The sequence below is a fragment of the Stenella coeruleoalba genome, assembly GCF_951394435.1.
Source record: "Stenella coeruleoalba genome assembly, chromosome: 15".
Classification (NCBI taxonomy): domain Eukaryota; kingdom Metazoa; phylum Chordata; class Mammalia; order Artiodactyla; family Delphinidae; genus Stenella; species Stenella coeruleoalba.
In genome coordinates this window covers 1,254,501-1,323,496 of record NC_137161.1, presented here as the reverse complement: position 1 = coordinate 1,323,496, position 68,996 = coordinate 1,254,501, and the positions used below count along the sequence as shown (strand labels likewise).

Below are 68,996 nucleotides of genomic sequence, written 5' to 3'. Positions count from 1 at the left end.
CACACCGGGTGGCTCAAACAAATTCCTTTTTTCTCGTTCTTGAAGCCAGACGTCCAAAATCAAGGTGTCTGCAGTGCCCGTCCCCCCTGGGGGCTCTGAGGGGACTCTGTCCCGTGCCCCTCCCGGCTCCTGGCGGCTCCTCCATCCTTGGGGCTCCTGGGCTTGTACACTCCTCACCCTGTCTCTGCCTCTGTCATCACGGGGCTGCTCCCGGTGTGTCACCGTGTTAAACCTTCCTCCCCTTTCTCTGTTTGGACACCCGTCACTGGATCTGGAGTCCACCCTAACCCAGAGTGATCTCAAGACCCCTAACTTAATTACATCTACAAAGACCCTATTTCCAAATCAAGGTCCCATTCACAGGTTCCGGGGGTCAGGACTTGGACACATCTTTTGCGGGGACCCCGTTCAGCCCACGACAAGCACCTCCACTTCATCCAGTGCCTCTGTATTTAAGTCAAATCATACTTTTCATTCCCCCCTAACAATATTGGGGTCCAGGCTAGGGACTGGCTATGCAGAACGGGTGGACCCTCTGGCCAGAGTAGGGTTGGTTCCCCAGGACCTCGTGAGAAAGCCGGGGCTGGGCGGGTGGCCCAGGAGAGGCCCAGCGGCTCCCTTCTCCCTAGGTCCTGGGCTTCGTCTTCTTCACCACTGCCTGCTTCCTGTACAAGCCCCTGTCGGGGTCTTCGGACGGCCTGGAGGCTTCTCTGCCCAGCCAGTCCTCAGCCTCCGACAACCCCACGGACCTTCAGGAAGCCCCCTCAGCCCTCCAGATCCAGAGCGACATCTGACAGCCCACCCGCCTGCCCGGGGGCACGGGCCTGCCGTGACACTTCCTAGGAACACTATCTAATTTCTCCCCGGAAGGGGTGACCCCTCCCTGATTGATCCCCGGCACTGAGGACCCTGCAAAACTCTGCCACTGGGTCTGGGGGGACTGAGCCTCAAAGGCACGGAGGAAAACGAACGCAAGACGTCCGAACGGACGCCCCTGCCCCAGCCCCCCAGACCTCGCCAGAGAGAGTGGGGTGACCGGCTCTTGGCTCGGACGGAGCGGCCCACTTCCCGGCCGGATGCAGGGCTGCCTCCCTCTGGTCCGCTCACACTCTGGCCCTCTCCCACGGACTTAGCCAGATAGCATCCCCTGGGGGCTCAGGATCCCTCGGAAACACGAACAGCTGTGCTTCCAAAGCAACGTGTGCGATACCTACGTAACTCCGTCAGTAGTTACGAGAAGTGCGAAACCACCTGTGGACTTTGGGGAGACACTTCTGGCACCCCTTGATCGCTCCTTTGAAGGGCGGATGTGGAGCTGGTGGCTGCCCGGCGGTTTACAAGCTCTCTGCTCTCTGGAGACGTTAGGCCGGTGATGCTGGCGCTGTCGGAGCTGCTCCGTGGAAGGGACAAAGCACCCACCCCCGTGGGTGAGCCAGAGCTGGCGGTGCTTATGCGCAGGTCCACACCATCCTGTGCGCGGCCTGGCCCTGACTTCCTGTGTTTCTCCTGATGCAGAGGAGGCCGGCGGGCTGCCGTCCCCGGGGCACATCCACGTGGACCCCTCTCCTGCGTGCGTTCTGAACCTGCCGTCACCTCCTGTCCTTGGGGCCACAGCGCTGCAGCAGGACGGGAGCGACTTGCATAAGGATGTTTTTATGGACGCGTATTTTGCATAAACACCTATTTATAGAATTTGTTTTTTACCTGACGGTGTGCTAAGCACTTGTGAATTCTACCCGGAGGGTGTCGGGACTTGCGTGGAATGTCTATTGTGGGTGATCTCAGTTAAAACTGTGGGTATGTAAATATATTTTAATATTTAAAGCATATATTCCTGCCCCGTGTGTTTTATTTCTACAAATCTGCAAAGTTCGGCAGTTTTGCAAATCCTCCAAGTGGGCTTTCGTGAGTTTGTTTCGCCGTGGGCTGCCCGGGGTGAGCACTCGCTTGGCTGGGTTCCCCCGGTGGGTGTCCCCCCACCCCTCGAAATGACCCCTCCGCAGCTGTGACCCAAGAGTCTCCTCCCTTCAGGGCCCAGCACCCAGGTTCGTGGGAGGGGCTGGGTCCTCAGCCAGTGTCCCACTTCCTGCCACTGTCATGGCGTGCTGGGATTCGGTCAGGGTGGCCAGCGCTGCGGTCAGCACACATGTGCGTGAACACGTGTACGCACGCAGGTGAGAGCCGGCACTGAGTTACTCTTTCCCTAAATGTCCAAATGTGGCAGCCATGACCAGGCTGGGCCGCGACCCTGTCTGCTTCCTCTCCTGAGGGCCAGAGGATAGCGATGGCGGTTCTCAGCGACGCTTCTTGGAAGAAGCAGAAGAGAAGGGATCTGGCTCGTGGCTGCTGTCAGAAGGTGGCTCCCCCGTCTGGGGCCTCATCGCACAGGGCGCGTCAGGCACCTCTGCCTCCCACTCTGGGAGGGTCTGTGAAGTCCCCGGAGACCAGGGGTGTGGACGGAATGGGCTGCTTAATTGGATCTGGGTGGGGGTCCCCCAGCACCAGCTCTGGCTGTGAGCTCTGAGCCGGCCCCCAGCCCCGCACCTCCCAGAGAGCCCAGAGGATCCGCAGTTGTGGCCGCAGGCACCGGGGGCGGCACAGACGCGTCCTAGGCACAGGAATCCAGACCCATGGGCCCACCTGCCCACACGGACCCCAGTCCCTTCCCCAGCCAGCGTCCCCTGCCCCGCAGATGCAGGACAAAACAAAATGGGGGTCTCTCCCTTCCACTCCCCTGGGAGACATTTCTGAGATGTGAGCTGGACACCAATCCTTCCTCAAATCCTGGCCCTCTATTTGCTGGGAACTGGGCAGGACCTGGGTTCAAGCAAGGAACAAACAGGCTCGCGGCCTTACAGACAACACCTGAGCATTAACTGAGCATCTGCCCCACGTACCTGCCCCGCCCCAGGCCCGCGAGAGCCCCGCCAGCCGGGCCTGGAGCGCACCCCCTCGGGGGGCGGGACCCCGGGCCCCTGGCAGAGCCCATGCTCCTGCGTTCCTTTACTCCTGTCTTCGCCCTGGAAGGGGTGTGTCTGTGGTGCGTGCATCTGCTGAGCTGGGTGGGAACTCATTAAAAATGACATTTAAGAAAAAACAGCTTTAGTGAAATATAAATGACATGCGTGTAATTCACCCACTTGAGGTGAACAGCATGGTGGGTAGGTTGGGATGTTTCAAAGAGCATATACGAAACAGCCCCTCCTTGCTGACAGCGCGCATCAATGTTTAAGTGACACAAACAAGCAGAATTTGAAATGAAAGGCAGGGAAACCCCCAAGAATCGGAATCAGATATTATAGCATCAGAGCATCAAACGCTCCCGGGGAGCTCTGGGCTGTCACTTGAGTCCCCGTGGTAATTAAGCATCACGTGTCAGGCTGGTGGGCTGGGGAGCAGAGATGAAGGGGGAGATGCAGCCTGGGGGATGGGCGGGGCGGGGGGGGGGAGATGCAGCCTGGGGGATGGGCGGGGGGGGAGATGCAGCCTGGGGGATGGGTGGGGGGGAGATGCAGCCTGGGGGATGGGCGGGGGGGGGAGATGCAGCCTGGGGGATGGGCGGGGGGGGGAGATGCAGCCTGGGGGATGGGCGGGGGGGGGAGATGCAGCCTGGGGGATGGGCGGGGGGGGAGATGCAGCCTGGGGGATGGGCGGGGGGGGGAGATGCAGCCTGGGGGATGGGCGGGGGGGGGAGATGCAGCCTGGGGGATGGGCGGGGGGGGAGATGCAGCCTGGGGGATGGGCGGGGGGGGGGAGATGCAGCCTGGGGGATGGGCGGGGGGGGGAGATGCAGCCTGGGGGATGGGCGGGGGGGGAGATGCAGCCTGGGGGATGGGTGGGGGGGAGATGCAGCCTGGGGGATGGGCGGGGGGGGGAGATGCAGCCTGGGGGTTGGGGGGAGGGGCACAGGCAGACTGGAAGCCAGGCCCTCGGAGCAGCAGAGCCTCTGGGAACAAAGGTTCGGCCCTCCGCGGAGACCTCTCTGAAGGGGAGACACTGCCTGAGGCAGAAGCCCAGCTGGGAGGCTCTCCAAGCCCACCTCCTCCTGCGAGCCAGGGCCGGGAGGAGGAACCGGCGGATTTTCAGGGTGGAAGAGGATCCACATCTCCAGCGCCTCCATCTGGAGCGAAAACCAGTAGCCAGAGGATGCTTTTGCGACAAAGACAGGTCACACACTCCCTCCGAGAGGTCCAGGCCCCGCCCTCCGGCCACACCTGACTCCTCGTCCTTGTCTGACAGGCTCCTCGCAGCTCCACACACGCACCAGGCCCATTGCTGCCCCAGCACCTTTGCACGGGCAGCTCCACCTTCCCAGACATCCCCACGGCTCCCCCTCAGTCTTGGATCAAACGTCTCCTTCGCCATGAGGCCCAACCGGATGGCCTCGGGGAAATGGCAGCCCGCACCCCACTCTGGCACCCCTGCTCCCCGACCATAACTGTTTCCAAGGTGCCCGACACCTGCCAACCATGGTGTCATCAGTAGCTGTGCCGTCTGCTGCCAGGATGCGAGTGCCCTGAAGGCGGGGATCTCGTTTGCTCCCCTGCAGCAGTGCCTGCGCACAGCCGGTGCTCAGTAGTGTTTGTGGGACAATGAGTGGGGCCCAGGAGGCGGTGGCTCTCGCTGCCCGATGGCCAGGACTCTGGAGAAGCAGCTGCAGGGGAACGGGCCGGCATCGGTGGCTCTCCCAATGGGGCGGCGGCACCGCACACCCCCACCGGCCGGCCAGCTGGCCTGAGTCCCGCCCATGCAGGAGGTAGATGTGGCGGCTCCCCAGGAGGGATATGGTACAAACATCAGATGGCAGTTCCTGAAATGCCACCAGAGGACGGAGCAAGACCCATTGAAAAGGCAGAGGTTACCCAACGCCCTTCCCCAGGGAGCCGTGGGGGCGTCATCGCTACAACAATTGAACCTACAAGGCACAGGTGTGAATTGACCCAGAAATTAGCCCAGATACAAGTGAGCAAACTGCAGGTTGGGATGTGGCTTCGTCCTGGGGTGGAGCCCCAGGGGAACCAGAAATACCCGGATCCAGTGGCTGGAGCAGGACCCTCCCCTCCCCCTCCCCCTCCCCCAGAGATTCCTCCACCTGAGCAGCCGGGTTAGGCCTGGGGGCGCCTGGGGGCGCCTTGGGGGCCACGTCCTCACAGGTTGTGTCCATGTTGCCGGAGCCCTCAGGCAAGGGGACCTTTCACAGGACACCTCCCCTGGGGGTACAGTGGGGTCTTCTGAGATCCAGGTCCCAGCCCATCCTTCCCACAGTTCCCCACCTCCAATTTGGGGAGGACCCCCCTCAGGGGGCTGGTGGGATGCCACATGAGTTTGCAGGACTCTGGGGCATCTGCTGAAATCTAGGGCCTCACCCCATCGAATGACAGTGTGTGGGCACACATGCGGGCGTGTGCAAGCGTGACCACGTACACACAGACACTCGCTCACTTCTAAAGTGCTGTCCCATGAAGTGCGTTCCAAACCTGGCCCTGGAGTTGGGTTTGAACCCGGCCTCTGGCACGTACAAGTGGATTGACCTTGGGAGAGTTATGGCGAACCCCGCCTCAGTGTTCTCAGCTGCAGGTGGGACCCGTACGGGGACCCCCTTCATAAGGCGAGGTGAGGATGGCTCAATCCTGTGCAGAGCCCCGAGGACGCTCCTGGACACAGCGCGCTCGACTGCCGTCATCCCGGTCGGTGCAGGACCCTCTGTGTCCCTTGTGGACTGAGGCCGGGGGTCGGTGGTCCCTGAAGGACCAGTGGTGCTGGGGGCACTTTGAGGCCCTTCCTCCCCATGCCAGCTCCCGGGGGCACCGAGACGAGCTGGAGAGCAACTGCTCTGAATGACAGTTTGCACTTAGATTTATTTAATCGTCAGCACGTTAGTCAGGCACATGCAATAGCTGTTTGATGACTGTTATATGTATCATCCATTTTATTCTCAGCTGGCTGCCACGGTAATTACATTCTGTGGTGTTTAATTCAGAACGGGATCATTTATTCCAAGTCATGTTGGGTTGGGCCACAGGCTCGAGGAAGGTGCCGCGGGAGGAGCCCGGCCTCCACCCTGGCCCTGCAGGGAAGAGGCGAGGCCTCCCATGTCCCCCTGGCTCTCGTGGAGGCTCCCGGGGGAGGCTTGACTCTGGGCCACGACGGGGCCGGCAGAGAGTGGTGACGATGAACTCAACAATTTCCTACTTAACTGAGTAGCTGCACGTGACGCGTCCACACCTCACCCCACCCCCACGCCTGTGAGGCGGGGCTGGCAGCGCAGCATGAATTTAACAGGCCTGGGCGGATCTGTGGGTTCAGTTCTGTTGGTCCTGGGAGTTTGACTTGACCTTTCTGTGCCTCGGTTTCCCCACTTCCGAAACGGGGATGAGACCACGGTATCAATTTCACTGGGGCCCACGAGGACTCGAGTTCCCAGATTATGGTAAATGCAGTAAAAGTGTTTTTAAAATAATTACAATAATCATCACCCTTGCTGCTCAGGCAGGGACACTGAGGCAGGGAGAGCGATCCGCCCGCGTTCTCCCGAGAAACAGAGCCCGGAGGTGCGTATAAACACACGGATACGAAGGCATTCCGAGGAGCTGGCTCCCAGCCACAGCGGCCGAGAAGTCCCACGTCTGCCGTCTGCAGGCTGGAGGCCCAGAGCCGGTGGGCAAGTTCAGTCTGAGTCCGAAGGCCTGAGGACCAGGGGAGCTGATGCTGTGAGTCCCAGTCACACCACATGGGTGCCCCGTGGCCCGTCGGGTTGACACAGAACATAAATCGTCACACACACATGCGCCAGGACTCGCTGCCTGTCCTGAGAACTCAGGTATCCCCAGGACATCCGTCTACTGTGCCGGCCTTTCTCGGGCTTCGGGGCCCCACCACCTCCACCAGAACCTTGTGGGAACCTGCTTTTAAAGGCAGAACCCACTGCCCGCACACGCGCTGGTTTAGAATCGGTGGGGAGGGTCTTTCCCCCAGTGTTTAAGGAGCACCGCAGGCAGCGGGGGCTCATCGTCAAGTTCAGGCCACCCCCCGGCCCCGCCCACACAGTCCCCGAGCACGCAGGCAATCCCGGGGGCCGTACTGTCAGCACCCCCGGGAGTCACTCACTTGCCCGAGAGCAGTGCCGAGCCCTCCACGATTAATCACGGCTACCCAGGCCATCACCACGCCTGGAGCCCCTGATTAGGAGCCTAATTCGTCCCACGGCCTCCGTTTCTCACCCCAAAGGCCCCTTCACGGGTCTGGTTTGCACCTAATGACCGTGTCTTCACGACAAGCACCACAAGAACGGCAATTTCCTCGAGTCTTTATCTCCCACCTTCACCAGGAAAGCTCTGAGGGCAGCATGCGTAAGCCGCCTGCAGCCCTGCATCACCGGCCAGGACAGGGCTAGCAGGTGGTCAGAGCACGGAACACGAGGTCAGGTTTCGGGTGACCACCCTCCTGTCTTAGCAAGGATGGGATGGCTGGAGGAGGGATGAGCTGCTGAGGGGTGAGGAGGAAAGGGAGGAGGGAGGGGAAGGGGGCATGGGGGCTGGGGGAGAGGTGGGAACGGGGGTGCCGTGCAGGTGGGTGGGGGGTGGGGGAATGGGGTGGGGGCCTCCCCGGCCTGGCTCCCCAGGGATGGTCCACGGGGGCCACTTTGCACTCAGCCCTTTCTACTCTCTGTCTGCGTGGCAGGGCAGGAAGTCTCGCTTTGTCTTAAGGAGGAGTGAACTTGGGAAGCTGCCAGACCCCTCATGGGCCTTACGCATCGCTCGCCTCCAGCTGGAGCTTCACCAAGGCCACCGGGAAAGTCCCATCCACACGCCGACGCCCGGCTTTTCTCTGGAGGGTGAACTGCCTGCTTGCCTTCTCCTTGGGAAGGAAATGCACTGGTTTCCAATATGCCCAGAGACAGAGGCGCAAGATGCAGACAATGACCGTGGAGGAAGCTGGGGTTCTCGTCCCGGGAAACCCCAGGTGCGATGGCTTAAACTGAAGGCTTTACAACGAACTTGTGGATAAGCTGCTGTGTTCTACGGAAGTAACAGAGCTCAAGCTTCCTGAGCAGTCCTGGCAGCTTAGCAGGGGGAGGAGGACTCCTTGCAAGGAGGGCTGCTCCAGGCTTCTTCCTCGGGAAAGTCCCGCCCCCCGTGCCCTTCCCCCCCTTCCCCCTCCCTCCTCCAAGCTGCAGTGGTGGGACCAGTCAATGCAGCAGCTGGGCCTTCTCTTTCCGGCCACCTTTTTTTTTTTTTTTTTTTTCCGTCGGTACGCGGGCCTCTCACTGTTGTGGCCTCTCCCGTTGCGGAGCACAGGCTCCGGACGCGCAGGCCCAGCGGCCATGGCTCACGGGCCCAGCCGCTCCGCGGCATGTGGGAGCTTCCCAGACCAGGGCACGAAGCCGTGTCCCCTGCATCGGCAGGCGGACTCTCAACCACTGCGCCACCAGGGAAGCCCTCCCACGGCTCTTAATTTAAAGGCAAAGGAGGGACTTCCCTGATGGCGCAGTGGTTGAGAATCCTCCTGGCAATGCAGGGGACACGGATTAAAGCCCTGGTCCGGGAAGATCCCACATGCCGCAGAGCAACTAAGCCCGTGCACCACAACTACTGAGCCTACACACCACAACTACTGAAGCCCGCGCTCCTAGAGCCCGTGCTCCACAATGAGAGAAGCCACCGCAATGAAGAATAGCCTCTGGGCTTCCCTGGTGGCGCAGTGGTTGGGAGTCCACCTGCCGATGCAGGGGGCGCGGGTTTGTGCCCCGGTCCGGGAGAATCCCACGTGCTGCAGAGCGGCTGGGCCCGTGAGCCATGGTCACTGGGCAAGAGTAGCCTCCGCCTGCCGCAACTAGAGGAAGCCCGTGTGCAGCAACGAAGACCCAACGCAGCCAAATATAAATAAATAAATAAAATAAATTGTTTTTAAAAAGGCAAAGGAGATCTGCAGAGAAGCCGACGGCCCCCTCCCGGTCCCCCTAAACCTGGATGACAAAGCCGGGAGCCCACGGCCGACAAGGCGGGAAGGACGCGGCCTCCAGCTGCTCGGGAAGGTTCAGACTAGGAAGGTGCCAGGTGGAGCTTCTGAAGTATTTTGAAAGAAGTATCCGAGGGCCCTAGAACTATGTTTTCTCAAAACCTTGTTTTTCTTAAGTAGCTGGCTGTGTAGGCAAATCAGCCTGAGACAGCGACATGCTGTCACAAAGCTACTCGTTAGCTGTCACGGGAAGGAGCAAATCATCTTCACTCCGCTCCCATCAGACCGAAGCATCCCAGGAACTAACGTCTTCATTACCCAGCCTTGAAATTTCCAGAGAGGACGGGAATCTATTCATGCGTGGCACCGTCATCATTCTCCAACTGATTACAGAAACATGAGGGCTTGGGCTTTCTCTCCACGCCTTGCTGCCATTTCTCCATCCTCACACCTGAACGATTCGGCAGTCACGAGGACCTGGAACAGCCAGCGATGTCTGAAGGGCCCGTGGAGGGCTCGGCGCGTCCATTTCTGCTCAAGCACCCACAGTCATGATGCTTGAGTGCAGGAGATGGAACCAGCATGAGAAAAAGTGGGGTGGGCAGGGCGAGCTTCAGGTATGGCAGGATCAAGGGTTAGAGCAACGTCATCAGGGCTCTGGGCCTCTTTCCGTCCCCAACTCTGCTGGAAGCAGCCTAGCAACCGGTGACAGGGGCCTCCCCTTCCCAACAGGCAGGAAGGACTCTGGGCATCCACCTAGTGTCCCTGGGGCAGTGGGAATGGGGACCCTGATTACCAGGTGTGGGGAGGAGAGGACCGGCCCTCACATAAGGCCATGCAGGGTGAACTCTCAGGAACAGAGACCCCTGGGACCCAGCAGGGGGGCCGGCCTGGGGCGGGGGCGCTGTGGGTCTGGACAAGCAAAACCAACAGATGTCCCCTCCTGAGCCAGCACCAGCTGTCACCAGCAAAGCAGCGCCGTTTGGCCTGTTGAGGAGACTAACAAAGGGGCAACAGGTTTCCCGTCCAGCGGACGAGCCTGTTCAACCAAAACGGCATTTGAAGAAAAGATTATAGAAACCAGACTCTGAGATTCAAGGGCTGTGATGGTTGTCGACTGCGAGATTATTCACTTGGCGGCTTCCAGCAGCCTCGGCCCTTTTTAAAAGAAAAATAGAATGACATGTCATCTCTCTTAGCCATCAAAACCATGATATATGGGTGTGTGTTTAATATGCGATCTACGGCTCTGTGTGTGTGTGTGTGGAGGGGGAGGGGAGGGAGGGAGCAGATTCAAGGAGATGGTGCATGTCAAGAACAATGCCAGCAGCAGATCCCAGCTCCGATGACGGCCACGAGGCAGTGTATGTGCACAGGCGAGCACGCGTGTATTTAGGGACCCGACAGAGGGTGTGATTTCAGCAGGTTGCGTGGTTCTGCATGCATAATCTGATTATATTTTAATTGCTCATTTACACTAGAACACATTTCCCTCCAACATGTTAATGCTCTTTTCTCCCCCCATGATATTTTTAAAAACCAGCTTGCAGAGCGGTACTGCCCCGCTGAAAGAGATTTCCGAGGGGAGAACAGGCAGCCCTTCGTGCGCGGGCATCGCGCTCCCCCAGAATTACACACACGGGGGACAGACTGTGTGTCTGCAGAGCCTTCAGCTCTGCCCCAGGAAAGGGCTCTCCCAGGACTGGGCCCCAGAGAAGGTCCGCCCTTGCCCTCGCTGGCTGGGTCGTGCTCCGAGTGCCCACAGGGATGCCCACGGGCAGAGTGACGGTGTATCTCTCCTGCCCCTGGAGAAGGGGGGTTCATGCACACCCTGCGTTCACCCACGGAGAGATTGCAGCCCCCCAGCCTGTGGTTCTCGGTTACGGCGGCCCTGGACCCTGACGGGGCCCAAAGAGGGACTCCTCAGCCACCCACGATCCGCAGGTCCAGAGGAAGCCCTTCTGAGCCCCCGGGCCGGGTGCCGCCAGCTCTGCCCACCACACCACTCCGCTGGCGGGTATATCTGGGGAGTGTCTGCACTCCGGTCTATCGCAGCCAAGGGGCCCTTCAAGTCTTCCAGCGTTTCAGAGGTTTTGATTCATTTCAACAGAACAGCATCACCCCCAGCGTCCTATCGTCACCCCGATGTCCAGGGTGCCCCTCGCGTGCCCTGAGCAAGGTAGCCTGGCAATCTCTTAAGGGCTGCTGTCTAAGCTCCAGGCCCAGAAGCAGACCCCGTGCAAGCGGGGCCCCCCGATCCCACAGGGAGCCTGGAGAGCTTTCACAGCTCAGAGCGTATCCTGTCTCAAGGGCCACGGCACCAGTGGGTCATGGGATGAAATCTGCCCCGGGGAGTGAAAACCCGAGACGCTTCCGGCTGGTGCTCTGGGCTTGGGGCACCTCCAGGGGCAGAACTTTGAAGGTCTCAGTCGAGATTCTAAAGTTCTGGGCCTGGTCCCCAAGCTGTGAGTTTGTAATGAGACCTGGCAAAGGGGCCTCTGCACATGTGGTTATGGTGGAGAGCTCATCGTGGATTACGGGTGGGCCTGTCCCGTCCTGGGTCCTTGAGAGCTGAGAACTTGTCCGGACGCCGAGGGATGGAAGCACGAGAGGTTTGCAAAGTGCTGCGCTGGCTCAGCGTGGAGGCCTCAGGGGCAGGCAGCCCCGCTGAGAGCCAGCAGGACGGGACCGCCATCTGATAGCCCCAAGGACCGGGGTGAGCCAAAGCGATTCTCTCCAGAGCCCCCATCAGGGGCCCAGCAGGTGACGCCTGGGCCAGCCCACTGCACTCCTGACCCGAGAGCCGAGACAGGACAGCGGCCGCCGGGGGCCACGGGGTGCGGTCCCTTCAGGGAGCCCTCACCACAGCTGCCCCTGCCCAGCCTCTGCTGCTGGGTCAGATGCCCCTGAGAGGAGACCGGGCCCTCCAGGCCTCCTCGTCCCATAGGTGAATAAATGATGGAGGCATCTGGTGAGTTCACAGATGACCCTCTCAGGCCACTTTGGGGGCAAGTGGCCAAGTCTAACCAGCTGGAGGGCACAAAGGGTTCATTGTTCCAAAATGCCTGCAGGAACAGCCGGCGCCGCTCCAGGGCCTCAAGCCACGTCCTCGGGAGCTGCAGGCTCCACTTCACTCCAGAAATGGTGTGACGGAGGCTGGGTTCCCAGGGAGGCGGGGGTCCAGCACCAGTCAGTGGTGCTGGCATCTCTCCCGTAGCTTCTGTCTTGCGGTCCCGCCACCGTGAGCACTGGGCCAGGCAGTGGAAGCCAGAGGAGGACCCAGGCCTGACAGTAGGGGCGCCCCGTCTCCGCACACCTGCTGGCCAGAACTTATTCCCATGACACACCCGCCTGCAGGGTGAAGGGGAGAAGGGGTGCTTGGCCCCGCCCCGCCTCGTCATCCCTCACGAGAGTCCCAAACTTGCCATGGGGACTGCACCCGGAGTGGCGGCCTGCTGCAGGCGCCTCTGTGGGATCCCCTCCTCCCTCCAGGGCTCCCGTCGTGGAGCAGGGGCCGCCCCCCGCCAGCGGGTCACCCGGTCTCAGCCCTTCTAGCACATACTCGTTTCCAAGGGCGGCCCTTGAATGGGCCATCGAAGCTCCACGGCAGGAATGACTAAGGGTGCATGGCTCAGGTTTTATTTCGGAATTATTTATTTTTATTTATTATTTTATTTATTTATAAACATTTATTATTATTTATTATTATTATAAATATTTTATTATTTATTTATTTATTATTTATTATTATTATTAATTTATTTATTAGGCTCAGGTTTTATTTCAGAACTTATACGAAGTCATTAGGAAATGGGAAACATGTTTTTCCATTTAAATATTTCTAGGCAACTAGAACTCCTGATTATAGACAAAGGGCACAGGCTTCGGATCTCTGGAGGATGAGCTGGAAGCGCCAGAGTCCTGTTTATGCAAATGCCATCCCCCCTCCAGGAGAAGAGAACGTCAAAGGCAGAGGAGAGGGATGCTGACACACAGCTGCCCCTCCCGCCTCAACCAGAGACACCGCCTGGCAAAGCCCCCGGAGGAGAGCCAGGGGCACCGGGGCGTGCGGCGGGGTCCCAGCAGCTGCCAGGAGACTCGCATTAGCTGAATGTGACTCTTTCAGCTTCAGTCTCAAGTGTGTTCACAGGCACCTCTGGGAAATTTAACCAGAAATTGGTAAATTTATAAGAGGCATAAACTCTCAGCTTCCCCTGGTGAGAGCTGACAAAATACTGCTTTTCTTTGCAAATCGAACAGATGGAATTGTTGGTCCTTCTGCATTGGATGTGCTGTCGTCTTTTGCCCAAGAGCAAATCTCTAAAAGAAGATGCCTTTCCTGGGCCAGTAATTAGGGACCCTCCTTGCAGCCTGACCTAGGTGTGGAGGGGGAGGGGAATGAGGGGGGAAGGTGGTGGCCTCACGTGGGCGGGATTATTCCATCAGTTTCAAACCTGGTCCCCGGAAGTCAGGGGACTTCAAAGAAAATTCAACTTCAAAGAAAATTCTCAAAAGCATCTTTTGTGCTGATCAGCCTGAAATGAATGCCACGGCAAAGCCTTCCCGACAGCAATCTTTAGGAAACTGGGCTGCATCAAACCACGTTTTGGAGATCGGATTTTCTCTTTTTCCTTAGAAGATGATCTAACATACCCTGTTTCCTCCAAAACATCATCTTTCCCGACACGTCTCTGCTGAAGTCTTCCATGCCCCAGGCGGAGTCCACGGTTGCCAGGCCCCACCGAGCCCTTCTCTGCCGGGAGTACCAGTGGCCGGCGCTCTTACAAGTGCTTCTGCTCCATAAATCCGGAAAAGTGCACCGCGAGATGCTTTAAATTACTTAGGAGAAGGGGCCGTGCTTTGGCGGGAGGGTGAAACGACAATTGGGACAGTGAGGTCCCCGTGGCCTGAATTCTGCCCCCCCCACCCCGGGCCATCTCCCTGCCTGCTTCAGAGGGTGGCGCCCCAGAGGGACCAGCCCTGACCTGCAGCCTGGAACACAGCCTTCCTCATGCATCCTCCACCCTGCGGAAAAAGAGGGAAGGGGGCAGGGCACAACCCTTAAAAGAATGGCCTAGCCCGAGGACACGACGTAAGCTAATTGCAACCAAATAGGTCCAAGATGACGGAGGAGTCCACCTCCACTAGACCTCAAGCCTCAGCATGCGTTCTTTGTAACAAGTCAGCTAAACGACACACCTGCAGGCGTCTCGACAGTTCCGAGGCTGACCATAAGGGTCAAGAAGTAGGTGGCAGCCCCGTTCCCGGAAATCCCCGCCCCTTCCCCAATTAGCTGGAATATTCCTCCCACTCATTAGCCTATGAAATTACCCGGCCCTATAAAAACTGACAGTCCCAGACCCTGGTGATTTTCTCACCTTCTGAGATGGCCCACACGCTCTCTGTGGAGTGTGTTTCTCTCTAAATAAATCTGCTTCTTACCTATCACTGTGTCTCTCACTGAATTCTTTCTGCAATGAGACATCAAGAACCTGAGCTTCACTAAGTCTTGAAACCAGGTGTGTGATCTCAGTTAAAAGACCAGGGAGGGGCTTCCCTGGTGGCGCAGTGGTTGAGAGTCCGCCTGCCGATGCAGGGGACGCGGGTTCGTGCCCCGGTCCGGGAAGATCCCACATGCCGCGGAGCGGCTGGGCCTGTGAGCCATGGCCGCTGAGCCTGCGCGTCCAGAGCCTGTGCTCCGCAACGGGAGAGGCCACAGCAGTGAGAGGCCCACGTACCACAAAAAAAAAAAAAAGACCATGGGGGATAGGCAGGGTGGGAGGGAGGGAGACGCAAGAGGGAAGAGATATGGGGACATATGTGTATGCATAACTGAGTCACTTTGTTATAAAGCAGAAAGTAACACACCATTGTAAAGCAATTATACTCCAATAAAGATGTAAAAAAAAAAAAAAGACCGTGGTGGGTTTTGGCCGGGTTCGAGTCCCCACATGGGGGTTCAAGTCCCAGTCTGAGGTACACGGTCTCACTGCCACTCACGGGAATGAGCCCCCACGCCCACACTCGCTGGGGGGGTCCCAGGAGCTGAGCCCCTCCTCTTCCCCGTCCAGCCTCTCCAGCTCCGGACAGGGTAAGCCCACCGGCGATAAAGCCAGAGTTTATAGAGCAGTGACCTCCACGCGGTGTGGAGCTGTGCACCCGTCACATGGTGCTCGTAGCAACCTAGTGACTTGGGGTCCACTGAGGCTTGGTCAGTTTATTTACCAAGGTCAGGGCAGGTGGACCCCGGACTCCCAGCCACCTCCTAGGCAGCCGGACACCCAGGCAGCAGGACGCGCTCCCCGCAGCCACACCCTCCCCCTCTTCTTGCTCTTCCTTGCTAGCGCAGCTCGCTTTTCCAGAAAGCTGGCCAAGGGCCAAGGCGCGAGCAGGGAGCCAGAGGGACGAGGACGTGAGAACCGAGGCTGGAAGGACGTCCACGCCCCGCCCCCCACCGCCCGCTAACGCTTACACACGTGTTGCTCTATTTTTAAAACCCTCCTTGGAAAGCTGTGCATTCTGACATGTGCAATCCCATGCCATGGGTGGGAAATCAACAGCTAAACTCTACAAATTACACATATTACAAATCCTTAGTGTCTCTAAATAAACGCTCACCACTTCCCACCCACCTGTAGCCTCATGGGAAATCTAGCAATAATATTCATGACAATAAAACGTGTGCTCGCCACTGAGTCCCTGAGCTTGCGGTCCTTTGTTATGCAGCAGGAGGTAAACAGATAACTGATACAGGTATCACTGCGAACTTGTTTTTTTTTAATTTAGGAAGAAGCCTTCTTGTTAACAAGAGTCGCCCAGCGGTGGAGTGGGGACCAGAGGAAAGAGAGGGACATTGCCTTAAGGACACACTTCCGAGGGGGAGGGGCCCCTTGACACTGGGACTCCAAGGACTAGGTTCTTGTAGCCGGGGAAGCAAAGCCCTCATCTCGCTGTCCATTGTCTTTCCCTTTACGCTAGTTCAGCAGAAGTCCATTGAGCACCCACTGTACACAGCAGCCTCACAGGGGCCTGGCGGGGGGGGTCTTCCTAAACAGACTGCTGGGCCCAGGGCAGCCAGGACCCCACCCTGCCTGCAGCATGCTGGGAACCCAGGAATCCAGAGCCACTCAGGTGCCTGCTGCCCCCTCAGGTGACATGCCTACTTCTCCAAGAAACACAGACCCCTCATTTACGGACCTTAGCCCTTGCCGGCACGCAGCGCTTGGAGTGGCAGGGGCAGGGCAGCAGGGCCCCAGGTTCTCCCGCGCAGGGCTCAGGGGGTCAAGGGTGAGATCCGGTCACTGAAGGACACAGCGGACTGGCCCCGCCCTCCCCGAGCACCCCACCGAAGATTTCTCTAAGGGGTCTCAGCAGTTCAAGAAGCTCTCGTGCCTGGGGAAATCGCAGGAGAAAGGGAAAACAGCTTGGAGTCGAAGGTTCCGGCTGCCGGGCCGTCCGGGCTCCCCGGTTCACAGGAGAAGGGTTCAAAGTGGCCGGGGACCCCAGACAAGGGCCTGCCGCCCACACGGTACAGCAAAGCCTTCCAGGTGACATTTCCTGTGTGGTTTCAAGCAAAGGCCTTGTCATAATATTTGTGCTACGTTGCCTTTCATGACTTTTTAAGCTCCTGGCTGGCTGGAAAAGAAAGCTTTGAAAAGAAGTCAGCTTAGCGGAAAGGTCAGGGGTGTGAAAACCAAACACGAGCTTCCGCAGCCCAGCCAGAGCGCAACAGCCCAGCCAGAGCACGCTTCCATTGCGGGCGTCCTGAGCGGCGACAGCTACTGCCTGGCGAAGGACAGGTCCCAGCGGCCACGGGCTGCTGCCTTCCGCTTGGTGGCTCCCGAGAGAGGCAACGGATGGCACCGCCCGTGGTGAGACCCTGGCGTTCCCCTGGGTGCAGGGATGAGCCTCCATGGGCCCGACACAGTCTGACACATCACTCCTGTGACAAGGACACTCAGCTCCCAATCCCAGGACCTGCTCGCTGAACTGGTGGCCTGTCTTCCAGAGAGCAAACCTGGGCTAATTTGGTGGATTGAAAGCAGCTTTTGTTGCCCTGGGCACGTCGCTCTCACCCTCCGAAGTCCCCACACGATCCGCACAAGAGCGTTCACTCCACAGGTGTCCACTGAGCAGGGCTGTTTGCAGGGCTGACGGCATCCAGAACAGCTGGGCCCCCAGGAGCATCCATTCACCTGTGTGCCCATTTCACAGACGACTAAATCGAGGCACAGAGAAGCTAAAACACTTGCCCAAATATTGAGAAGCAGGTTGAAACCACTTCTGTCGCCTCAGAGCTCACTGTGCTGGCCTCCAGCAAAGGGACGTTTGTGTTTCCTGTGAAGGCTACATTTTTAAGCACGTATTTTATGCGCTAAGACTCCGTGGTGAGAACATCAGGGCTCAGAGGAGCAGGCAAGCCCAGAGCCAGTTGGGAACAGAAAAGTAAGTACTGAACCTGAACTTCTCCCTTGGCCATGCCTGGGGTCTGGGCAGGGCTCCCTGGCCTCGCCCCCTTTCCTCAGCACCTCTCTCCCCTCCACCCACTGCAGTTTCTGATCCCCAGCCCACCAGGTGCAGCCAGCCAGGTCCACGGCTGGGCCCTGAGCGTGACATCTGAGGACCACGTCTAGGTGGTGATGACAGTCCTGGACCGTACCCCCTGCACCCACAGTGGCACAAGGCCACCCACAGGGTGCCAGGCGCAGGAGCCCAGCCGCTCGGGGGACCAGTGCTGCTTTGTTCTCTGCTTTCTGCTCCCCCATTCAGCTCCCCCCCACCTGCCACTTAACTGTGCCAGAGCTCCCCTGGGCACCCAGCTTCTGGCGCCCCGTGGGCACCCCAGGAAGGAGGGGCAGCCCAGCCATCCCAGCAGGAGGCCTCCTCCTTGGGACCCCCACCCCCTCACCTCCTCTCCCCCACCTAGCGAGCTGCAGGCGACCCGGGGCAGTTCCCTTGGGGAGGCGGGGCATAAGAAGCTGGGAAGACCTGGGCCCGGAGGCCGAGCTGCCTGAGGAGGGTGCCTGGAAAGAGCCGACACTCCCTGCGCACCCCGCGGGAATCCCAGGTCCCTGGGGCGCTCCCCACAGCCCGGATGGGCCCTGCGAGGGCGCGGGGGCAACCAGCCAGCCCTGCCCCCTTGAGGGGCGGAGACAGTGGCTGGGGCCGCCTCCTCTCCCCTCCAGCGTCCCCCACGGCTGGGCGCGCCAGTAGCCGCCGGCTCAGGGGAGGCGCGGAGCCCGGGAGGGTGCTGGCGCGGCTGGAGGTACGCGGAGCGGGGTGCGCGGAGAGCACGAGCGAGGAGAGAGCGCTCCGGACAGCCAGGCGTGCGCTCCGCTCGGCACCACAGGCTCGCCCCGCGCAGCCCGAGCCCCAGCCAGCCAGGCGCTCTCAGCTGGAGCCGGCGCTGCCGCCCCGGGGCCGAGGAACCGTGGGGTCTGGTATTCGGAGGAAGCCGGGAAAGCGCGCAGCCCCCGGTGAGTGCAAGCCCCGAGCGCTCTAGGCTGGCACGGACCAGGGGTCGGCGCTTCCCGGCTGGACGGCGCGCCCCCTCTGCCTTTCACGCCCACCCCTCGGGCTCCCTCTGCTCTGTCCCTGCCTGAGACGCGCCCACCCCGCCCGGCGCGCGGGACATGCACCTCAACAGCTCGGCGCCCGGCCCACGGGTCTCCCAGGCTGGCGACTCCTTCTTGCTACCGCCATCGGGGCTGGAGGCGGCGCTCCTGGCCCCGGGCTTCGGCAACAGCTCCGGCAACCTGTCAGAGCCCGTCCCAGCGGCGCCCAGCAGCGACCTGGACGTGAACACGGACATTTACTCCAAGGTGCTGGTGACCATCGTGTACCTGGCGCTCTTTGTGGTGGGCACGGTGGGCAACTCTGTGACGGCGTTCACGCTGGCTCGCAAGAAGTCCCTGCAGAACCTGCAGAGCACGGTGCACTACCACCTGGGCAGCCTGGCGCTGTCTGACCTGCTCATCCTCCTGCTGGCCATGCCCGTGGAGCTGTACAACTTCATCTGGGTGCACCACCCCTGGGCCTTCGGCGATGCCGTGTGCCGCGGCTACTACTTCCTGCGCGACGCCTGCACCTATGCCACGGCCCTCAACGTGGCCAGCCTGAGTGTGGAACGCTACCTGGCCATCTGCCACCCCTTCAAGGCCAAGACCCTCATGTCCCGCAGCCGCACCAAGAAGTTCATCAGTGCTATCTGGCTGGCCTCTGGCCTGCTGGCCGTGCCCATGCTCTTCACCATGGGCCAGCAGAACCGCAGCGCCGACGGCCAGCACCCCGGTGGCCTGGTGTGCACGCCCATCGTGGGCACCGCCAAGGTCAAGGTCGTCATCCAGGTGAGCGGCCTCTTCAGGGGAGCAGGAGTCGGAGGGCACCAGGCCAGGGTCTCCCCTGGGGGCAAGGGTCCAAGGCACCCCCTCAGGGAAGCCTCAACGCGTCTCTTTCCCTCACCCCAACAGTACTTTCTGGTCTGTGTACCCTCTGGGTACAGGAAGTTGGAGAAGTGTCCCAAAGGAAGTTTACTCCTGGGAAGCTGGGAGGGGGGGGGTGCGGCAGGAGGGGTGGGACTTGAGAGCGGCCTGACCCCCACTTCTTCCCCCCTTTCGCTCCAGGGCTGCCAGGTCTCAGCCCCCCTTATCTCATCCCCTCCTTCCATCAAAGGCGGCTGGAGCCCTAGATCAGTGATCTCTCCAGGGGAGGGGCGTCCGTGGATGGACCTCAGCTGTCTCCATGTTCCCCGAGATGCAGGGTAACCTTGTGTGTGCTGGTGCCGGCCTCTTTCGGGAGAGAGTCCCTTCCATCAGCTTCCCAAAAGGCCCTGTGGTCCGTCTCCTCTGTAGCAGAACCGCCCCCACCAGATCTGCTCCCCCTGTGCCTCCTGGCCTGATGCTGTCTTGGGCCAGTTCCTTAATTTAGCCTCAGTTTTCCCATCTGTGAAATGGGGCAATCACAGCCCCCCACCTCTGAAGGTGGAAATTCAAGGGAGAAGGTGTGGGAAGTGCTTGTTTGGCTCCTGGCGTGGAGAAGCTCTCGGAAGCACTCTTACTGGTGGTGGTGGTGTCGACGCTGTTTCTGTTGGAAAATCCTAAGGTACTAGGCGTGGTGGCAGGCGGGGGGCCCATGTAAGGTGGATAACACTGGAGCCGGGTGACCAATGGTCCTCTGAGGGTCTGGGCGAAGTGCGCGGGAACCCAGGGGGCAGCCCTCCCCGGGGAATTGGCTTGGACGAGGCGGCCTGGCCAGGAAGGGGTATTCCGACCCTGGGGAGGGGCTTCTCAGGCGGGGACATTCCAGGCAGGGCCCCGAAATGGAAGGAGGAGGGCGTCCATGGGAGCAGGTCCTGGCAGAGACACCGCTTTCAACGGCATCGTGGCCTGAGAATGTGGGTAGCCGTGAAGGCGGGTGGGGGGGCGTCCTCCATCTCAGGGTGGGATGGGAAAGGAGGAGCTGGGCTGAGTGGGGGTGGGGTGGGCGCTCTGGGCTGTCCCGTCTGCTGTCGTTTCATGCCTGAGCCAGCCGCAGCTTCCCAGCAGAACTGATGTTGTTGCCTCTGAGTATGACGGGTGTGCCAGGGTAGGAGAGCTGGCGTGCTGGGGGGCAAGAGATGCCGTCTGCATGTCCATCCCTGGGCTGCGGCTGACCCTCCACAAGCCACCACCAAGATGGACCCGGTGGGCAGAATTAAGCTTCGGGTCCCCCGTCGCCTGTGCTGAAAACGTGTGGCTCCGGGTGTCCCTGCATGGAGTGGCCCCGGCAGCCACGTGCGGCGGGGAGATGAGTCAGAGGCGGCCGCCTCTCTACTGATGCCTCTCCTGTGCCAGAAACAGTGGCAAGCAGAGCGGATGCAGTGAACAGTGGGAATGGCCTCCCGGCTTCCTGTGAGGTCTCGAGGGGCTGTGCCCAGGGTTGGGGGGTTGGGGGACAGCAGCCATGACACCTGCCTATGAAGGTTGGACGTGTCCGGCTCAGGTCAGCAGCTCAGGGTCAGCAGTGCCCACTGCCCTCCAAGGGGATGCTCCCCTCAGACCCCTGCCCGCTCTGGCCCCTGTGGCTCAGCCAGGAGCAGCCGGCATTCGGATCATCCAGAAAAAACAACAAGAGCAGAGGGAGCACGGCCTCCCCCCAAAGCATCCTCACTCTCTCTTGGTCATGGAACCAGACACCTCAGTGACATGGCCTCGCCTCCCAAAGGGCCACTCCCAGGAATCCTTTTGGTCAGAGGCTGTGATGCTGATGTGGGCCGGGGCGTATCCTGCTCATGCGTCCACTAGACAGGTGTCTGTTGAGCACGCGCTGCGGAAGGCCCGCTCTTGTGCCCGCAGCTGTGGCACTGCCGAGAGTTTACTCAATACTTGCTGGCTTCCTGGCGCCCTCAGAGATCAGAGTTTCCATTTTTTTTAAAAGGCCTTGGCCATGTGCTTGGGAGAGACTGACGGGCCGGTTGTGGAAGGTGCCCTTCCCTCTGATGCTGACGGCTCCCACGAGGCTTCTTGGGCTCCTGCATGCGGGCTGCTTCCTGTGCCTGAAAGAACGTTCCTCGCGGGGGAGCTCAGCCCTGGCGTTGCTCCCCGCTGCGTCTCTTCTGCACCGCCAGCCGCCACCCAGGAGAGGATTCCCCGGGGGATTTTACGTTCCCCACACGGGCTTCTGGGCCACCTGGCAGATCTGGGCCGACGTCCACGGTTTTTGAACCGTGACATCTGTCCAAAGAGGGGCTGGGTGCCCGCCTCCATGTGTCTGCCTCTCATGGGCCACGTTTGGACGTGGGGCGACGTTGCCCAATCAAATGACCCTACCTTCCAAAACGGGGGCCCCTCCCAGCCCAACTGTATCCCACAAGGCCTGTCAGCCCTCCACACCTGTGAGATTCCATCCTGGACACTTGCAAACGAAGTCGTGTTTAGAAACGAGGTGGTTCAGTGATTAGATTTCTGAGCCGCTTGGAATTGTCATTGCTGGCCACAGCTGGGCATTTTCTGGGCGTGTAGCCGGGGGCTGGGGGTGGACAGGGGGCCAGAGGAGCTTACGGTGAGGACAGGGCCTTGCAGGCCAGCGAAGGCCCCAGACCCTGGGCCTCAGGTCAATGGGGGAGTCTGGGAGGAGGAGGCCTCAGGGCCTGCCACGTTGCCCGAGGACGGTCCGGCCCCTCCCTGGACCCCAGAGGGAACTGGATTCAATCCTCCTAAACAGACTGCTGGGCCCAGGGCCGACTTCTGGAGTGGAAGACAGCACGTGCCAGGGATTGTGGGGTCTCCCTGTTGGGCAGCGCTGTCCCTGCTCACTCAGGCATCTCCCAGGGCAGGCAGTGGTCCCCACACAGGTGGGCTGACCCTGCTCGTGTCTGGTCCACTGCGTTTCAGGCCTGGCCTCGTGCTCTGACCTCAGCGTGATGAGGTCCTGCCATCACAGGCTCTGTGTCGCAGCTGCGGGTCCGGTGGGGCCCGTGTCCATCCATCCTGTGAGCGTGTACTGGGCGCTGACCGGGCAGCTGGCCGGGAGGGCAGCGACCCGAGGAGGCCTTAGTGGCAGAGGCTCTCCTGTCCCCGTCACTGGCTGTCTCCAGAGCTCAGTTACTAGAAGGGGATCCTTTCCCTCCAAAGTACAGAGTCATCTGTGCCTCTGGGGGGGGCAGGATCTGGGGGGCCACACCTGCAGTGGGTGGGCACGTGAGCTCAGAGTCCAGACCTTGGGCCACAGCCAGAGACGCCCCAGGAATAGGGTCACCTCCAGCCCTCGATGCTGATGGGCACCTGCAGGCAGAGCGCCCAGCGCCCTGGTCCAGGATTTATGCTTCATACTGCCCAGTGGAGCTTAGAGCCCCGTAGTGGTTAGTGCCCAGCGGTGATGAGTGCCCAGCGGTGGTGAGTGCCCAGTGGAGCTTAGAGCCCCGTAGTGGTTAGTGCCCAGCGGTGATGAGTGCCCAGTGGTGATGAGTGCCCAGTGGAGCTTAGAGCCCCGTAGTGGTTAGTGCCCAGCGGTGATGAGTGCCCAGTGGTGATGAGTGCCCAGTGGAGCTTAGAGCCCCGTAGTGGTTAGTGCCCAGTGGTGGTTAGTGCCCAGCGGTGATGAGTGCCAGCGGTGATGAGTGCACAGTGGTGGTTAGTGCCCAGTGGTGGTTAGTGCCCAGCGGTGATGAGTGCCCAGCGGTGGTTAGGGCCCAGCGGTGATGAGTGCCCAGCGGTGATGAGTGCCCAGCGGTGATGAGTGCCAGCGGTGATGAGTGCCCAGCGGTGGTTAGTGCCCAGCGGTGATGAGTGCCCAGCGGTGGTGAGTGCCCAGCGGTGATGAGTGCCCAGCGGTGGTTAGTGCCCAGCGGTGATGAGTGCCCAGCGGTGGTGAGTGCCCAGCGGTGGTGAGTGCACAGTGGTGGCCTCGTGCAGTCACCGGCAAGTGTCCTTGGGGCAGCGTGCGTAAACCCAGTCCTCGTGAGGCTCAGCCGGGGGTAGGTGTCCCCCTCCTGGGAGCTCAATGCTCTGCCAGGGCGGGCCGACAGAGGACCTCTAGGAGGCTCCCAGGTCACAGCAGCCCCTCTGCACGTGGCCGCGCCCTGGGAAGGGTGAATTAGTGACCACAGGGCATCTGCACACCCCCCCCCAGCGAGGCCGCCCTAAGGCAGCCGCGTCGGCGCGGCTGAGCTCTCGGCTGTCACTTCGTGGTCGCCGTCTTCCAGGCCCCGTGGCCCCGGCAGCAGCTGCGCGGGGGGGGGGGGGGGGGGGGGCACCCCGGGAGCGCGGCCTCATTGTCTGCCTCCGTGTTCAGTGCCGCCGGCAGCAGTGCTCCTCGCTGGGCTCGGGCCCGGCTGCAGGAGGGGGGCTGGCCCTGGGCGGGGCTCGTGCCGGGGGGGCTCGTGTCTGTGGGCACATGGACCCGGCGGTGTACTGAGCGCCAAGGCCATTAAAGTCTGACGTGATTCCGCGGAGGCAGAGGCAGCCGAGACCCGTCTCCACAAAGTGGAAGAAAATTGGTTCCAGTAAAATCAGGGCATCGATCATTTTCTCTGTTTCTGTCCTGTGCCACCAGCTGCGCCCGGTGCCCTCCTCCCCCATCCATCCACCTGTTGGCGCCCCATTCGTGGAGCCGCCGCTGCTTCCCCTGCAGCCGACTCGGCCTCAGTGACGCTGCTACTCATGGCTGAAGTTGGGCGAGTCACAGGCCCCCGAGAGGAACGTTATACTGGGGAAACGGGCAGACGCCAGAGTGAGCGCCCCCAGGACTGGGGCCATCGTGGGCCTCCTGCTGTATGCGCACTGAGGACACGGCACCCCTGCCCAGAAACGGACCCTCCACGTATCCCTTTGTCCCCGAAATTGAGGGATGTTCTAAAGGCAGCTGCCCTGTGCTCACAAGGTGCCCAGATCGTGAAAGTCCAAGACAGGCCGGGGGGCTGTTCTGTATTAAAGGGGATTAAAGACACAGCGCCTGAGCACAAGGCATGGTTTCCCAGCAGACCCTGGTCCAGAAAGGCTGTTGCTGGGACAGTGGCTGGATGAGGTCCACGGTCCGCGCGTGTGTTGTACTGACGTGGGACGGGACTCCTCGGTCTGGCAAAATCCTGCTGCGCTTCTGCACGAGCACAGGGTCTGTCCTGAGGCTCCGCGGCAGTGAGGAGGGCAGGGACCCCCGTGAGCGGCCGCCCCAGGGGACGCCCTCAAGCTTCGGGCCGGCAGCCCGTCCCCCGCGTCTGGAGTCTCAGCCGCAGGGACCGGGGCTCTGGCCAGCGCAGGGTGCTCTCCCACGGGCAGCAGCAGGACAGTGAGGCCGGGCCAGGTGGTGCTGGAGGCCTCCGTTCCCTCCAGCAGAGGAGCAGCAAACTTCCCGCCTGGTTATCGAGCGTCTGTTTCGAGGGGAGAGGAATCACCAGCCTTTTGTTCTTTTTTTCTGTTAGAGTGAAAGATACATAACATAAAGCTTTACCACCCATCTCCAGAGCTCTCCCATTGTTCCCCAGGGAGACTGTGTCCCCACTGGACCCCAGCTGCCCCGCCCCTCCCGCCCTGACTGTCCGTCTAGGGTGTGGCTGCACCAGGCCTTCGTCGGACGGGATTTCAAGCCTTTCTTTGGTCTCTAAGATGCAGTGGTCAGGAGTGCACGCCCCGTGCCGGGGGACGGAAGCCAGCCTCAACAGGCCCCGACTGTACGACTCTGATCGCGTGACCTGGGCACAGGCGGGGGGGGGGGTGTCGGCAGCGGGTGGTGAATGTTCTGCGTCTTGACCGTGCTGCGGGCGCGTGTATCAAAACTCACGGAACTTAGATAAAGGAGTGATTTCGGTGAACGTACACCGTGTCTCCATGAGTCAGTCAGAGATGAAAGCTCAGGGTCCAAGGCCTCGTCCTGTGAAGGCTGTTTGGGTGCCGGGTCCTCCCTCGGGGGTGGGGTGCCTTTGGGCAGGAAAGAACCAAAGGGTCCTAGGAACGTTCCTGGGGAGCTGGAAGGCCCCAGGCAGCCGCTCGCCCTGCGCCCGCTGCATCACCGCCAGGAACCGGGCAGGTGCTTGGCACCTGGGGGTGGGGGGAGCGGTGGTGCCCAGCTGTGGCGGCTGCCTGGTCCCCAAGAACCCCGCTCCGACCCGGCAACGCCTGGCATCAGACCTGGCCCCTGCCGTCCCTGGTGAAAGCCTGGCCCCGAGAGGAAGGGGAAACTGAGGCCCAGAGAGGGTGGGGGCATCCCAGCCAGGCCCAGCACCGGCCCCGGGCTGCTGCTCCCGCAAGGGGCCCAGGTGGAGCCACCCACCTGCTGCGATCCCTGCCCCCTTTGGGGACTTCACACACGTGCACCTGTGGGGGCAGCTTCATGCCCCGAGGCTGGTGCGGGAGGGGGAGGGTGGCCAGGCCAGTGCACCCAGGAGCCCGGAAAGGGGCCCTCTGGGGCTTCTCGCCTGTGGCAGCCCAGGACCCGAGGTCAGATCCCAGCTTCTCCGCGGGCAGCTGCAGGGCCTGGGCGAGCGATGTGACCGTCTGTGCCTCAGCTTCCTCACCTGCCGGCTGGTGAGGCTCAGGGGCCCACACACAACAAAACGCGGCATCGGGAGAGACGGGCCCTCTGATTCGCCGTTTTAGGGGAACAAGAGCCCGTCTCCTCCCTAGAAAGCTCTGCGTGCCGGAGCTGGGAGCTGATCCTGTGGTCCACGCTCAGTCCCGCCCTGGGGGTCTGCATGCACGCGTCAGGTCCTACAGGAAACCCCTGGGTCTGGCATTGTTCCCATACCTGTAGGCTCAGGGGCCGCCCTCAGCATCCGTCCAGCTCCTCCAAGAAGCATTCGCTGCCCGAGGGCCTGAGCCAGGTCTCTGCAGCACCGTGTGCATGAAGAATCCCCTCCTGTCACTTGTGATGACAGCCGCCTCCCTCACCCCCTTCCACCCCTATTCAACGAGCATCGTGTGTGAGGCACCACGGGTCCCGCAGGGAACAAAACTGGCAAAGGTTTCCGCCCCGTGAAGTACACATCCCGGCGGAGAAGACAGACAATTAGCAAAATAAATAAGTACAACATGCAAATGGTAGATAGTAAGGAGGGCAGCAGAGAAAAGGTGAACAGGAGAGGCCTCACAGCGGCAGGTAGGGGCAGGTGTGAGAGCATCTGGGGAGGAAGCTTCCAGGAGAGGGAGCAACAGGTACAGGACTGTGGCCGCCGGCACCTGCCACGGCGACGTGGCCAAGCAGGCGAGCCCAGGGCAGGACCAGACGTAACAGGTGATCACGTAGGGCACGCAGTGTCCCTTATCCGGGAAAAATGGGCCCCACGGGAGACTCTGAGCAAGGAGCCATGTGACATACGTTTCAGGGGACCATTCTGTCTGCCTTGTTGAGAACTCAGCGGGGGTCAGAGAGGACGGTTAGGAAGCTGCTGCGGCGTTCTGAGCGCGTGATCAGCGAGAGCCGGCTGGTTACGGGGAAGGTGGAAAAATGATAAGATCCCAGATCCAGGCTTTTCTGTTTTCTTAGGTTTAAGTTTACATCCAGTAACAATCATTTTCCTTTTGTTTACATCTATGCGTTTTGACAAATACTTAGAGCCCTGTAACCACCACCACCAAAGAGAGAGCCGGGTCCTGTCGCCCGTGGAGTCTCTGCACACCCCCATCCCCTCACCCACCCCGCCCCACCCCTCCGACGGCCTTGGGCCTGACTCCGACTCCAGGTACGTGGAACCTCTGAGCCTGGCTTCCTTTGATTACGTAATGCCCTAAGATTCATCCATGTTGTCACCTGTATCAATAGCGTGGAGTACGAGTCCGTCGCACAGATGTTCCACCGTTTGTTCACCCATTCGCTGGTCGAAAGACATTTGGGTCGTTTCCAGTTTTGAGCAGTTATGAGTAAAGCCACTGCAAATATTCACGTACAGGACAGCGTGTGAACACATGCTTTCATTTCTCTCGAGTTAACACTTAGGAGGCAGATTTCTGGGTCATACAAGCAGTGTATCTAACTTTATAGGAATTTGCCAGACCTTTCCAAAAGTGGATTTGCCATTTCGAATGTCCCCCAGCAACGTGGAAAGACAGTTCTCTGCATCCCGGCCAGCACCTGGCATCGTCAGTGTCTGGTTTGGTGGTTTTGTTTTCATTTATCCATTCCAGTAGGAGTGTGGTGGTATCTTGTTGAGGGTTTAATTTGCGTTTCCTTAGTGACTCATGACGTTAAGCATCTTTTCAGGTGCTTCCTTGGAATCTGTGTATCTTCTTTGGCAAAGTGTCTGTTCCCATAGTTTGCCTATTTTTAAAATCGGGTTGTTTTCTTATTGTTGACTTTTGAGAGTTTTTAAAGTGTATTCTGCATCTAAGTCCTTTGCCAGATACGTGATTTGCAAATATTTTCTCCCCTTCTGTGGCTCATCTTTGTATTTGCTAACGTTGCATGTCACAGAGCAAAAAGTAGGAATGTTGACGAAACCCAGCTTACCAAAACATTTAATGGGTCGAGCTGTTGGTATTGTGCCTAATCCAAGGTCGCTAAGTTTCCTTCTCTCTCCTCTTCTGGAATCTTTATAGTTCTATGTTTTATACTTAAGTTTATGCTCCAATCTGAGTTCATTTTTCTGTAGGGTGTGAGATATAGGTGCCTTATTTGCAGACATATATCCACGACCAATACCGCTTGTGAAAAGATGATCTTTTCTCCTTTGGAGTTTTTTTGCACCTTAATTAAAAAATCACCTGACCTCATGTGTGGGGGTCTATCCAGACTGTCATCTGTTCCTTTAATCTATGTGTCTGTACTGTCCCCAGCCCAACAGTCTTGACCACTGTAGCTTTATAGGAAGTCTTTCAAGGAGCACGAGTCCTCCAACTTTGTTCTTTTCCAAAATTGTTTTGGCTACTCTAGTTCCTTTGCTCTCTACATAAATTTTAGAATCAGATTTTCAGTATCTACAAAAAAGCCTGCGGGGATTTTGATTGGGATTGTGTTAATCTACAGATCATGTGGGGACACGTGGCATCCTAACATCGAGCCTCTTCCAACGCATGACTACACTACGTCTCTCCATTTATTTAGGTCTTCTTTGATTTTTTCAACAGTAGTAGTTTTCAGCACAGAGATCCTACACATATTTTGTTACATTTGTATCTAAATATTCATGTTTGGGGAATTATTATATATGTACTTAAAATTTTTTTCTATTTCCAAGTTTTCATGGCCGGTATATATAAATGTGATTGATTTTTAGTTACTGACGTTGTAACCGTGAGAATAATAATAATAACAACTTATTAATTCTAGAAATTCGTTTGTAGGTTCCCTGGGATTTTCTATGTAGACAGTGTTGTTGTCTGTGAATAGAGAAAGTGTGATTTCATCCCTTCCAATTCTTTAATTTCCTTTTCTTGCCTTACTGGCCTAGCTACAACTTCTAGTATGATATTTAATAGGGGTGGAAGAAAAGACGTCCTCGCCTTGTTACTGAGCTTAGAGAGAAAGTCTTCAGTGTTTACAATTAAGTATGAGGGTTTTAGTTTAAGTTTTTAGTAGATGTTTTTGTTTGTTTGTTTGTTTTGTTTTTTTGTAATTTATTTTGCGGGACGCGGGCCACTCACTGTTGCCTCTCCTTTTGTGGAGCACAGGCTCCGGACGCGTAGGCCCAGCGGCCATGGCTCACGGGCCCAGCCGCTCTGTGGCATGTGGGATCTTCCCGGACCGGGGCATGAATCCGCGTCCCCTGCATCGGCAGGCGGACTCCCAACCACTGCGCCACCAGGGAAGCCCTTAGTAGATGTTTTTTATCAGGTGAAGAAAGTTCCCTTCTATGCCTTGTTTGCTAAGAGTTTTTATCATGAATGGACGCTGAATTTTGTCCAATGCTTTTCCTGCATCTGTTGGTATGATCGTGTGGCTTTTCTTCATTAGTCAGCTAATATGGTGAATGATATTAATTTTTTATTGTGGTAACATATACATAACATAAAATTTACCATTTTACCATTTTCCGACGCACAGTTCAGTGACATTAAGTTCATTCACACTGTTGTGCAATCGTCACCGTTATCCATCTCCAGAATTGTCTTCGTCTTCCCAAACAGAAACCCTTTAAACAACTGCTCCCCATCCACCCATCCTCCAGCCCCTGGAAACTACCACTTCCCTTTCCGTCTCGGTGAATTTGGGTATACTAGGTACCTCGTTTCGGTGGAAAACATTGATTACTTTAATGTTGAACCAGTCTCACAGTCCTAGGACAAACTACTTGGTCGTGTATTATCCTTTTCATATGTTGCAGGATTTGACTTGCTAATATTCTATTGAGAATTTTGGGTCTGTGTTCATGAGAGATACTGGTCTATACTCTTCTTTTCTTGTAACGTCTTTGTCTGGTTTTGGTATCAAGATAATTCATGAAACGAGTTGGAAAGTGTTGGCGCCTCTTCTGTTTTCTGAAAGAGAGTGAGTGGAATTGGTATTATTTCTTCTTTAAAGGTTTGGTAGACTACTCCAGTGAAACCATCTGGGCCTGAAGTTTTATGGGAACGTTTCTAATTCAGTTCCTTTAATAGGGATGTTCAGGTTATGTATTTATTCCTGAGTACGTTTTGGCAACTTGTATCTTTCAAGGAATCGGTCCATTTTAACTAAGTTGGCATAGGGTTGTCTGTAGTATTCATTTATCATCCTTATGGTGTCTGTGGGGTCTGTGATGATATCTCCTTTTTCATTCCTGGTGTTGGTAATCTGTGTCTTCTCTCTTTTGTCCTTGGTCAGAGTATGGCTAGGAGTTTATCCCTATTATTGTTCTTTGTAAAGAACAAGCTATTGATTGCATTGATTTTTTAAATTGTCTTTCTGCTCCTAACTGCATTTCATTTCTCTGCTTGCTTTGGGTTTAATTTGTTCTTATTTTCCTAGATTTCTTAAGGTGGAAGCTTAGACAATTAATTCAAGACCTGGGATTTCTTTCAATTCTTTTATAATATAAACATGTAATGCTAAAACCTTTCTCCTAACTACTGCTCTAGTAGCACCTCAAAACCCTTGAAATGCTGTGTTCTAATTCAGCTCAAAATATTTTCTCATTTCTCTTTAGAAAGAGCTTCCTTTTTAGAAGTGTGTTGTTTAACTTCCAAATGTTTGGCGATTTTCCAGCTAACATGTTGTTATTGATTTCTCATTTAATTCCATATGTTCAGAGAACACGCTTGCCCGATATCAGTTCTTTAACGGTGTTACTGTGTGTGCTCTGGTCCCAGATAATGGTCTGTGTTGGCGGGTGATACACGCACACGCGCAGAACATGTATTCTGCTGTTGTCGGGTGTATTATTCCGTAAGGGTCAATGTGGTTGATAATGTTGTATTATTTAGTTCTAAAGTTTCCATCGGTCCTTTTAACATGGCTTCTTTTTCTCTTTTAAGAACTTTTATCTTTTCGGTCATTTCAGGAGGGTTGCCTTTACCTCAGGGAGCATGATTGCGATAACTTCTGTCAAGTCTTTGGTGATCCCATCATCTGAGTCTTCTCGAGGGTGGCGTGTACGAATTGTCTTTTCCTTGAGAGTTAACCATATTTCTCCGGTTCTTTCAATGTCAAGTGATTTTGGATCACTTCCCAAACATCTTCAATACCGTTGTGGTATCTGGGGTTATGTTAAAATCCTCCGCAGAAGGTTGACGTTTTTCGTTGATTCTTTTCTTTTAGCCATCAGCCCAGTTAGAACTGAAGTTCTGTCTCACTCTCTGTTGGTGGTGATTCCAATGTCAGTTCTGTTTTCAGGTTCTTGACTGTGCTCTTCTGCTCTTCCCCCTATGTGCACCATTCGGGGTGTAGTCTTAGATCTTGGAGGTGGTTTATATCACAGTTCAGGTTTCGGAAGCTCTGCTCTGGTTCTTTGGGTGTGTCCGTGCGTGTGCGGGTCGATGGTAACCCCACGATTGGTGTCAGTTAATGCACAGACCCTTTGCCAGCTCTCACCTGCTGAGATTTCCTCCCCACATGCTCCACTTTCTTAGTCCTCGGGCTGGGAAGCCAGAGTATCCGGTTTAGGTCCTCTACTGACTTTTCTTTTTGCGGTACGTGGGCCTCTCACTGTTGTGGTCTCTCCTGTTGCAGAGCACAAGCTCCGGACGCGCAGGCTCAGTGGCCATGGTTCACGGGCCCAGCCGCTTCGCGACATGTAGGATCCTCCTGAACCGGGGCACGAACCCGCGTCCCCTGCATCAGCAGGCGGACTCCCGACCACTGCGCCACCAGGGAAGCCCTCTACTGACTTTTCGAGGTCTACCTCTCTGAATCTGTTCTTGTAATGGCTGCTCTCGGGCTATCAACACGCACCCTTACGTTATCAAAGTTTGGTGAGCGTTCATATCGTACCCCTTCACACCTGACACTTCTCACGCTCACTGTTCACCCGGAGGTCTGTTTTCATGGACCTCCTTTTTTCTTATTAGTGGGTCACGTTGTCTGATTTCTTTGCATACCTAGTAATTTTTTGCTTACGCTGGACATTGTAGATGACACGTTGAAGACTCTGGATTCTACTTTCTTCCCTTGAAGAGTGTTGGCTCTTGTTTTAGTGCCGTTCAGCTGCAGACTGATTATCGTGAACTCGTGGAGGCTGGGCTTACGCCTCACTAGTGCAGCTCTGTGGAAAGCCCAGCCCTCCTGTCCTGGGAGGATTCAAGTCTGGGCTCAGTCTCCACTGGCGATATTGTCCTTTGCTTTTAGGCTTAGTTAGGGTGGGTCTAGACTTGGCCTTCCTCCAGGGCGTGGTCCTTACTACTAAGGTGTGGACTTGCTGGCATCTCAGCAGGATACTCGGTGTGTTAGGGAGGGCACTCCTCTCCCCTCCAGCTCTGCCAGAATGCCAGCCGCCCTCCCATGAGCCCTTCAAGGTTTCAGTCTGTGCACACACGCCAGCCAGCCCAGACCCATAGGAAGGCCCCCCACAGGCTTCCGAGGACCCTACCGCGGGCATGCATGTCCCCCTCTTCAGCAGGTGGAAGCCCCTCCTGCAGCCGCAAGCTCCGGTTTCCACCTCCTCAGCTGGAGTAGCCATGCTCTGCCCAGACCCCAGCTCCTCAAGCCACAGCCAGAAAAGTGTCCCCAGGAAGAGAACTGGGTGACAGTGGGGCCCACCTTGTGATTTCCCTGCTCTCAGGGGCCACAGTCGCGCCCTGTGGCTTGCCCTGTGTCTGAAAACAATCGCCTGGTAAATTGCGTACAACTGTACAGGTTATGACAGGAGAGCTTGTGCAGTACCCCACGTGGAAGTCATCGGTGGATTTTAAACACTGCCTGCTTTCAAAAATATCTGAGGCAGCTTATGATAAAAGACCTGGTTCAAAGGGATTATTAAAATAATGTTGCGAAAGAATACATGAAAAGAAACACAGTTATCCTGGAAACATAACGTTGAAGACAGCCACTGCATCTGAGTAAATCTTGTACTGAGGCTTGTGGAGAAAGTGCAACATTATTTGGACTTAAACATTTTTAGCTCTTTGTCTGTTAAAAGGTGGATTTATTGTAAATTTCAGTAACTCTCTCTGGACATATTTAAAGGTTAAGAGCATTCTTCAGTGAGTAATCCAAAAAGGATTCCTCTGTTTAAAAAAACACACCACTTCCAACCTCCTGAAGTTCAGAGAATCCTGGGGCTGTTTGGGAATCGTCCCTGTTGAGGAGCTATTAAGTAGTGACTGCTCACAGCAGGCCGTGGGACACTGCGGTCCAGAGCATAACTTCCCAGTTGTTTGGCAGGACCCCAAACCTCCAGGTCCCGAGGGTCAGGAGGGAGTGAAAGTACATCTGGGTCGTGTCACTTCGGAGCCCCGTCTGTAGAGCCATCCAGGACATGCTGGTCCGGAGCCAAAATCAAAGACTCACTCATCTGTGAACCGGTCCCTTTTGGGCTCTGTGCCCGACGGGATGGGCATGGTCAGAAGCACTGTGCAGGGGGCATGGGGGAGAAGCAGTGACATCTGTGCTGACCTGTCTCCCGGGCGCTCCTGATCTGGGCTCACCGGCCGCTCCCATTGCTGCCAGCCCCTCCTGGGGACCCTTCAGAAGAAGGTGCACCGGGTGGGGGCACGGATCTCTCCATCCCAGGGATCCTGTTGGACCCGTAGTCTGGAGACCCCACTCTGGACTGTCCTCAGTGTGGGGAGCCCCGTGACATCACCCCTTTGTTCTCCCCACCCCAGGGATGGGCCTGGGGAGGCAGGGCCAAGCTGTGACAAAGCACCCTCCGGTGGTCTCCCACTGGTCTGCCCGTCTCCCGGGGACAGCCGGTCAGGAGCACAGGCACCAGCGTCCAGGGCAGGAGGCAGGACGGAGAACCCCACGAGCAAGGGGTCAGGCAGCTGAGTCGTGGCGGGTCCTGTGCCGACGCCTGCGGCGATGCCCACGTGGCTTTTGCAGGAGGCAGGAGGGAGAGCGGCCGGCCCGAAGGCCCCTCTGTCCCCACAGGCTGGCACGACGCCTGGGCACCAGATTCCGCCCAGTGCCAAGGCTCATTCTGCTGAGGGGGACCTGAGCCCCAGCCGGGGACATCTGCTCTGCCGGGGGGAGGAGGGGACATGTGAGGGCAGTGGCCGCACGCAGGCCCGGGGCTTGGGGGGCGCCGAGCTCATGGGGGCCCTGAGGACAGTGGGCTCTCTGCGCGCTCAGAGGCCCAGAAGATGGGAAAAAACAGCAGCCGGCCACGGCGAGCTGGCGGCGAACAGACAGCGAATCCCAGCCAAGGGGGGCTTTCCTAGAACAGCGAGGCGCCTCTGAGGCCCCACCCTGTCAAACACGCCTGCAGACTCTCGAGGTGGATAATTGCAAGGCACTAAGACAGGGTGAACACCAGTTAAACTTCCTGCAATTCATTTTCCTGACAGCTTGTTTTAAGAGATGCCGTCTCATGTACTAAAAATACCTCCTCTAGTGTCGGATCTGGAGGGCAGCTAGAAGACGCGCAGAAAGGCTCCAGTCAGAACCACCAGGGGCGGGTCTTCATGTTTTGAAAAAGCTCTAACCCCAAACACCTTTTGTGCTTCTGTCCATCACGGAGACCGTGGGAAACTCCTTGGTCTCGGGGGCTGACTGTCCTGGGGCCACAGCAGCAAAGACCAGCAACAGACCAGGCCTCTCGGAACAATAGAAATCTATTCTCGCACAGATCTGGAGGCCAGATTCCAAAATCAGGGCGTGGGCAGGGCCAGGCGCCCTCCGGGGGCCCAGGGGAGGGTCCTTCCTGCCTCTTCCAGCTTCTGGAGGCCCAGGCGGCCCTGGGCTTGCGGCCGCGTCCCCCCCGTCTCTGCCTCAGTCTTCACGTGGCTTCTCCCCTGTGTCTGTGTCTCTCCTCTCTGGCTCTTCCTAAGGACACTTGTCCTTGGATTTAGGGCCCCCCCACTCCAGGATGACCTCATCTTGAGATCTTTAATTGCATCCACAGAGACACTTTTTCCAAACAAGGTCACGTTCACTGGTTCTGGGGGTTAGGACTGGACGTATGTTTTGGGGGCCACCAGTAGCTCCACTAGACCACACTCCAAGGGCAGAGGCAGAACGCGGGACAGGACAGCTCTTGCGGACAGAGGGCTGGCCCCTGTGGGCTGCCTGCCCGCATCATCTCAGCCCCCGGCCAGCACGGGGCCCCTTGGTAAATGCAGGAGCAGGAGAGGGCTGAACACAGACCTCACAGGCCGCCGTTGAGAGAGCCCTGGACAGTCCCAGGACAGCCAAGACGGGGCCTTGGGTGTCTTCAGCAGAGGAGATGCCCTCTGGCCTCCCTGCGCGGACACAGCCCTGGTAGGGCTGGGGTCTGGGGGAGGAAGAGGGGCACAGGCCAGGCAGGCCGAGAACCGCCTTTCATACATGTTCTCATTTGACCCCCGTGGTGACCATGTGAGGCTGGGACTATGGACCCATCTTACCACCCAGATGAAGAGGTGTCTCAGGCAGCATGCCAGCAGCGTCCTCCTGTCCCCTCTCCCAGATCCCTCCACCTTCTCTGTCCCGCCAGGGCCTGGACACACAGGGCCCAGCAGTCCAGCCAGGTGAGGCCCGTGGGAGGTGCAGGAGGAGTAGAGGGAGACGGCAGGTGAGCTCGCGGCCTGTGTTGCCCCATCTCCTCCCTGCTGTGCAGTGGGCGCCGTCTCCCACCACGGCCGTGGGTTCCGTCACTGGCCCTCGGGCCTGGGGTGGAAAGGGCTTCCCTTGGGGAGCCTCAGGATCCTGCACTAGGCCTGGCCAGTTGCCCTACCTGCCCAACCTTGTCAGGAGTCCCACCTGTTCACACCTTGTCAGGAGTCCCACCTGTTCACACCTTGTCAGGTAGACCCACCTCTTCACACCTTGTCAGGAGTCCCACCTGTTCACACCTTGTCAGGCAGACCCACCTGTTCACACCTTGTCAGGCAGACCCGCCTGTTCACACCTTGTCAGGAGTCCCACCTGTTCACACCTTGTCAGGCAGACCCACCTCTTCACACCTTGTCAGGCAGACCCACCTGTTCACACCTTGTCAGGCAGACCTACCTGTTCACACCTTGTCAGGAGTCCCACCTGTTCACACCTTGTCAGGAGTCCCACCTGTTCACACCTTGTCAGGTACCCCTTGGCTCAAGCTCTTCACGTTGCCTACTGGAGTGCTGGCTGCTCCCTGCCAGGTCCTGTCCGACACCGTGATGAGCCAAACTTGAGCTCCGGTGGACTTGATGAGCACACGGGAGCCTGCTGTGGTGGGACAGGTGCCTCTGACAGCTGAGCGGATCAAATGGGGAGAACCAGCCACGGCAGGAAGGGTGTGGTGAGGTCTGGGGCTCCAGGGTCCATCTTTTCTGCTCCGAGCTTGAAACCTTTAGCAACCCTGTGGGGTCCCTGAGCCTGGGTCAGGGTCTGCAAAGGCATCTCCGAGTGGCCATGTGAAGGCCGAGGGGACGTGTGTGCAGAACAGGCCTGGGCTTCCACCTGGGCCCCAGCAGGTGAGATGGCTCTGCTGTTTGGGGCAGCCTGGGTGCAGGCATGGACACTGGGACCCCGTCAGGAGGCTGCGCTGGCCCAAGGGTGAGCCGAAAAGGGGGCGGCGGCAGTGAGGCCAGGCTGCGGGCAGTTCCCCGGCGCCCCCCAGCCCAGCGCGTGGGCACCCTCCCAACCCACTGGGCTCCCTGGCCTGGGCACAGGGGGGCTCCTGGTGGCTCTGCCTCAAGCCCCCAAATCCCTGCTCCATCCCCTGGGGACCCGGTGGTTCTCAAAAGAGCAAAAGCTCCCCTCCCTGTCCTGCCCCTGACAGGGATTGAAGGGAGCTGCCAGACAGTGACCTGTGGTCTGGGGTCACCGGCAGCCCAAGGGCAGCACCTGGTTGACAGTTATAGCATTTAGAGCTAATTCCAGCCCTTTCTGGGGGGCCTCCTGCTGAGTTTTAACGGACTCCTTCCCTGACCTTTTTAACTAAGTCGCAAAAGAGATGGGACACCCCTGGGTCGACTTCCCCCCACCCTCCCAGAAACTGTGAGCTGGGGTCACGGTGCAGGAACTACAGTCGAAACCCAAGTACCCACGTGCCAGAACTCAGACGGAAACGGATCTCCAGGGAGGCTCTGGTCTCCAGGAGCCGACAGCTCGGGCCACAGCTGCCTGGGAACTCCCACTTCTATTGCCAATAAATTAAATTTGCTTTTGTTTCTCCTGCCCTGGAGAAACGACTGCTGTCAGAGCGTGGAGCCCAGGAGGGAGGGCTCTTGATGAAGGACCCCCCAGAGGGGCTGGGGCTGCACAGGCCCCTTATGACCCCTTTCTCTGCACTCTGTGCCCCCCACCCCCCGGGAGACGGAGCCGGCATCCCTGGCCACCCGCATGCGGGTCCCGGGAGACTCTCACTCTCCCATGCAATGTGGCCCCTGGAACACAGAAACACTTCACAAATGTCAGGGGCTTCGTCAGTTTACAGACTTGGGGGTCAGGTAGTTCCATCTCCACAAATAATGGGGGCGCCCACAGTCCAAGCTGGGATGTCTGCTTGTCCCTTGCTACCAAAGGAGGTGACAGATGCTGAACGATGCTCGTGACCGTCGTGTATCTCTGCCGGTGTTGGGTGTCACACCGTCGCCTCCGGGGTTGCTCTGGAAACCAGATGCTGTGTGTGCATCCGACCCTCTAAGTCCAGTCGGGAAACCGGCTCCACTGACGGGGCTGGAGGTTCGGGCGCTGGTACTCGTTGGGAGTGCCTGGTAGGACGGAGAGGGTTTTGGTGTCACCTGTGTTCACTGCTCCCAAAGGCTACAGTGCTCCTGGAGTTGCCGGAGACACCATCCAGTGCATCGGGAAGCGTTAGCTCGTGAAGCCAGGTCAGGTCACATCGAGCCCCCAATGGGAGCTCGTGCAGCCCCCTCGGCCCAGGGTCAGACACGGGGCCTCTGTGCCCACATGGCCCCACAGACTTGTCACCGCGGGCTCCTCTCTCTGCAGCTGCCTCTGCCGTCTGCCCTCCCAGCACGGCTCCTGAGTCCGTGGGCACAGCCCCTGAATCTCCATGTATCAGGGAGCAGCAAGGGCTGGGAGGGAGTGGGGATCACAGGGAGGTCCCGCCCGGAGTTTACCGTGAACAGGTGGGTCCGAGTGCTGGAGCGCAGCAAGGCGTGAGCCTCTGCCCCTGAAAATAAGCAAAGCCGTCACCACCTCGGACCGTGGCTTCCTTCCCTGTGACAGGGCCCATCAACCAGGCAGGTGTGGAGCCGACTGCTGCGCTCCACAAGGCTGCCGGCATTCAGCACAAGTGGCTCCGGGCGTCCCTGCGGATGGCCGCTGGGCAGTGGCTCTGAGCCCCTGGCTGGCGACAAAGCGACTACAGTAGGCAGCACAGACGGGACAGCTGGGCGTGGATTTCCACAAGGACGTGTGTCCAGGGTGGCTGGAGGAAGCACCTCCAGCCGGAAGAGATGGACCCTGGGCCAGTCGTAATCTCTAGCCGAAAGCTTTTGCGGCAGATGGCCCCTGGACCCCGGGAACCCAGGCGAACATCCAGGGCGGACTTCGGTCTGCAGGAGCTTCCTGGGGCCAGCAGGGACCTGAGGCACTGCCCAGGGCGGGGGCGGGGCTGCCCAAGAAGCTGCCCCGAGTTTCTTCTCAGTGCCACCCGTCCTGCCCGGGAGTCTGAGGGGAGATGTTGTCTCAGACTGGCCAGTCTGGTTCCTGGGCGAGGGCCGGCAAAGCAGACCAGGGGACAGAGCATCTGTATTCTGTGCCCTGGGCCCCCCAGTGCTGTGACCGATGTAGGGCCAGCCCAGCTGCCAGCTCCTGGCGCTGCTCACCCCTTGTCACAGCAGACAGTGCCAGGCCCGGCACGACCGCAGGAGTGCCCAAAGCCCACGGCCTGGCCAAAACAGGGCCAGTCGGCTCTTTGCATCCCTCCTAGGGCTCCCTGTGAGGACAAGGAAGAGTGAGATTGATCTGCGAGCAGTGTCAGGCTTCCTAAAGCAAGGAGGGCTTCCTGGAGGAGGGGCCGAGGGGCTTTCAAGTCTGGGGAAGGGGGTGGTTTGCTGTCCCCAGGTTCCCTGAGCATCTGAGCTTTGGCTGGCAGGACGGAGGCTTGGGCTCCTTGGCACTGATGTTCTCACCTCCCCCCACCTGCTCAGCTGGGCCCCTGGTTGCCCCCTCCAGGAAGCCCTCCATCCCTCCACCCCACAACTCCCGTAGCCATCCTTGGGCTCCACTTCCTCCTTGAGGAACGTGGGCAGAGCAAGCGAGGCAGCTCTGACTCCCCGGCATCTGACTTGGTCGGCAAGCTGCCAGGTTTCGGGGGGGCGGGTGGGAGGGGGCAGACGGACAGCTCAACGCAAGAGCGAGCAAAGCTTCCATTTGACCGAAGCTTTGCTCCTGCGAGTTTTTATGTTTGGTTCTAAGAACTGCAGAGGGCTCGTTTCTCAACATCCCCTCTGCAAAGCTGTTTCTATTTCAGTGAATTGAAGGCGTTTGTGGTTTTAATTGCCGACCGGTCCCTGGGCCCGTTTCCCTCTGGCTGGACCAGGGCTCTGCAGAAGGTAGTGTGTGCACAGTGGAAGTTTATTTCTATGTGCACGTCTTGCTCAAAAAGAGAAAACAAAAAAGGAACATCCGTGAAGGGCGGGCAGGCTGACTGGGAGGCTGGGCTTCTCTGCCGAGCAGATTGCAAGGCAGTCTCTCTGGGGACAAACACCTGCTCCTCGTTCAAAATAGAGGGCCGTCCACCAGGCCCACCTGGACGGGCCAGCAGGTGCTCGGCCGGGCACTGGCAGCTGTACCACAGCCCCTCTCAGCAGGGCCCTGGGCTCAGGATGGAGACGCCTCTCAGCAGAGAAGGGTCTTGGGTGGATTTTATCCTGAGGGAACCTGCGGTGCCAGTTGGAGAGGGGCCCCTGAGGCACCTGCTGACCCCGCCCCTCCCGACAACGGTCAGAGAGATACTGTCCTACTGTCTGGCCCTCGTCCATCCGTGCCTGGGGGCTCCTGGCTGGCAGGTAATCGATGCTGAGAGTTGTCGGTGCCTAGACGCACACTCGGCCGCCTTTCCCAGCCTGCAGCCCATGGATTCGCCCAGGTCAGCTTCTTTGCTCTGCCTGCAGCCCCCGGGAGGGCCCGGGGAGGGTGGGGAGAGCAGCTGTCTGGGGCAGCAGGGGTGGCAGGTGAGGGGCTCTGGAGAAGTCCAGCCTCAGCCCCTCCCACTGGCGCCCTGGAACGGGAGCTGCCCAGAGGTTGTCCTGCCCGGAGGTGGGGCTGGGCTGTCACCCTCACATCGGGCATGTCTGGGCCAGGAGTGACTCAGGTCACACAGGCCTGTAGCAGGGCCAGCACCTGCAGCCTGTCACAGCGCAGGGGACCTGCGGGACACCGGAAGACCGCCCCGGCCCAGCGGAGGACACGTGCTGTCCACCCGGGGCTTGCACCTCTGTCCAAGGTCCCCGCCCAGGCACAGCCACGAGCAGCAGAGTTCAGCGGGTCTGTGACACATGCCAGCGGCCAGGGTGGAGTTCAGGGTGATGAGTCAGGAGACGGGCGGCCATGCTTCGGCGCGGGTGGGGCAGGAGTGCCTATAGCAGTGAGTCGGGGGTGGGGGCAGCTGTGGTGATGTCCTCGGGGGTACCACGCAGGCACGTTGGCCCCAGAGGACCAGGCACCCCAGCTTGCCCATCCGCGGACCTCGAGCATCCAGCCCTCCATGCCCTGGTCCCACGGATGCAAGGACAAGCATGGCACCTGCGTCCCGGGCTGCCGTGAAAATTCCAGGAGCCTCAGCCCTCGGGCCCCGGCGAGCACGCGCGAGGCCTCAGATGTCAGCCCTGGGCCTCAGCTAGGCGGTTGAACTCTCACGCCTCGGTTTCCTTGTCCGTAGGGTGGAGACAGAGCCCACCCCGCCTGGGCCTCCGGCCCCTGGTGCAAGGCAGCGGGACCGACGGCGGGGGAGTTTGTGGGGGAGGAGAGGTCTTCTGAACGACAGGGAAGCGTGCCAGAGCCCGAGGGCTCACCCGGGGCGTCACGCCCGCTGCGGCCGGGGGTGAGGGCAGCTGACTCCACGCAGGGACAGCCCATGACCCCTCTGTGGGACCAGGTTCAGCCCAGTTTGGCCGTGCATGGGGGAAGGGCGGCCGCAGGAGCTTAGCCCCTGTAGCCCTGAGAAGGGTGACCAGTCCCCGTGTGCTCGGGACTGAGGGCTTCCTGGGCTGTGGGACTTCCGTGCTGAAGCCAGGAGTCGGGAGCAGGCAGACGAGGACTGGGCCTCCCCCAAGTGCCGGAGGGAAGTGGGCCCTGGTGCCCACCTGAGAGCTTGTTGAGCAGGGCAGAGGCGTGGCCAGGAAGGTTAGGGTTTAGGTCTAGCTGGTGGATGAACACTGTCCCGGACGGGCTTGAGGCTTGGGTGGCGAATGCGGAAACCCCTTGGACTGGCCCAACATCAGGCCCCGCCCTTGGGCTGCAGACAAGGGCTCCCGGCGACGCTGCGCCCAGGTGGGAGGGCACCGCCTGCCCGGACCCCACTGCTCCCCACCCCCAGTGGCCTCTACCGGGTGCTGTGACTCCATCAGAGTGCTGCCCTCCTCCCAGGGACTCAGGGGCCTCTGCTCCCCCAACAGTGGGTATCTTTCCAGGAGGTCCGGGTCCTAAGCTTGGCTGGCCCAGGCAGGCTCCAGGCGGGCACAGGGGGTCAGTCAGTGGGGGCAGCGGCAGGCAGGATGCAGCTGGTGAGGGTGAGGCTCAGGGCATGGGGGACAGAACAGCAGGGCCCCCTTGCTCCCTGGCATCCAGCTGGAGGACTTGGGGGCCGCCACCTACAAGGGCAGGAGGGGCTGACCTCTCCCACAGCTCTGTCAGAGGCCGCTGGTCCCCCTCAGGGGCCCCTGGAGCCACCGGCCCAGACACATCCGGTCTTGCACCATGTGCCTCCGGGCTAGGGCCTGGAGTCAGGGAAGGAGCCCCTCAGCCAGGGGGACGTCACAGACGGAGGGTCATCAGAGGGACAAAGCGCGGGGGGACATGCGCTAAGGCAGGGTCACCTGTTCACAGACGCAGCTGGTGGCCCCTTGCTAAGTGCTTAATCCTCTAATTTTGTGCCCATTTTATTTATCTATTTTAAATTATTTATTTTTTTTTTTTTTAAAAATAAAGATTTTTTTATTTTTGGCTGCGTTGGGTCTTCGTTGCTGCACGCAGGCTTTCTTTCGTGGCGGCGAGCAGGGGCTACTCTTCGTTGCAGTGCGCGGGCTTCTCATTGCGGGGGCTCCTCTTGTTGCAGAGCACGGGCTCTAGGCGCGTGGGCTTCAGGAGTTGCAGCACGCGGGCTTAGTTGCTCCACGTATCTTTATCAGATACGTGTTTTGAAAATACTTCCTCCCAATCTGTAGCTTGTCATATTCTCTTAACGGTGTCTTTGCAGAGCAGAGTTTTCATTGTAATAAATGCAACTTAGTTTTTTTCTTTCATGGATCACGCCTTTGTTCTTACATCCAAAAACACGTTGCCAAACTCAAGCTCACCTAGATTTTTCTCCTGTGTTACTATCTAGAAATTTTATTGTTTTACATTTTACATTTAGGTCTATGATCCATTCTGAGTTAATTTTTAAGGTTTAAGGCCCATTTTTTAACATATGGTTGTCCAGTTGTTCCAGGACCATTTGTTGAAAAGACTGTCCTTTCTCCATTGAATGATTTGCTCCTTTGTGAAAGTCAGTTGACTATATTTGTGAGGATGTAGTTCTGGGCTCTCTGTTCTGTTCCGCTGATCTCTTGTCTGCGTTTTCCCCGGTGCCGTGCTGAATTGATGACGTCATAGTAAGTCCTGAAGCTGGGTAGTCAGTCCTCCGACTTTGTTTTTCTCCTTCAGTGTTGTGTTAGCTGTCCTGGGTCTTTTGTGAAGTTCAGAATGAATTCATCAATGTCCACAAAATAACTTGTTGAGATTCGGACTGGGGTTGGGTTGAATCTATAGATGAAGTTGAAGACAATTGAAATCTTAACAGTATTGAGTCTTCCTATCCATGAACATGGACTCTCTCTCCATTGATTTAGATATTCTTCGATTTTTTCATTAGAGTTCTGTGATTTTCCATCTATACATCCTGTACATACTTTGTTAGATTTATACCTAATGTGTTCCATTTTTTTGGTGCTAGCGGCAAGCGGAAGCCAGGCAGGTGGCCTAGATGCACGTCTCCACCTGCACTTGCTCTCGGGGTGACGGGAACCTCCCTTTGTCTCAGTTTCCCCATCTGGACTGCGGTGAGGACGCAGTGAGCTTTCATCTGTAGGTCACTGAGGGCCGCACCTGGTGGGGAGCCCCTGTGTCAGGATTTGGAAATAAAGGCCACTGGCCCTCTGCTCTTCACGCAGGACATTTCCAAACTTCCTTCAACGACTGGCTTTAGCAGTTAGTTTAAACAGGAAGTCTGCCTTGGGCCCAACCCAAACCCACTTTGCTTTGGTTCAAGAGGAATATCTTTGACGTCTGAGTTCCTGGGCCTTTGACCCACTGGGCGCACATGCGTGTTTTTACCCCACAAGCAGGAGGGGGCACAGGGCCCATCACCAGGTGGGTCAGCCGCGGGCCGGCCGGGCCATGCAGCTGCCACAGAAGGCCAGGCATCTCCCCCGGGGGTGGACCCCAGGCTCCCTCCAACTGTCCAGCTCACAGACTGGCTGCTGCAGCTTTCCTTGGGTGCCCGTGGCCACGGGGAACAGAACCCCGGAGCTCCCGCCCCGTGTCGGGTGATGGACGGGGAGCCAGGTGTGTGCGTGTCCCGGGGGGCCTGCAGCTTCGTCCCACTCCCACCACCCGGCCAAGGTCAGGGAGCCCTGGGTCTAGACCAGAGCCCCACGTGGCCACCTTTGGTTTAGGAGAAGTAGGTCGATCAACAGGGCGAGAGCAGCCCTACTCCTCCCCGTTCCCCAGTGAGCATCTCTCCTCCTGCGGGTGGGGATCACCGTGGGGCAGCCACGGCCTGCGGACCCTGCTGACATCTGGGTGAAAGGGGCCTCTGGCAGCCTTTTCACGTCCCTGCGAGACGCACGCCTGGGATCCCAGGCAGTCTGTGTCCTGAGAGCCACACGCATGGGTATCACGCAGCCATGAATATTCATGAAAGCAATTGACTTGCAAATCCCAAGTAATTTACATGTCATCAACAGTGTGTGGTTGTCTTTTCGGGATAAGAGCTGTCAGAGAAAATGAATCTTGATTACCAGTCATAACAGGGAAGCAGCCTCTGTGTCTGCATCCACGTCTCTGTCTGCATCCTCGCAAGGCCGCCTGGAGACACCTTTGTGCGACCAGACTTCCAAGTCTCAGCTCCAGGGCATAAACATTAGCGAGAATAAGGAGAGAAAGAAGCGGTGGGTTCCAGCGTGAGCTGCGGGCTGACATGCTCGCCCACACTCCTCTCTGCGGGCTGTGAGCACTGTCGCAGGGACGGTGGTGTCCCTCGGTCAGGGACACTCAGGGCTCCATGTGGAGTCAGTCTGTGTCCATTCCAATGTTCCGGACTGGGAGAAGGTCTAGAAATCGTGGCTGCAATTGAGTGGCTTGGGGCCTCTTACCCAGTGATGCGCTGGGTCAGCTCGCGGAGGGCACGGCGCAGTGGTCCGGTCTTTGAGAGGGAGGGGCCCCCACCCTCTGGTGGCCGCTGTTGACTTGGGTCTCAGGTGATAAGGAAGGTTCTGAGCTGGGTGAGCAGACCTCACGTGAGGGGTCCATGACGAAAGTGTGATTAATGTTTGGTCCCCATCAAGCCCTGTGACAGCCCTGACGTGGTTGCTCCCGGCATCACTAATGATGGTTTGAGAGCCAACTCTGATCCCCGTGGCCACCCCTGGGGCTCGGGGCTCTCCCGACTGTCCCCGTTTATAGATGAGGAGGCTGACACTCAGGTGGGGAAGCCGCTTGCTCTGCCTCTTATCCTGGGACTCGCCGCCCCTCCCAGCGTCCTGTCCTCAGGGCTTAGTTCCTTGACAAAACTCTGGTTCATTTCTGAGGTTTGGTGGGTGACAGGACAAAAGAAGAGGATGCCTTCCCGGGAGCGCGCCCTGTGGCCCCTGCCCACTGGGCAGCCTGGGTACATCTGGATTCTTCGTGGGGTACAGAGAAGGCCATTATTGGTTCTGGAAGCTATGGCCCCACACGCAGGCTGCACTGGGGTCCGTGCTGCTCCTGTAGTGTCTTCCAGGGGGGCTGCTTGCCCACTGTCCCTATAGGGAGGCTTCACTCTTTAGCGCAACTTTGCTCACGGCTCCTTGTGAATGAATGACTCATCCTTGACCTTGTGCAGACGCTGACGCATCCTGTTTTGGGGATGACCAGGGGGTCCGGAGGCTGCAGCTCTGTCTCCCCCACTGACCAGAGATGGGACCAGGGGAGTGCAGGCGCCATGGGCTGTGGGGTGGATGCCACCTGGAAACGGTTCTGCGTGGCTTCTCATGAGAACTCCAAGCTGCCCTGTGTGCGGTGCGGCGTCCAGTCTGAATCCCGGGGAGCTTTCGGTGTAAAATACACACCCGTGATTCCAGAGAGCTTGGATGAAGGAAAATTTATAGGATCTCACTAACGCTTTTTATACTGATTGCACGTTGAAATAATATTTTGAATGTATTGAGTTAAATAAAATCTATTAATGAAATTATTTTCACCCGTTTCTACTTTTTTTAATGTAGCCCCTAGAAAACTGTAAATCATTGACGGCTGGCACAAACCGCACTGTTCTATCGGGCTGTACAGCCGCAGACACTGCCTCCCGGGAAAGGAAGCTGCCTGTCCGTGCACACAAAGCTCCCGTGTGTGCTTGGGGCCGTTTGCCAGAGCCTCCCCCAGGTTAGGGGCCCCCCATGTGGAGACAGCTCATCCCTTCCTTTGCCAGCTGTTCTGGACTGAATGTTTGTGTCCCCGCAAATTCATGTTTTGAAACACTACCCCCAAAGTCGTGGTATTAAGGGATGGGGCACTTGTGGGGTGATGAGGTCATGAGGGTGCAGCCCCCATGATGAATTAGCGCCCTTATAAGAAGAGGCCAGAGAGCCCCTCGCCCTCTTTCTGCTACATGAGGACACGGAAGGCAGCCTCACCTGAGACCGTCCACTCCGGCACCTGGTCTCAGCCCTCCAGCCTCCAGAGCTGTGAGAAATAGATTCTGCCGTTTATGAGCTGCTCAGTTGGGGGTACTGTGTTAGGGCAGCCTGGGCGGGCGGTCGTTCATTTGTTCGTTCACACAGTCAGTGTGTGGGTGACTGGAGGGCACCAGGCTCTGTCCCCAGGCAGCCACGGGGCGGGGTGGCAGCAACTAAGAGACACACACGCATCATCACAAGTGCCCAGGGGAACCGCTCTCCCTCGGCCTCTCCACCGTCCCCGGCTCTGCCACTGCTCACCTGGCCTGCTGGGGGCGTGAGGACAGCCTGGCGCTCCGAACAGCCCTGGGCCCAGGCCAGCCCCGCTCACAGTCATGCAAATTGCCGTAATTGCAGGTGGGAGGTGGGGCCACAGGAGAGGCTGAAAGCCTGTCTGCTCCGCGCACAGGCGCCGGGTTCAGCTGGATCGCACTTCTGCATCAAAAACCTAACGTCAGTGTCTTGACACACGCCCAGTCTAACAAATGAACCGATTGTGCCTTTGGGACAAACACAGCGTTAGGAGGGAGACTGAGTTCCTCGCATGGGTGGGAGAGGACGCAGAGCAGGTGGCCCCTGACAAGACGCTTTCTGCAGGGAGCAGCCCCTACGGGGTGGGCGGCCCCCAGCCTCCTCCACGCGGCTAAGGACAGGTTGGTGGCCACGCCCCAGGTGCCACCCTCCCATCGCTCCCTGGGGGCAGGTAACCCCGGGAGCTGTCTCCATCCACTCAGGCTGCTCCCACGGACCAGGCTGGGGGCTTCTAACAACACGTGTGTTTCTCACAGCCCTGGGGCTGGACAACCAGGGTCCAGGCGCTGGTACTGACTGTGTCCTCTCCCTCTCCTCACGTTGGAGGGTGAGCAGGGGCCTCCCTGGGCCTCTGACCCCATTCCGGGGCTCCACCCTCACAACCTCATCACCTCCGGGAGGCCCCACCTCCTAACACATCACCCGAGGGGGTAGGATTCGACAGGTGAATTTTGTAGGACACGCTTTCTGTCCACAGCGGTGTCGCCCCCTCTGTGTAATGTGAGGTGGGAGCGCCAGGGACATAGGCTGTGAGGCTGTGAGGCTGTGAGGCTGTGAGGCTGGGAGGCTGGGAGGCTGGGAGGCTGTGAGGCTGCGAGGCTGGGAGGCTGGGAGGCTGGGAGGCTGCGAGGCTGTGAGGCTGTGAGGCTGCGAGGCTGCGAGGCTGGGAGGCTGTGAGGCTGGGAGGCTGTGAGTCTGGGAGGCTGCGAGGCTGCGAGGCTGGGAGGCTGGGAGGCTGGGAGGCTGGGAGGCTGTGAGGCTGCGAGGCTGCGAGGCTGCGAGGCTGCGAGGCTGGGAGGCTGTGAGGCTGGGAGGCTGTGAGGCTGGGAGGCTGGGAGGCTGTGAGGCTGTGAGGCTGTGAGGCTGGGCCTGCAGACCCCACTCGGGGGCGGGTGGCAGACGGCAGAGCAGTGGCCGGGAGCCGGGGCTCTGGCCGGCCCCTGTTTCCGGCTGAGAGCGTTCTTCAAAGGCGTGTTGTCTGAACGTCAAATTTGGATTCTGGGTTCAAGCACCCTTTTCGTTAGAGGCTAATTTTCAGAGCCGGGTAATTATCGTCTAAGTCTGCTAATTTTCATCCCTCAACAGAAACCAGTGCGCCGTGGTTATAGTAAGCCTGGGTGTTGGCCGAGGGGAAGTTTGTTCAGAAACACGTCCCCTTGGTAGTGGCATGGACTGGGGGCCGCAGGGTCTGCTCGGAATCAGGGGTGCAGCAGCTGGACAGCATAGAACCTGATGGCCTTCTCAGTGGCGACGTGGAGGGAGCCAAGGCCTCGAGCTGTCATGAGGCGTTTCCCTCGCTGAAGCGACCACCCGGGCTCTGCGTGAGCCAGTGTCACCCAACCACACTCAGGTCCACGCGCCCACGCGCAGTAGAGCCAACCTGCTGACGCTTGGTTGTGATGAAGGACGATGCAGCGTTTATTGTGGGCCCCAAACATGGAGTCCCGGTCAGCTAGCGCTGAAGAAGCCCAAACTCCCCAGTGGGTTTCAGGGGAGCACTTTTTTGTTTTGCGGTACGTGGGCCTCCCACTGCCGTGGCCCCTTCCGCCGCGGAGCACAGGCTCCGGACACCCAGGCTCAGCGGCCATGGCTCACGGGCCCAGCCGCTCCGCGGCATGTGGGATCTTCCCGGACTGGGGCACAAACCCGCATCCCCCGCATCGGCAGGTGGAGTCCCAACCACTGCGCCACCAGGGAAGCCCCAGGGGAGCATTTTTAAAGGCCCAGTTGGGTGGCGGGGGGCAGTGGGGGGAGTCGCAAGGTGTGTGATCAGCTCGTGCACAATTAATTCTCTGATTGGCTGACAGTGAGGTAACAGGGTGGGCTCACATTATCAATCCTCAGACTCCAGGGGGCCTGGGGGCTACATGGTCATGGTCATCAAGTACTTAACCTCTTCCGTTTGGCGGGGGTTTTAGCATCTGTGAAACAGCTCAGGAAGCACCATCAGATACTGCTATCTGAGAACTTCAGAGAGGAACTACAGCAGAGGACGCGGGGGAGGAGTCTGTCCCTGGAAGGACCCGGAGGCCCTGCTCGGTTACACCAAGAGCAAGACAGGGCCAGACACAGGAGACAAGTGTGCCCACACGCAGCTCACACACACGTGCACGCATAGACACAAACACACATGCACGGTAAGTGGGACCAAGGTTTGGGGGCTTGAGGGAAGACCACTCAGACACCGTCAAAGCACAGACCCCTTAAAGGATGCCGGTCCCTCGTCTCAAGCTGGGCTCAGCTGCCCAGGGCCCTCTCATGTTTGATTTCACACTCACTTGAGTTTGATTCAGCAGCCGCTCTTCTCTTTCAAGCTTTAATTACACGCTGCTGGGTTTTCAAGAAGTCAGACCCACAGGTCAGATTCTCTGATGAGCCTCTCTTCATGGGAAATAAAAGTAAAAGGCACTGCCCCCACCCCCACCATGCTTCTTACCCTACTCTGCAGTGTGGCGAGAGGGGTGGGACATCACAGGTGGTGCCCAGTAACCTTTATAAAACCAGTCCCAACCTGGCCAGCTGTCTGCTGGCAACCTGTCCCTAGAACCAGAGTCTATAAAGAGATAAGAAAAAAAAGTACCCAAATTCTGGGGTCAGACGGCCCAGTCAGCCACACAAATGACCCTGCCCAGCGCTCCCACCGCATCCCCCTGCCTTCACACGACTTGTTGTCAGTGCTTGGGGCAGGGGCTGGGGGGGATGTTATTTTATTTAAGCAAGGTTTCCCTCCAAGGAGAAAATGCAGTGGTGGGGCAGATAAATTAAAAACACAGCACTTTGTAAGGCAGTGTCTCAGCTAACCTCTGCTGCGTAACAAAAGAGCCCCAAACTTATTGGCTTAAAACACTAGCTATTTATTTGCTTGTGATCCGTTGGATGGCAAGTTGAGCTGGCTCAGCCGGTCTCAGCTGGGGCCACTCATGTGGCTTCGGTCGTCTTGTGGCTCCACGGGGCCTGGATGGGTCTGAGACAGCCTCGCTCATCTGTCTGGAGGCTGGTGCTGGCTCTCACCTGGGCTCTGTCCCAGGGTGAGAGGCAAATCAGGGTTTCTTCACATGGTGGCCGCCACATTCTGAGAGAGCCAACAAGAGAGTGTGAGGCCTGCCTGGGAAGGCACAGGCCAACACGGCCGCTGCATTTCGCTGGTCAGAGCCAGCCCAGTCGAGGGGTGGGCCACAGACCCTACGTCTCTATGTGAGGAGTGGCCAAGTCACATTGCAAGAGGTGGGCGTCCAAGGTGGGAGCCACTCTCGGCCGTCCTAAGGGCCATCTGCCACGGGCCACAGGGTGGCAAGTTCATGGCGCAGTCTGGTCCAGGAGAGCTTGCGAGGAGCTGCCTCACCATCTGGGATGACTAGGGGAGTCTAGGTGCCACCGCACGGCCCCTGGGGGGTCCTGGTGATTGTGAGGCTGCGGGCAGGCACAGTACTGCCCCTGGGCAAGCATGCCACTTGGTGGTGTGGGGGCCTGTGGCGGCCAGTCCAGAGACACCTGGACATACGGGGCTAGAGCCGTGCCTGGGCCTCAGGGGAAAGCAGCCACAGTGACCGGCTGTCTCCCCGCCCAAGGGGTGACCTTGAAGTTGTGTCTCCAATCATAGGACTGCTCAGGCCCGGCGTCGCTTGGGTTTTGCCCTGTAGCTCTGCGTTGGTGAGAATTTGCGGTTAGTCCATGGGGACGACGACAGACTGACCAGAAGAGGCAGAGACCTCACAGCGCTGACCCTTACGCAACCGACCGCATCAGTGCCCTCAAGTGGCGGGATTGCCTACCAGCTCAGCCCGGGCCCAGCCCAGTACAGGGACCAGGCCCATACAGGGAGGGAGGCCAAGGCCCGGGAGTGCCTCGAGTGGCCTCCCTGGCCGGGGAAGGGCCGGTGTTAATTGAAGGGGGGAGGGGCACAAGGTTGCCCTGAACGAGCCCCAGTAAGTGCACCTGGAACAGTTCCAGAGGCTGCAGTTAGCGCCCAGGTCGATGGCGGGAGGCATGGGCCGGCAACGCCAGGAGCAGAGGACAGGGGACCCGGGCCTGTGGGGGCTCGTGCACCCACCTCAAGGGCAAAACGATACCCCGAGCTCCTGCCCCTCCCCCACGTCTCCCCCCGTGTCTGCAGGTCGCAGGTACCCAGGCTGGGCTGGGAGTGGGGCTCCAAGATGCCCGCACGCTGCAGTTTACCCTGCGATTCTACCTAGGGGGAAGAACCCCAGTTCACGAACTCAGTGAGTCATTCTGGGGGAGGAGGGGCCCCAGCAGCTCAGGGCGCCTCCCGGAAGATGGACTTGGTGGAAGACTCGGGAAAGCATCTCTGCTCAGGGCACTTCCATGGGAAAGAGACTCAAATTGTTGGAGGAAAAATGTAAGAAGGAACCTCTGACCTGGGAGGTCAGCAGCAGCAAAGACACCTGCTCAGAAGGAGACGTGCTCTGCCCTGGAGCCTCCTGCACCGCCAAGCGCACGGCTCCAGGGGCCCTGAGAGGCTGAGGGTGGAGGGGGACCTCCTCTCAGCATCACCCTCGCTGCCCCCATGTCCACCCACCCCGGGGCCTGCCCCCCAGTGCCTCCCAAACTTCCATGTGTCCATCCCCACAGGCACCGCCCTAACACAGACGCATCACCTCCCTCCGGGGCCTGGGCCCCTCCCTGGGCCCTCTGTCCCCAGGCCCTACCCACCCTGCCCGCAGAACTCTCCCGAAATGCAAACGCAGCTGCGCCCGCAGTCCCCTGCTTCACCCCTCCCCCTCTTCCATGACCAGGAGGAAATGGCCCGCTGTCTGGGATCTGACGCCGCCCGGCCCCCGGGCTCCCGAGATCTCATGTGCTCCCCTCCTTCTCAGGCCCATGGGTGCCCCTCATCCCTCAGGTCTCCGTATGGAGGTCCCTCCTCCAGAAAGTGGCCCTTGTCCCCCCAGGCTCCATGCCACACCTGTCCACCTGTCCTCCACGCTCACCTCAGTCTGTGTGCAGGTGCCTCGCATACAGCAGGTGCCCAATAAGTGCTTGTGACGTTTAGACAAGGGGGGCTTGGGCGCACGGTGCATTCAGAGGATGGAGGACGGAGCGTGAAGCACAGGCTGGTGGGCCTGCGGTGGGGAGGGGAAGGGGTGGGGATGCTGCGCGTAAACAGAAGGGAGGGTGCTGGAACATTCCAGAAGAGACGCAGAGCCTGTCCCTGTTCAGGTCCGCGGCTCCTGGGCTGCAGGAAGCCGGCTGCCCTGGGCCTGTCTCCAGGTAATTGCCCGACTCACAGGAGGCCTGAGCGGCACAGCCTCGTTTCCTGAAATTGCATCCGAGGAAAAGAAGGGCTGATGAGCCTTGAGTGGAGCATCAGGAAGGCCTCTTGGCGTCCCTGCAAGCCACTGGCCTGGCTCTCAAGAGAGGGAGGCTTCCCTGGGTGCCAATCAGCGCCCCCTCCGCCCCTCCCCCCCAGCCCTCGAGCTCAGACGTCAACAGTGCTCCAGGCACCCAGGGCCTGCGTCAGGCAGGAGTCCTTCTGCAGGGGTGCAGGCAGGGCAGGAACTGGGCTGGGGCCAGCCTGGGCTGTCCTCAGTCTCCTGGCCTTCAAGCTGGACCAGCCACCCCCATCTTCACAGGCAGGACACAGTCCCAGCGTGAGAAGGGGACGTGCCCGGGGGGCACGGCAAGACCCCAGCCTGGGCTGCTCTGCTCTTCACTCCAGTTCTAGAAACAGAAGTCACCCCACAGGCCCACCTCTCACACGCGTGTGGAGAGCAGTGAGTCTCGTGTGCCCCAGGCCGTTCACACGGTGCAAAGGCCAGGGCTGTTCGCTGTTGCAGAGGGGCCCTGTGCAGCCGTGCAGGAGGACAGCGTAGTGGAACACCATGTGGTCACGCAGCCTCGTGGAGGCCTGTGGTCTCTGGGGGACGGAGGAAGAACGGCCTTTAACAGATATGGTCGTCGGGGGAAGGAGCTTTGGAGTGGCGCTGGGCAGCTGGCCGGCACCCACTGGCGTTCCTCTTCCTTTACTGATTGACTTTTGTCCTGGAGAAGAGCACAGCCGGGCCCGGCGGCACTGGTGGGGACCAAGTGGGGGTGGGGCGCAGGACCCCACCATCATTTCTAAGGCGCCCCACTCCTAATCACAGCCATTTGGGGTGGAAGCCCCAGGAGGCCTGGCTGAAGGAGCAAAAGTGTCACTTCCCGGGGCTAAGCCCAGAGCACAAGGTCCCCTCCACGCCCAGGGGCTGGTCAGCTTGAGAGAAAAACTAGATCCAAACGCTGGTCCAGTGGGGCCTGGGGGGACGTGGGTGGCCGCTCCCAGCCCCCTCCCTCACACCGGCCGCTCGGCTCCAGGTCTACCGTAATCAGATTCCCCGCAAGCAGGGACGGAGCGCTAATTCTATTGAAAGGAGCTGAGACACTGGGTACAGGGCCAGATGTCCACGGGGAACGCAGTTAGCACTCTGCCAGTGGACGGTACTTCAAAATCGGGAAGGAACAGGATATTTGCTGAGCTGCCCACACAATCACATGGCAAGAAAACACTGAAAATCGTGGGATTGGAGATTCAGTCCCACAGCTGAATCACAGAATTGGAGATTCAGCTGCCAGCGAACGCGCAGTAGGGCCGCTTCCCCGCCCACCCCTAGAGGTGGAGGACAGGCCCCGGGCCTGGAGTACCACTCCTTCCTAAGCGCTTTCTGAAATGCACGTGACACCAGCTTGGACCCGGTCCTGCAGGACCCACTCCCAGGCACAGCTGGGGGATTCGCACGGTTCCCCGGAAATCCACTCCCAACGTCCGCCAGCCCCCAGGGGCTCTTGATTAAGACCAGGGCCCCAGGTCTTCCTGGCGTGGAGCGGAGAACGTTCTTCGATGCTTGACTTCCTTCAAGGGTGCACGCAGAACACTCTGTGCGGAACCGGCCCCGCTTTTACTCCTGAATCAAGGTGGCCCTACACGGCGGAAAGGCACACACAGAAGGCTTGGCAACCGACCCTGGGGGCTCACGTTTGGACCGGGAGCCACGCTGCAAGACAGAATTTGTCACGAGCGAGTACATGGTCATCGTCGTGGTGTGAGGTGCCGGTGGGGGTGAGAGCTGAGCTGCACCTGCGGGGGGCTGTGGTTTCACGGTAGGTGACAGGTGACCGCTAAGGTGCCTCCCTGACCACATTCCGTGAGACACAGAGGCGGGGGCCGGGCCCGGGGTCAGACTTGCACCCCCTGCCCTGCGCCTGTCCTTGTCAAGGATTTTTACAGCCCCGTCGGTTGCTAATTAGCAGATGTCCCACTGATTTGAAGGTTCTCATGGGCTTTTTAGCCAACAGGTATCTGAAAACACGGCAAACAGGACTTCAGTCTACAGATGGTCTCGATGCAGTTTTGAGATGGGATGGCACGACCGGAACGCGACTCACCACCCCGGCTTCCACACCCAGGGTGATTAACGACCCCCCACCAACTCACAGCCAAGGCCAGGCCCCCAGCACCTGCCCTGTGTGCTGCTGAGGGCAGGGTCCCATCCTGTCTCTCCTCGAGGACGGCGACCCTGGTACAGGTGGAGGGACAGACGCAGTGGGAGGGCCATTTCCCTAATCCGATTGAGGGTCTCCTGGCAGCCCGGCTGGTGCCAGCGCTGCAGCACAGCCGGGACCAGGCAGGATGTGGCTGCAGGGCGGGGGGGGGGGGTCCTCTGTGGCTGCGGCACTCCAGGAGGGCAAAGACTCCCACGTGCAGGGCTGCTGGCTGCGCGGGCAGCGGGGACTCGGTGGGGGCCTCTTGCAGAGGTCACAGGCTGCTCACCTGCCCTTCATCAGTGGACAGGAGGGGTCTGGGGACAGGGTGGAGTGTTCCTGATGATCGCTGCCCCCAGCTGGCTCGGGGGTCCCACTCCCCAGTCCCTCCCCACCCAGTCTTGCCAACCACAGCTGCTCCCAGCCCGGCACGCCTCTCCACCGGGGCAGCCCCTCCGCAGCGATGGGCTCTGTCCATGGTCCTGAACCCTAAGTCTCCCTGGGGCAGGAGCATTGTCTCCACTCTAAGTCGCTGGTGACTCTGGTCAGTCGTCTCCCAGAAACTCCAAACCTGAAGAGGAGCACGGGGACCAGCGTGGAGCGGAAGGGAGATCAAAGAAAGGAGAGGGCTTCCCTGGTGGCGCAGTGGTTGGGACTCCGCCTGCTGATGCAGGGGACACGGGTTCGTGCCCTGGTCTGGGAAGATCCCACATGCCGCAGAGCGGCTGGGCCCGTGAGCCATGGCCGCTGAACCTGCGCGTCCGGAACCTGTGCTCTGCAACGGGAGAGGCCACAACAGTGAGAGGCCCGCATACCACAAAAAAAAAAAAAAAGAAAGGAGAGAGTAATGGACAGATGTTCAGTCCTGAGAGATCACCATGGAGTTGTGGCCTTTGGACTAGAAGTTGTTGTCAAATTTTTGCAGTTACCCAAAGTGTCCTCTCTGGGAAGCTGGGGGTGGGGCATGCATCCACCGAAGTGAGGTCCCCCGACACTTTCCCACGACCAGGGGGTTCTCCGTTCGTCTGCTCTCTGCTCTCTGTGTGTCACAGGCCCCAGGACATGGAAGCGAGCACTGGGCTGTGGGTCAGACTGTGTCTGGGCTTTTTCTTCTATAAAGTGAGAGCACCAACAGCTTCTATGTGCCTATTCCACAGGGTGACACATGCAAGTCACTGAACATGGGTCTGGCTCATGGAAAGCACTCTGTTAAGAGTTAGCTAAAGGGGGGCTTCCCTGGTGGCGCAGTGGTTGAGTCCGCCTGCCAATGCAGGGGACATGGGTTCAAGCCCTGGACCGGGAAGATCCCACATGCTGCGGAGCAGCTAAGCCCATGCGCCACAACTACTGAGCCTGCGCTCTGGAGCCCGTGAGCCACAACTACTGAGCCCACATGCCACAACTACTGAGCCCACGTGCCACAACTACTGAGCCCACATGCCACAACTAAGCCCAAGTGCCACAACTACTGAAGCCCACGCACCCAGAGCCCATGCTCCACAACAAGAGAAGCCACTGCAATGAGAAGCCTGCGCACCACAACTAGAGAAAGCCCACGCACAGCAACAAAGACCCAATGCAGCCAAAAATAAATTTGTTTAAAAAAAAAAAAAGTGTTAGCTAAAGAGTGTGTATCAACCAGAAAGCGGAAGTCCTTTATACTGAGCCAAAATCTGGCACTGCAGCCACCTAACGGCGGGCGGGACCGCACTGTGAGGGGCCGGGACTAGAGGCCCGAGTGGCCTAGCTAAGCCGGAGCTGCACGCAGTCGTGGAGCCCCTCCCCCACCCGAGGTGGCCTTTCAGGCCCTAAGATGACTCACTTGGGGCCTCAGCAATGCAGGCAGCTCTTGGGGAGGCTCGGGGTCCCTCCCCTAAAGGCACACGCTGGGCTTCTCCTCAGACACTCAGGCCTGCGGTCAGGGCTCTGACCCACAGAGCAGCGGGCCCTCGACGCTCGTCTGTCTTCTTTCCCAGATGCTTGTCTGCCGTGGACCGCGTGTGCCCTCCTGGGTGGGATCCCAGCAGCGTCCGGAGGGTCTGGGTGCTCATGAGATGAGGGATGTTGGAGGGCAGAGTTACTCGGACAATGTCAGCCCGGGAGATTCTGGGCTGTGTCACCTTGAAGGACAGTGTCTGCCCTCCCAGCCCTGGTGTCCCGCCTGTGCAGCAAGGGTGGATGCCCTGAGACCTGGTGCCCTCCACCTCCAACACCCCATCCCAGGGCGGCAAGGTGGGGTGTGTTGTTCTCGTGTCACTGTGGGAGCAGGGGCCCGGGCACCTGTCACAGGACAGACATTCATTCCACTCAGGTGCTTTGAGGTCAAGAGGGCGTGCCCAGAGCCCCCCAGCTCCCTGCCCTTCCCTGAGTCGGCCTGGGTCAGCCTCTGTGAGGCTTCTCTCCAGGGAGCAATCCTGGGCGTCGAGGCGGCTCCTTACTTTACGGAGGCACCAGCTGCTCTGTGTTTGCTCTTCTCACTAAACCATGACCTTGGCCCCCCCGTCGGTCATTCTCAGTGTCTACAGCACCCCGTGGTGTGGACGCGTCATAACTTATCAACCAGCCCGAGTGGGTGGGCATTGAACTTGTTCTGGGTTTTTGCTTTTCGAGCAGGGCTGTGCTGAGTGACAGTGACAAACAGGGACTCTGGAGTGACTTGCATCATTGTCCTGCCCTGGGTGGTGGCCGAGAGGGAGGGGACTTTCAGCATTTGCTGGGTGAGGAGGTTAGGAGGAGGCGGTCCCTGGAGCCTGGGCCTGGCTGGACTGGTCATCTGCTGGGGGTGGCCCCTGCCAGGCCAGCGAGGCCATCTACATTGGAGGGTTTGACAGGAAGCCCCTCCTCTCTGCCTCTCCCCTCAGAAGCCATTGTACAAGCTGCTGAGTTTTGCAAACACCCTGAGAGATATATTTTTTTTTTGGCTGTGGTGGGTCTTAGTTGCTGCACGCAGGCTTTTCTCTAGTTGTGGCGAGTGGGGGGTCTACTCTTTGTTGTGGTGCGCAGGCTTCTCGGTGCGGTGGCTTCTCTGGTTGCGGAGCACGGGCTCTAGGCACGCGGGCTTCAGTAGTTGTGGCACGTGGGCTTCAGTAGTTGTGGCTCGTGGGCTTCAGTAGTTGTGGCACGTGGGCTTCAGTAGTTGTGGCTCGTGGGCTCTAGAGCGCAGGCTCAATACTTGTGGCACATGGGCTTAGCTGCTCCGCGGCATGTGGGATCTTCCCGGACCAGGGCTCGAACCTGTGTCCTCTGAATTGGCAGGCGGATTATTAACCACTGCGCCACCAGGGAAGCCCCTGAGCGGTATTTCGCACCTTCCCACTCACCGCAGGCTGGCGTTGAGCCATGAAGCCCCGGAGTCCAGGGGCTGTCTCTTTACCTAAACACAGTGGGATCAGAAACAGGCCGGTACGAGACGAGCTGTTGCCCCTCAGAGGAAGGGTGGACGGGACGACAGCCTCGAAGGAGGAGGCAGAGGCACGAGGACCCCGTGACTGCGGGCCAGGCTACGCGCATTCCATTGGTGCCCCGCACCTGTTTGCAGGCAGGTCGGGGGCAGCCCTTCCTCCCAGACAGACCTGGGTCCTGTTCCACTTTCTTTTTACTGCTTAACCATTTCACTCTCTGTCCCTCACAAAATTACAAATGCTCTCCTTTCACCTGTGAGGGCCCGTTCTTAGGCAGGTCCCCCACACAAGGTGGGAGAACAGAACCAATGGGCACAAAAGCAGTTTCCTGCTCAGCAGGCCCTCCACAAAGGTGGGCTCTCTCTTCTGAACAGCAGGCCTGGGGCTGGTTCTCATAGGACAAACGTGATTGGTGGAGAGGTGAACGTGCGGCCTGTGTGTGTCCAATGAGGGCTCAGCCGGGCCTCTTGGATTGTGCCCATTGGCCAGGAATGGAGCGGGGTGGGTGTTTCCAGGGAAGCGGACGGTGGTCCTGGGAAGGGACAGTGGAAGCAGCAGGCCCTGAGCATCCAGCCTCCAGCTCTGCAGCCCGTCACCCGCCTCCTCCCACTGGTTCCGGCGCTGCCTTTGCCACAGGCCACGTTGGCCTCATCGGAACCGCTCCTGGCCTCTCTCCTGCTCCCCTGATTTATTCGCGCCAAACTCTTCTCCTACAATCTCTTTTCAGTGCCCTCCCACAGTGGGTGAGGCCTCCCGTCCCCTACTGACCTGTCACCTTCCTTTCCAGAACTTTCCTGGCTACTCTTAGATTATCTTTTTTTCCATTTGAATTTGAGAGGCAGGCTGTCTATCCCCAGGTGCTCTCACATTTTACTGGGACAAATGCATAGACGAGGCGCATCCCTCCACGTCCGCATGTCTCTGTCTGGAAGGGCCCCGGTTGCCCCTCCTTCCCCTCTGTCCTTCCTGTGGCTACACTTGCAGTGGTTCCTGGACATCTTGCACAGGGCTTAGCAGACTCCCTTCTCTTTGCTTGTTGCCGGGAGTGGGCTGCTCCCCTGTTCCCAGAAGTTGGGGTGGAGTGCAGGAAAGGGGTACAGACTGAGCTCCCATCCGTGCTGTGGGCCTCGGCAAGAGAAGGCGACCCCGAGAGCCAGGCCTTGCCCTGGTACCCCACAATCCAGGTTCAGTCTCAGTCTCCAGGCTGGAGGGGCGGGGGAGGCCGAGAGAAGACACGCCCCTCCGGAAGCCCACGCCGGCCCGAGCCTCGTCCCCAGGCCTCTGTTGGGGGGCGCCTGCAGTGCCGGGGCCCCTCTCCCCATTCCAGAACCTCAGGATCAGGGCCTGGACTTCTCCCAACTGGGGGATCCGCTGGGGGCCTGGGCCCTGGTCCACCGCTCGCGGCCCCCAGAGGTGGCTGTTTTGCTGTCTGTGCTCATCGAAGTATGGTATTTCAAATGTTTTGACATTTAAAATCTGTGTTGAATACATCTGTTTTGTTTAAATTATGCCCGGCTGTGGTGACTCACGGGAATTGGTGTGTCTCCTGGGCCCAGGCCCGGCATCCCCCTGCACCCCAGCCCAGCCCCCGGCCCAGAGCTGCCCCTCGGCCGCACCAGCCCATCATCGTCCTGCGGGAGGACCTCCAGACGCCACTTGAGCTCAGTGGACGCAGGAGAGAAGGGTGCCCGGGGGAGGCCACTCCCAAGCGCCCAGCGGGTGACTAGTGACGGGCGCAAGGGCTGGCAAGTGTGGAAAGGACGCCTGCCGAGGGCCCACGCGGCCCGTCTGACGTGTTTGTCCTCTAGTTTAGGGGAGTCTTTTTCAAAAGGAGCCAGAGGTGGCCTCAGCCACCATCTCCTGGATGCCTACAGTCCTCCCAAGCGGGACCCGGAGCACCGTGGGGCGGGCAGGACTTGCGGAGGCGTCGGCCAATGCCCCGAAGAGAGGGCCGTGTGGGCTGCCCTGCTCGGGACAGAGGTCTGACATCCAGGAGGCCCAGGAGGCGAACCCGTCGGCGTTCTAGAGCCTCCAGCACCTCTTGGCCTCCCGCTGGCCGCTGCCGCATTAGGAGGGCAGAGCTGGACGGTCCTTACCCTGCTGAGACAGTCCTCGTCTACCATCAAGGAGACCTCCACGCGGGACCCTCGGCTCTGCTCTCAGGGCTGTGCGCAAACCCGAGCTAGGAGGTGGAGGGGGCAGCCTGGAGCCCGGCACCCCCTGCAGACCCCGGAACCCAGTGGGGCCAGTGCAGGTGTCTCTCCAGGTGCAGCCGTTTGCTCTGTGACTCTGAACTTCACGTGAGCGTTAAGGGCGGCGGCGGTTGGGTAGGGGGCATGGAGAAGAGGCACCGCCCCCTCACAAGGGCTCGCGAGCTCACACTTAGAAGCTCGGGCGTCGGAACGTGGCGTGCGGACCAGCGTGCGCAAAGGCCAGCGGCAAACGCGGCTTTACGCCAGAGGCTGTTACTCCGGGGCCCTGGGAGGTGATGCGGATTCAGGACCAGCTCGGTGGGAGGCCCGTTCCCCATCGCTGCTCAGGGCCACACACGTGCACTGGCGGGTTTGCGTCCCTGTCAGCAACGCCAGTGGCAGCTCAGGGAGGCCACAGCTGCTCGGGCTGAGCAGGTGCCCGTGAAGGCGGGTCTCAGCCTGGTGTCACTGAGGAGCTGGGCTCCAGCTCAAGTCCAGGTCCAGCCGCTCTGAGCTGGTGACTTTGGCAAAGCCCCTCGGCACCCGGAGACTCAGTTTCCCCAGAGGCAGAGAAACGTGGAAGGTGGAGTTGCCAACGAGAAGCGCTTTTCAACGGGCTGAGAGCAAGTGGGGCGGGGGGCGGGTCTTCCCTTCGTGTCCTAACGTGAGCTGTACGTGTGCAGGACGAGGGACGCTGGGTGAGCCATCCTGGAGAGAAGTCAGGAGGGACCGCTTCCTTGTCCAGACCCGGGAACGCAGAGCCCCGGCCCCTCACCGCAGCCGGGGTGCCCCAGGGTTTTACTCCACACTGTGTACAGGCTGAGGGCTCCCCAAGCTGACAGAGAGTCTGCAAACCTCCCCCAGGAAGCCAGGGCTGTGGGAGCAGGCGGAGAGTCAGTCTGGGAACGGACAGACCGAGCGCCGCCCACGCTCCAACCCCTACACCTGGGCCGGTGGGCGGGGTGGGTGCCAGGGCGCGTCCCCTGCCCCAGCCTCACAGGCCGCCCCTCTCCACCTCTCGCAGATCAACACCTTCATGTCTTTCGTGTTCCCCATGGTGGCCATCTCCGTCCTGAACACCATCATTGCCAACAAGCTGACCGTGATGGTCCGCCAGGCGGCCGAGCAGGGCCAGGTGCGCACAGTCGGAGACCAGCATAGCTCGTTCAGCATGTCCATCGAGCCCGGCCGGGTCCAGGCCCTGCGCCACGGCGTCCGGGTCTTACGTACGTAACCGCTGGGCCCTACGAGGGGCGGGCGGCGGGCGGCCACCAGGGGCCAGCAAAGCAGCGAGCTGGGTACCACAAACAGAAGGTTTAGAGACCCTGGGAACGGAGCGCCTCCGGGCCGAGGCTCAGAGTGCCGGCTCCCCCTGGGGTCGGGGCTTCTCTTGACTCCCTCACTCATCCATCCATACATCCACCGATTCAGCAAGCCTCCTGGCACCGGCTGAGTCGGACAGTTTGCTCACAAAGCCAGGGCCGCAGGGTTGGGGTCCCCATGCGTGCTGGGCAGTCGGGTGCCAGCTGGAGAGGCCGGAGGTGCAGTCCCTCTGCACAGATTCTCGCAGGGAATCCTGAAGGCCTGAAGGATCGTGTTGGGTGGACGTGAGGGTCCATCCTCCCTCTGTGTGTCCCCGGGCCTGGCCGAGGAGGGGTCCTCAAAACAACCTGCCCCTCCCTGCTCTCCTGAGGCAGCCCCGGCCCCCCCGGTCCCCCAGAGTGCCTACCCTGTGCTTCCCACCACCCCAGGATCCACGCCCCATCTCCCCCCTGCCCCGGGCTGCCCGCCCCTCACCTTTGCAGGTCTTGGAAGGAAAAGGTCCCCACAGCTCTGTCCAAAAGGAACGTGATGCAGGCCCCACGTGGGATGTTCAATGGTCCGGTAACCACCTTTTTAAACAGTCAAAAGAGACAGGTAAAATTCACTTGGATCATTTATTGCTCCAGTATTTCCAAAACAGCATGACGTCTGCATCCGTCCACAGCACGTGATTGACGGGAGAGTGACTCGGGAGTGCTTCGCCCCCGGGCCGCCTCAGCGGGTCAGGTGACCAGGGCGGCAGCGCTTGCTTCTGCTGTGTGCGGGCGGGCTCTCTGGAGCAGCCCAGTGCCACCAACCCCTGCTGCCAGCAGGCAGTGCCTCCGCTGGGACCTCCCCGGCCCAGGGTCTCCGCAAGCCCCCCAGAGGGCAGCAGCCCTGGAGCGGGGATCCCAAACCCAGGACCTCCCACAGATCCCCCCACGTCCCCAAGAAGACGACGCACCTCTCGGGGAACACCCTTCTCTCTGCCCCGGGACAGCACACTTGGCCCGAAGTTTGCGCAAGTGGTTGGGTGCTTGCTTTTGCATTGTGGTGGAATATACAGGGCATGAAGTTCACCATCCTGACCGTTTCTAAGTGCACAGCTGGGCAGCAGTGTAGATGCCCATGTGGCCGCGCGGCTGCCACCACCAACCCTCCCACCTTGTAAGACCGAAACTCTTCCCATTAAACACCAAGTCCCCCCCCCCGCCCAGCCCCTGACAACCACCTTCTACTTTCTGTCTCTGTGAATTTGACTCCTCCAGGGACCTCCTTTAGGTGGAATCACACAGTATTTGGGTTTTTTGTGACTGGTTTATTCACATGGTGTAATGTCTTCAAGGTTCATCTATGTTGTAGCCTGTGTCAGAATGTCCTTCCTTTTTAGGGCTGAATAATATTCTGTTGTACGGTTGGACCGCATTTGGTTTATCCGTCATGCATGGATTTCAGCTACTCTGAATAGTAGTGCTGCTATGAGCTACTGGTATCTGTTTGAACTCCTGCTTCCAGTTCTTTGGGGGCATAAACCCAGGAGTAGAATTTTAATTTATTGAATTAAAAAATATTTTTAAACAGCCAAACTGCTTTCTAAAGTGGCTGTACCATTGTACATTCCCACCGACAGTGTACACATGTTCCAGTTTCTCCGTATCCTCCCCCAGATTACTCTTTCCTGTGTTTTTCTTTTATAGGAGCTGTCCTGTTGGGTATGAGGTGGTATCCTATTGTAGTTTTGATTTGCATTCCCCCAGTGATCAGTGATGTTAAGCATCTTTTCATGTGCTTATCGGCCATTGGTATCTCTTCTTTGGAGAAATGTCTATTCAGGTCCTCTGCCTGCTTTTGTATTGGGTTGTTTGATTTTTGTTGTTGAGTTTTCTATATGCCCAGGATATTAATCCCTTATCAGATATGTGATGCAAATATTTTCTTCCGTTCTGTAGGTTGCCTTTTCACTCTGTCAATTGTGACCTTTAATACACAGTTATTTATTTTTATATAGTCCAAATTATTTATTTTTTCCCTTGTTGTCTTTTCAAATTCAATGTTGTGAAATTTTTGTCCTATATTTTCTTCAAAGAATTTTATACCTTAGCTTTTATGTTTAGATCTTTGATCCATTTTGAGTTAATTTTTTCAGATGGTGTGAGGTAAGGGGACAGCTTCATTCTTTTGCATGTGGGGATCCAGTTTTCCCAGAACATTTGTTGAAAAAACAGCCCTTTTCCCTTTGATCTTGGCGCCCTGTAGAAAGTCATTTGACTATATATGGGAGGGCTTATTTCTGGGTCCTCTGTTCTAGTCCATGGGTCTATACGTCTGTCCTCATGCCATTACCACTCTGTTTGGATGACTGTAGCTTTGTGGTAGGTTTTGAAGTCAGGAAGGGTGAGTCCTCCAGCTTTGTTCTTCTTTCTCGAGATTGTCTTGTCTGTCCAGCATCCCTTGAGATTCCCAATGAATTCTTCTATTTCTGCAAAAAATGTCATCAGGATTTCCATAGAAATTCCACTGAATCTCTAGGTCACTCTGGGCAGCACTGTCATCTTAACACTATTAGCTGTTTCAGTCCACGAACACGGGACCTCTCCCTCCACCTCCCTGAGGCCCACGTCCCTCCACGTCTCAGGTGCCGTGGTCATCGCCTTCGTGGTCTGCTGGCTGCCCTACCATGTGCGACGCCTCATGTTCTGCTACATTTCGGACGAGCAGTGGACCCCGTGAGTATGGGAGGCTGGGGCCGAAGGGGTGAGGCTTGGGCTGGGGGCATGCTTCCCGAAACAGTTGAGTGTAGGGGTTGGGGGCGCTGAGAGGGGCAGCTCAGGGTGGGCGGGTCAGCGTCCCCCGACAGGCCCTCAGGTGCGGCTGTGATAGGGCAGGGAAGGCAGAGTCCGTAGAGGGACAGACACCCTGGAAGCTGCTTCGTAAAAGGAAAGCAAGTCCTAAAACAGTCAGTACAAGACAGGTTTGGGGGCGTCTGGAGAGCGACAGGAAGGGCTGGCGCTGCTGGCTGTGGGAGGAGTGATGGCGACTGTCGGGGCCCCCAGACCACCCCCAGCCTGGAGGAGTTGGCAGGAGGACCCCTGGGACTCCGAGAGCATCACACCCGCACTGCGACGTATGGACGCCGGCCTCGCCAGCTGGCCTCCCCGCAACGGTAGCCTCAGCCTCGCTGCGTGAGCTCCTCTGCGTAGCGGGGCTGCCAGGTCCCAGGGTTGTGGGCTCTTCCAAGTGTCGGGGAGCCACTAGGGAGGGAAAATCTAGAAAGGATGAAGAGAAGGTACAGGGCATGGAACACAGCCCAAAGTAAAGGGGTTCTGAAACTCAGGGCCGCCTGGTAGTGAAGTGAGCTGCCAGATGAGGGGGTGAGATCCCTGTGCACAGAGGCAAGCAAGTCGAGATGAGGTGCACAGCTGTCTGGGAGGTGCAGAGGGGGTTCCTGGCCTGGCTCTCCCATTGAGGCCAGGCCCTGGCCACGTCCTGCAGCCCTGAGCAGGGGCTGGGATTCTGCACAAGAAAGGGCAGGCCAGCTGGGCTGCAGGGAGAGGTGGAGACTGCGGCCAAGGGGGACTGCACAGCTGGCCTCGGGTGGGCGGCTGCAGCTCAGCTCGGCAGTTCAGCTGACCGGTGCCAGGCGGGAGTGTGCTCAGAACTTCCAACCTCTCAAGAGAAACCAGAGCCCTGGAATTTATTGTGAAATATCCCCACTTCAAAAGATGTCCGAGTAGAGTCTGCAATGACTGTCCCAGGCCCCCGTGTCAGCCACGGGCTGCCCCGTGCGGGCTGTGTCTGGCCCGCCAGCCTGAGCGTCCTCTCCCACCCCAGGTTCCTGTATGACTTCTACCACTACTTCTACATGCTGACCAACGCCCTCTTCTACGTCAGCTCCACCATCAACCCCGTGCTGTACAACCTCGTCTCCGCCAACTTCCGCCAGATCTTCCTGTCCACGCTGGCCTGCCTGTGTCCCCTGTGGGGGCACAGAAGGAGGAGGCTGGCCTTCTCGAGGAAGGCCAGCAGCGTGTCCGGAAGCCACACCTTCTCCAGCAATGTCACCCGGGAGACGCTGTACTAGGCCCGGGCGGGGCCGGGCGGGGGGCCGGGAGGGGTCACAGAGGGGCTGCCACTCGGCCTCCACGCCTGTCCGCGCAGCGCCTGCGAGCTGGACGGGGGTCGGCCCTGGGCCCGCTCCGTGGCATCCGAGGCCCAGGACCCAGCACCCACACCCAGAGGCTGCACTTCCTTACGGCTTCTCCTCTCTCACCCTCCCCCGCGCCCCTTCTCTTTCAAAGCCAGAAAGAGAGACAGATCCTCTCCCAGATCCAAAACAGCCTTTAATGAGGAGAAATTAGCGTTGGGTGAAAGGCGGTCTTTTTGTTCTCAGACTAATGGATGTTGAGGGAGAGAGACATGAAGGGGTAGGTTGGGGCCGGAGCGTGGTGACCCCGAGAGCTGGCGCTGGGAGGAGCCCAGTTGGCAGGACCACCTCTGTCCCGGCACCGCCAAGAGGGCCTCCGGGCAGCTCAGGACCGGGTCAGCCCCTTGTGCAGCAGGCATCCGACCCACCACCTTTCCAAGGGCGAATCCCAGGAAGCTTTGATGTCACAAGAGGTCCATGAAGGGATCAGCCTGGCATCGCCCAGCCCTGGCAGCCCCCCACCGCCTGTCCTCCCCAGGCCAAGGTGGCAAAGCTCTGCAGGGACACCACAGGGCAGCTAGCCTCGCAGTTCTCCATCCTGGCTCTGTGGACACAAGGCCAGGTCAGTGGGTCCCAGGACAGGCACGTCCTCACACGCTCTCCCTCCCGCTGTCCAGCTCCTGCGGCCCAGCTCCCAGCTGCTTCAGGGTGGACGCCGCAAGGCAGAGGGGAGCCGGCCAGCTCTCCGAAAGAGGCCAGTGCTGAGGTCCGGGCCACCGGTATGGAGGAAGGGCCCTGGGTCCAGGCGGCCCACTGGCTGGCAGCCAGGCGGGGGCCCAGACTCGTTTGTCACGGCCAGCAGGCAGGCCTGGCCCCAGCTCGGGCGCCCAGAAAGGCAGGCGCCTCCTTGGACTCTGGGATCTGGTATCCAGACAGGATGGCCCGGCCCCAGGAAGGTGCCCTGAGCCAGGGGAAGGCGGGTCCCAGGGGAGCTGCCCTGGACCAGCCGGGACCACGAGTGGCCAGGGGCCCAGAAGCGAAGCGCAGGCCTCTTAAAGCAGGTCCTCCCTGGGCCTGGAAGCACATCTGCCCAGAAGGGAGACAGTCAGACAAACAGACAGACAGGCAGACCGCCTGCCTGGGCGGCACCGACTCAGGATCAGGTGACCTGCTCCTGGTCTGGAGTTAGCCGGGACTCGGTCTCCCCACGCTCAGAAACGACGGTCAGATACTGCAGTATCCACGGCCCTTTCAGACCTGGGATCTGCTATGAATCGGGGTATTATACACTTGAGCCCCACAAAATCCTCCCCCAAGCTGTTCACCAAGAACAGGCCTGGGGGCAGGCCCACAGCTAGTCCCCAGGCCAGGCAGCCCTCCTGTGACCCAGTGGCCACCGGTGCAGGGGACACGGGAGTCCAGCAGATGGGCCCAAGGTCAGTGCAGCCCCCAGCCCTGCTCAGCGAGTGGGCATCAGAGTTCAGCAAAGACTGAGTCTGGGCTCCGGTGTCGGCTTCAGAAGGAGGACCTGGACTCTTTGTGACAGGTCCTCAGACCCTCCCTGGGCCCCAGACACACCATGATTCCCCCGAGCCCCGGGTTCCCCATCTGAGAAGTGGGCGTGGTCATCCCACCCTCTCGGCCAGGGCTGGATGTGATGGCCCTGGAGCGGACAGAAGGGACGGTCCCCTGAGGTGGGGGCAGAGTGGACGTGGGATGAGATGCCCACTGCCCAGACCCTGCTGCGGGCAGACGGGCAGGGTCTGCCGCTGAGCCCGAGTCCACTTTACTGTCTGCCCACTCCACGTTGGTGGGGCCCCATGTCCATGCCCTGCCAGACACCCCTCCTGACCGCCCCAGCTCCCGGCCCGTCACCGTGGAGCCCCAGAGGCTACCTCTGTGTGCCGCGTGTGTCTGCTCTCAGAGCCAAGTGCCCGCGTGGCTGGGCACAGTGATGGTGAAACCCTGTGGTGTGCGCGGACCCCCACCACCCCACATGTCCTGCAGTGACAGGTACATCCTCCGACTCCCTCAATAAGGGAATAAAGGAGGCTGTGGACCCGTGACGCACTCCCACGCGGAAGGGCCGGCGGGCCCGCCTGCAGCTGCTGGTTCGCTCGCTCATTCGTGAGAAGGTCACTGACACGGCAGATGGCCCCCGACTGGGCCCTTTTACTGAAAACACATGCGCTTGGTCTCTGAGAGCCCGGAGTCGGGAGACCTGGGTCCACAGTGGCTGTGTGGTGACGCCCTGTCCCTCAGGGTCCTGTTCTGTGGCCTGGGCACAGGTGAGGCCCAACGAAGTGCGGTGTGGGGTCCTGTGACTGTTTGCCCCTGGTCTCCACGGCCCTTCCGACCAGCTCAGGGAACCGAGGGAAAAACCAGCTCCTCCCTGGGGGCCGGCAGGTGGGGAGCCAGGCCAGGGAGGGGCACTCAGCCTGTCTTCAGACACAGCCGCCCTGTCTGGAGCCTCCCGGCAGCAGCGGGACCTTCTGCAGCGGGGGGGCCCCCGCCTCCCCTTTCCGCTTCCCCTGCTCTGCCTTTATCTCACCGCAGCAGGATCCCCGGAGGCCCCCAGCCTGGGGGACGAGAAGGAAAGCATCTTTCCAGATTGCAGGCACTCTGTCCTCCCGCTTGAGTCTCCTCGGCGGTCTTCCCCACGCTCCCCTTCATTCATTCATTTACCTGCCAGGTGCCCCTCGAGGCCTGGCTGCCTCAAAGCCACCCCATTCCAATTGGCACAGGGCTGCTCAAGGCCTCTGTGCTTTTGACCCACCCGCCTTATCAGCAGGGAAGTCTCAGAACTCCCACCGACTCTGAGGGTAAGGGATTCACTGGCAAAAGCTCCAGTAGGGGCAATGACATTTTACAAGAATAGCCAAAGGAATGAAACTCCAACAGTGAAGTTCAGGCCAGTCACGGAGAGAGACACTTGGGGACAATGGCAGGCTGTCCCACACCCTAGCTGCACCTCAATGCCACTGTCCCCTGGGGCCAGAGCTCTGGACGAGCCCCTGCCCACCTCCTGCGGGTTTGCTGAGTTCCAGCGCAGGGACAAGGGAGGAATCCACTCTCCTATAGGAAGACACCTCTGGCCCCGTCGCTGTCGCTAGGCAACAGGAGGAGGGCTTGGGAGAGAATTCCATACATTTTAAAATACATTTGAAGAAAGAAAAAAACCAGCCAGTGGCTGGCTGCAGGGGCCTGAGAACGGGATAGCTGCCCCCATCCAACTCCTCCCCCCCACCCTCCCCCCCACCCCCTCCTGCCTCCCACTTGCCCCCCACTGCTTCCCACAATTAGGATTTGAATTCCAATTTTTATCAGAACACCACAGAAACCCCACCCAGGCTGAAGTGATGAAGGAGAGAATGGGACAAGGGGAAGGCTCAGAGCCAGCTGGGGAAGGAGGAGAGGCAGGACGAGGGGCCACGAGCGGCTGCCCCTCCAACCGGGAGGGTCCCCCCCACGTGCACCCGCACCATGCACACACGTGCTCGCACACATGCCCAGTCTGCACGTCTGCCGTGGGCTGCCTCCCGCCCCCAGGCCTCATTCCTCGGCTCTGAGGGTACCAGTTCTCAGCCTGCGGTCCAGCTTGGTGGTGGGGGTGGCTACTGCCTGGCCGCTGCCCTCCTGACCATCTGGGCCCCCAATCCCACCTCCCCTCCTCCTGCTCTCGGAACCCCCGGGGACCCCAGTGAAGCTATAAGGAAACTTCGAGGGAGTCGCCTGCCACAGCCAGGGACGCCCGGGAGGAAGTGGGCGCGCGCGTCCAGCCAGCTCCCAGCACCTGCACGGGGCTCCGGTGCGGCCACAGCTGCAGAACTTCCGGCTCGCCTACATGTCTACCCACCCACCTCTTCACTCCTCAAGGAATGTGAGCTCAGCCTCCAGGGAGAGAATTGGACCCGGATGGAGCGGGAGTGAGGCCCGAGAGGTG

General features: G+C 59.1%; 2 protein-coding genes across 4 annotated transcripts in view; both read left to right on the top strand.

Moving 5' to 3' along the window:
* SLCO4A1 (solute carrier organic anion transporter family member 4A1) overlaps window positions 1-1,879 on the top strand; it is a 22,410-nt gene extending 20,531 nt beyond the window's left edge. For all 3 annotated transcript variants that reach the window (XM_079943917.1, XM_079943918.1, XM_079943916.1), the window contains one exon: window positions 630-1,879. In XM_079943917.1, coding sequence (XP_079800043.1) covers window positions 630-856 — 227 coding nt within the window. In that variant the 3' untranslated portion in view covers window positions 857-1,879. The remainder of the gene's footprint in view (window positions 1-629) is intronic.
* Window positions 1,880-18,456: 16,577 nt separating this feature from the next.
* On the top strand, window positions 18,457-65,386 carry NTSR1 (neurotensin receptor 1). The gene is made up of 4 exons (XM_079945377.1): window positions 18,457-19,304; window positions 60,632-60,833; window positions 63,545-63,635; window positions 64,741-65,386. Exons 1-4 carry the CDS (start codon window positions 18,591-18,593, stop codon window positions 64,988-64,990), a joined length of 1,257 nt encoding a protein of 418 aa, XP_079801503.1. The 5' UTR covers window positions 18,457-18,590; the 3' UTR covers window positions 64,991-65,386.
* The last annotated feature ends 3,610 nt before the right edge of the window (window positions 65,387-68,996 follow it).

Excerpts from the sequence above, each read along its gene's own strand:
- NTSR1 (XM_079945377.1), top strand. The coding sequence starts at position 18,591 with ATGCACCTCAACAGCTCGGCGCCCGGCCCACGGGTCTCCCAGGCTGGC. Across the intron at positions 19,305-60,631 it reads AGGTCAAGGTCGTCATCCAG|ATCAACACCTTCATGTCTTT; the intron begins GTGAGCGGCCTC and ends CACCTCTCGCAG. Across the intron at positions 63,636-64,740 it reads TCGGACGAGCAGTGGACCCC|GTTCCTGTATGACTTCTACC; the intron begins GTGAGTATGGGA and ends CTCCCACCCCAG.